The sequence below is a fragment of the Neltuma alba genome, unplaced genomic scaffold (assembly GCF_004799145.2).
Source record: "Neltuma alba isolate B1F8T4 unplaced genomic scaffold, ASM479914v2 tig00010189_pilon, whole genome shotgun sequence".
NCBI classification, from domain to species: Eukaryota; Viridiplantae; Streptophyta; class Magnoliopsida; order Fabales; family Fabaceae; genus Neltuma; species Neltuma alba.
Window position 1 is genome coordinate 761,301 of NW_021635128.1, and position 72,089 is coordinate 833,389.

The window sequence follows — 72,089 nt, forward strand, 5'->3', positions numbered from 1 at the left end:
AGTTCTGAGGAAAAATAAATTTCCTAAAATTAATTTCTAAGCTTTCAAGGCCTAAAAATAATTTTATAAATTAAAATAAATATTTAAATGAATTTTTCATCAATCTCCCCAAATTTATTGGGGCCTCTAACTCATTAAAATAATTATTTTCCTTCATTTCCCCAATAATTTCCCGAAAAACCTCCGTTTACGGAAAATTTCGTAATAATTCATTTTCACCAAAATTCCACCTTTCAGGCTTCAACTAAGTTTTCAAAACCTCTACTCTACACTTTTCCTATTTTTCAGAGATTTTCTGGAATTTTTCTCAAAATTTCCTATTTTGTCATTTCTAGGCCGATAATTACGGAAATGCCAGTCTGGACCTTTTTGAGGTTTCATAGAAAAAATTGTTTCATCTCCTCGTCTAGTTTGTACATGGACCATCATCCCAATTTTTGATTCATTTATTGCCAGATGCAAATTTTTGGGATGTGACAACATGCATGTATGATGAGAAAGACATGAGATCATTGAAGGATCGAGTTGCTAGGCATGAGGAGAGTGAAGTAGCCTCTGTCTCAAATGAACTGGTGGGAGAGGTTAGTGATGTATGTGGTAGGGGTGTTCATCAAACCCGTTAGCCCGGTATGCCCGCCCGAGCCCGCAAGAAAATGGCCCTGCCCAGCCCGGAAAAAAATAGCCCAAAGAAAAATGGGCATTTTTGGGCTGGGCATATTATGGGCAGGGCAGGGCTGCGGGTATGGTATGCTGCCCTGCCCATTTGGCCCTGCCCGTGATATATATATTTATAATTCTTTTTTTTTGCCAAAAATACTTATAATAATATATAATATATAATAATATATATTATTCTTCCCTTTTTTATTTGCCATAAATACATTTAGTGGTATGCGTAATTCTTCCTTCTTAGTATCTTTTTAATTTTTTTTAATTTGGTTTAGTATCTTTTAGTTTGTTTTTATTGTTGGTTGTCTTACAAAGATGCAAAAGCAAGCTCACTTTAGTGTTATATTAAAAGATATATCAATTTAAGACAAAGCAAAATTATTGATTTGTTGAATTTATTGTTTATTCAAGTATTTATTTCTTTATAATTGTTATAAGATACCTTTACTTTAACTAAAAAAATTTTCACCAAGGTATCACTATTTGGGCTTGGAAGCCCGCCCTGCCCAACCCGTTATTGCCCAGCCCGAAAATGGTTAGGGCTTCTATGGGCAGGGCAGGGCAGCGGGCCGCAAAATGCAGCCCGCTCATTTTTCGGGCTGGGCATCGGGCAGGGAGCATGCCCTGCCCAGCCCTGCCCATGAACACCCCTAGTATGTGGTGAGAGAGACAAGGAGATGCTCTTTAGTGAAGACCTAGATGTTCTTGTTTGTGGAGTATGCCCTTATTTTTAAGTCAATGAATGCCCCACCTCAGCAAGTTAACGTGTTTATGTCTTTTTAACCTTTTTGAAGATGGAAGAATCAACGTGACTAAAGGCTGAAATTAGAAGAAGTGCTTAAAAAGGAAAAATAGTGTAAGGACCTAATTCAAAATTCACTATGATTATAAGGCCCTAGGGTTTAATTTTCCCTGTAAAAAATTTAATAAAGAAGTTATAATGTTAAGAATGAACTTGTAAATTAAACTATTCATGATATGGAATTCAAAACTTTAATTAAAGAATTATAATAAGTTAACAGGAGACCATCATTAATATTTTCATTTTGTATATAATCATCACTTATAAGCATACTTTGGTATATAGTAAATAAATATTAAATTGTTTAAAAAATTGAGATATTAAAACCGAACGGTTTGCTCAATAATTAATCAAGAAAAAATTTCAGGAAAATGATAGTTGAATTTTAACAATCAGAATTTTATCTAAATTTCAAAAATTTCAAATCAATCATAATGATTAAATTAAAATTTTAAAATGCTGGTAAATCTACAATGTTACCTTTTTTTTATATAAGCTAGAAATTTTATTTTATTTTCTGATCAAAAATTCAAAATGATTTAATATATTATTGTAAAAGATGTGAATCTAATTAATACTAACAGTATGTTCAGTAATATTCTGTAATGATATGGTTTTAATCTTGGTCTTCTTAATTATCTTCTTACTTGAATAAAAGCTCACTATTCATTACGACGACACTTACCCTATGTTTGGTAAGAGTTTTGTAGAGAAAAGGAGAGGAGGAAAATTTTTAATAAGCTCGATTTAAAAAATTAAAAAAGTAAAGATTATAAAATTTTAATAAAGAGAATATGTAAAATAAAGAGCCCACTTCATGGATTATATTGTTTAAATCAAGCTCATTAAACAATTTCCTTTCCTCCTTTCCCCTCCAATTCCCTCATGCCAAATAGATCCTTAAAAAATTAAATACAATATCGCGTAGCCTAAACAAATTGATATAAACAAAGTTAAATCTAGTTAATTTAATTGGGAAAATTCTAATTAAATCCATTTGAAATAGAAAAATCCTAATTTAAGCCTACATTTTAAACAAATTCTTAATTAGGCCAAGAGGTTTAATTGGAGATTTCTAAATGTTGCTAAAAGACCAAAATGCCCTTCGTAATTAAAAAGCCTAATTTTAGTTTTAATTCTTTTAATTGAATTTAACTAACATGTTTTTTCTTTAAATATTATGATATGAAAATTTGGCCAAAAACATTATCATATATAAAAAAAAGAAAAATCATGATTATGGCCAATAAAAAATAATTGAAAAGTCAAGATAAAAAATGTATAATTTCTAAATATCCATAGAATTACAAAAATATGGGAACCAATAAAAATTTTACGATTTCAAATGTCAAAGATTAACACGATCAAAGATTTTTTTTTGTGTGAGAAAAAATCAAATTAAAGATTCACCAAATTCTTGAATATCTATCGAAATTAATTTTACCATTTCACAAATTACATTGAGACTCATCAATTCATCTTCAATTTTTCAGTCTCTAAGATTTATTCAATATCAAATTTCTATTATATAAAAATAACTAAAAGCCCATAAATTCTAGAGTTGACATAACATTCACAAGTATGAAACACAACTTTGACATAAAATCTAAGAAAGATCACGTCCTCATTGATAAATCTACTAGAATAATTAAAACTAAAATTCGGCTTACACCTACATTCAATTTTTCTTTTTGATTACAAAAAGGCATTTTGGTCTTTTAGCAACATTTGAAAATCCCTAATTAGGCCTAGGAATTTGTTAAAAGTATAAACCTTAATTGGAATTTCATTATTTCAGATGGATTTAATTGGGATTTTCCCAATTTAATTTCCTATCATATCACATCAGATGCTCCCCTCGTTTAATTTGGTCCTTTAATTTAAAAAAAACATATTTTTAGTCATTTAATCCTGAAATCTTTAGTTTTAATGATTTTTTGTAATAATCATGGTTGCATTGAAAATTATAAACTTAGTGATTGAGAAAGTTTTATTAACGTTCAAAATATCAATATCATCATTTTTAATTTGCTAGCAATTTTAAAGTTAAAAGAATAAAAATATACTTTTTTTTAAGTTAAGAAACCAAATTAAAGTTTTATATAAAGTTTTAAAACTAAAATTATACTTTAGCTAAACAGTTAAAAAGAATATGCTATGTTTTTTTCTTTTAAGTATCAGATTCACTAAAGCAATATAGCCTTATTTGAAATCCTATATTATAGACTTCTGATATCAGTGACATTTTTTTAATTAGCTAATATAGAAGAACTTATAAACAACATAATCAAAATAATAGATGACAAGTAAAATAAATACGTAAAATAAAATAAAAAACATATCGTGACAGAACGCTCTTGACCCATATGTCTCATCTCATCTTAAGATAATTTTGTCTCATCCCGTTTTTATCTTGTCTCGAAAATTTTTAGAATGGGAATGAGACGGATAGAACGGAGTTGAACACTCTAAGTAAAAATCTCACGATAACATCAATGTGTGTGTATATAACAATTTAACAACAAATTATTAAATTGTAAAAATTATATACTTGTCATGCAAAATCTGACGACGAAGCATAATGATAATAAACCTAATTTTTTTAATCAAATTCTTACGATACAATTCTAAAAGTGTAAAACTTGGCCCCAAAAAAACCCCAAAATTAAAAAAAAAGGATGGAATTTAAAGATACCTATGTAATTACATTGATGTAAATGTATCTTATTAATTGACTGACTTAATTGCTACTTAACTGATCTGCCACGCCACACATATTCAGCACGGTGTTGTCTGCACCGGAACGACCCTGGATGGTTGGTCGGCGAGCAAGCGCAATACTTCTTGACTGAACTACTCCTCTCATCGGAAGCCTCCCCCGCCGCCACCGGCCTCCGTGATGGCTGCAACACAACCCCTCTTCCATGATCATTATTGCTCGCAAGAAAAGACCCTGGTGGTTGACACATTCTTCTTCGTCTCCTTCAATTAATGGGTATATCTATGGCGCGCTTTCTGGAATAAAAGTCTGAAAAAGAAAGAAGAAAAGAATATGAGATTAATTCTGTAATAATAAGAAGATGATGATGATCAGAATGATGAAGAAGGAGGGAAAACGTAGTGGGGAAGAAAAGAAAAGACTTTTGATGTTTGGAATGAAAACGCTTGCTTAGATGAAGATTCTCCACTTTGTGTATAAGAAAGTCTCTGTGATGAAAAGAAACCAAACAATAAAAATATTCTCTAAATTCTATTCGAGATTTAATTATTTATAGACAATGAAAGTTGTTAAAACGAAATAAATCTATAAATATATGGAAAGAGATTCGCCGGATAAATAATTTATTTGAAATGATTCTCTTATAAGATAAATGTCAATTACTTACTCATAGGATTTTACTTGAAATAATTTTTAAATTTTATTGGCTCACGAAAATATACATTTTATTTAAAGTTAAATTGGTAAAGTTGTCGTATTTATCTTTTTACTTTTTGAATGCCAATAGAAGTTAAACAAAATTTAGAACTATTTGTTTAAACTTTAAAAATTTAAGTAATTTTTAGTGATTAGGATCCTCTTATAATCCTCTTTAAAATTTTACAGTTTTAAATTTATTTATTTATATTTTAATAATGTTATAATAATATTTTATTAGATGTTATGGGTGAAGAATAAAACCTAGAGAGAGGCCGAGAGAGAGATGACTTGAAGGTGTCTGAATCAAGTTTTAGATTGTATGAAATATCATTTTGATGAATATATATGTAGTTAATGAGGGATAATTGGAATCTATCTAAGATTATCTTTTGAATAAATAATTTTAGTTGGATTTAGATTTATCATGTTATTTCCTATTACTAAAGTTTCCTATTTTTATTGTTTACTTTGCTTGAAACTAAAGTTAAGTTTAGATTGGTGGTATCTTTATAAATAGAATTTTGATTGTTATTATCATTATTTTTTTTACCAGTGATTATTATCATTACAAATTTTTGCCTTTTTATGAATTGAATTATATTTTACTAAAAAAAGTTGAATAACATTAGATATTATGAATTATCTAGGGTAAAGATCCACCTAGCATCCTAATATATTTTCAGAGGTACACCCAGCACCTTAAACTATTTAGTGATATAATTTTATCCCTAATATAGTAAAAATGGTGCGATCTGATCCGAAGTTAACTTTTCTTTTAATTCCGTTAGTCCAATTGACACCCGGATTTTTTTTTTTTTTAAATAATGACACCTAAGTCGTTTTCATCTGCTCCACACTCTCCGTCCCCCTCACCAACTAGTATCAGTCCCCCAGTGACCTCCTAATAATTGCCTATCACTCCACAATCCTCTTCTCCATCACCATCACAAACCTCTTTAATCGTCCCATTACATTCCTCAACATTCTCGGCAGCATTAGGGATTCTTGTCCAAGGAAGAAGGCGTTTTCCATCTTCAATCTGCTCGCAGACGCAGAAAGCTGGAAGATTCCGACATCGTAAATGCTCATGTCTCTGCATATTGGTATCTCAGAAAGAATGCCTGGAAGAATTCCACCAGATCTATTCTAGTTAAAACAAATTAATGCATCACTCGAAATACTCTTCCAGCTCTAATCCTTTCAAAAACAGTGCAAAAAGATTTTGAAACACTTCTTGATGCACTGGTGCAGCCATTTTTTCCTAATTTGATGTAATTGACTTGAGTTGCCGAAAACCTGAAGTACAGCACAGACACATATCGATTATGTGCAGAAGTAATTTGAATATCATGTGGCTCCTTTTTTGATTTGGGTCCTTTTTTTTTATGCTATTGAAAATTTGAAACATTCCTCCCATTGGATCTAAACACCCATCTCGATGCAATTGTCCACCTTCATACTTGAGTTCTCCCAGTCGCCGAATTCTCGTCCCGGACAAAACCAAGACCAGAGGTTCTTCAGTCTAATTCATTTGGATGGAAGTTTTCTTTGTTTTTCTTTCTTTTTTGGTTTTTACACCGGTGTCAGTTTACAAATACGTGTCATTAATTAAAAAAAAAAAGCCCAAAAGCTAATTGCATCTAATGGAATTAAAAGAAAAGTTAACTTCAAGTGAAATTGCACCATTTTTATTACATTGAGGGTAAAATTGTACCATTAAATAGTTTAGGGTACTGGCTGTACCTCTAAAAATAAATTATGGTGTTGAGTGCACCTTTACCCAATTATCATGTTTCATTTGGTTTTTAATTTCTTTCCTTCGTCACTCATCTCTCCTTCCTGCATAATTTTTGGGCTGTTTAGAAATTTTCTAGCAAAAACATAACTATTTTGCATTTGGTTACCATCATTAAAAATAGAGTAAAATACATACACCGGGAAGAAAAAACACTCTAACCTCTTTGGTATTTTCTCTTAATTACACGGGACCTTCATTCTATTTTGATTTTTTAAAAATATATATTTAATTCCAAACCATTAATTTTGTTAAGAATATTCTTAAAAAGATTTTTTAATTAAAATTTATAAAAAAATATTTTTACCTACTAATTTATCCTACTAATTATTTAATTTTGATTAAAACCAAGATCCAACCACTATTTAGGTCATGCAAATTAATATTATTATAAATGATAAAATTCAACGCGATATTCTTAGCTTGTAAATATTTTGTGTGCGTGCTCTTATATTTGCAAAATATTAGTTACTAAATGTGTTTACATTTTATTATACAAATATTTATAAATTTTAGATGAGATTTTCACATCTATTGGGTTCGTTATCCTAAATGATATTATGATATTTAAAATTTAATTCATATAAATTAAAGGGAAAACTAATATGACAGTCCTTGTAGTTTTATTGGATTTTGAATCAGGTCCTTGTAATATTTTTTTTTCTTTTTATTTAATCCTTACTATTTACGTAACTATTTTTGTTAGTCCTACCGTTAACATAAGCCGTTAGTTTAAATTAACTGATGTGGCATTATATATTGAGCACGAAAAGGACATCGAAACATCCCCCCTTCTTCTCTCCCAATTGCTTCTGCTCTTTCTTTGGCAAAATACAAGAAAGGACGTTTGGGTCCTCCACCACTCAATGGTCTCCAATCTCTTATTCATCCCTTGAAGTTCTTCGTCCAATGTTTTCTGATCTTCCTTCAACCTTTCTATTTCCATCATCAACACTTCGTCCTCCACACTCTACTCATTCTTCCCCTGAAACAACAGACGAGTATTTACAGAGCCTAAAAATTTGTGGCAATAGTGGGTTAGTGGGGTGCTGACAATGGTAGATCTGACACCTCTTGTAGCAAAAAATTCTAGCCATATCAACTATATGTGAGGAAGAATATGTGCAGTTTATGATTTTCGCCATTCATAGTTTTGGATTTTGCAGATAATGGGAAGTGACAGAGAAGAAGTTTCAAGATGAGAGCAAGTTCATAGTTATGAAAAGATGGACAAGGAAAATTAAGAAGATGACAATGAAATGTTTTAGAGTGGAAGTGAATGAGGAATAATAAGTTGAGCAATTTGTCTTGGAAGAATGTTTTGTTCTCACATAGGAGAGAGTCTTTTATGAAAGCGTTCTTTCTCGTAATTTTGACTAGAAAAAGAGCAGAAGCAACTGGGAGAGAAGAAGTGGTAGAATCACACTGCCTTTTTATGTGCTTAATCCGTTTAAACTAACAGTTTATACTAACAGAAGGACTAACAAAAATAGTTGAGTAAATAATAAAGATTGAATAAAAAGAAAAAAAAAATTACAAGGACTTGATTCAATATCTAATAAAACTAGAAGGACTGTTATATTAGTTTTTTCTAAATTAAATTATATAAACAAATGAATCTGAATTTTTTCATTTCCTTAATGCTCTTTACTATTTTTACCTCATCAGCTCATCTGCTTCTATAATAAATATATAAATATACACATATATGTGTGTGTGGGCGCGCATGTATAAAATATAAGATAGATTCATGGAAATATTTTTGAAAAAAGTGAGCTTTTATAATTCTTAAAGTTTCTTCTCTTAATCCTTAGAATATGCAGAAGTCATAAATATGTAAATAAATAAAATATTTTAATGAGCAAATAAAAATACTAGTTAATAAAAATGAAATAGGGGGATTAAACTCAATAAAATAAAATCTTCCTAAGCTAATTAAAACATTTTAAAAGTCTTGAAAGGCTCTTTTCGGATGTTTATGATGCATCTCAGTTTCACGTCCTAAGCTCTTTTTTTTTTGCCCCGGGGGGATGTCAGTCTGAATCTTATGAACCACAACATACAGTATGTGCATTATATTTGGGGCTTGAATATGTATTAAGCTCTCATATGCCTGTTTAATGTGTTGATATGCTGGTAAAAAAAAAATGTGTTGATATGGACTCTAATTAAATGCATTTTATACATTCTTAAATAAATTTTATTCACTATTAGGCCTTTTAATGCTAAGTCCTAATAATAAAACCTTCCCGTTTTCCAAAACCCATTCTAATTCCCATTCTAGTTTTGGGTTTTAACTTAAAAAAAAAATACTTTTATATAAGTTGAGACAAAACTTCTTACATATTTATTTTGAACACCGTAAGATTACTTCTCGCAAGCTAATCCATGTATCTCTTAATACCGGTTCAACTTCAGTCCACCTTGATTTAACCATAAAAATGATTTTCTAATCCAAATCGAGTTACTAGTCCAGTTGGGTTCTTTAATCGTTGATAAATAGACGTGGTAAATTAATTTCTATAAAAATCAAGCGCTGAAATTAAGCTAACCGTGGGTGTCGGTGTAACAACTCCAAGATCAACACACTAGTCCCACAGCCTCCACCTTAACTAATAACTCGGATCTGCTCCATTTTCCTTTTCTTATAGCATCATTATTCTCTAGTATGTATATGAGCTCTAACATACGAGTCTTTTCGAAATGTAAAAATAAAATAAATTATAGTATTCATGATTTGTAAATAACATGGATTTTTAAGAATTTTATTATATATATTTTGATTGTAACAAAATTTATAATTTAACCGCAAATTGCTAAATCCTTTTTTTTTTTTTTGGTTACACACAAATATCCATTGGCCACTAAATGTGGGTACTTTTCCTAGTGAGAATTTGAACTTTTTTTTTTTTGCTAAAGCATAGGTATCTTCCTATTGAAGGTAATTTTATTTGAGGTACTGTTAGACACTAAATGCGAGCAACTCTTTCAATAAGGATTCGAACGTTGGTTCGTCACGTTGTGAGAGACTAGCCTCTTCCGCTAGATCTAATCTCTATTGGTGAGAATTTGAACATTAGTTCACTGTGTTGTAAGAAACTCATCCCTTCCCAGCTCCCATTGTTCCCAAATGGCCAAATCGTTCTTCTTCTGTAGCCATTGTTGCACTTTGGAAATGAACCTGGCTCACTTCTTCATAAATTTGTAAATGCAAGATAGATATACATACGCACACACATATATTCCAGGTCACTGTTTACGGTCAATTGTATTCAGAATCCTTTCGTTATATTCGGGTTCCTACTGGTCCTTTCAAGCTATCTACTATAACTTTGGCAAGAAAATTTTATCATTACTTAAAGATTTCTAGATTTCTCTGACATGTCTATTGAAGTTGTGTCTTTATCTTTTTTTCCTTAGGTTTTTTAACAATTCTGTTTGCACTTTAACATATTGTACCATGTAAAACCTTTATTTTCTTTATATCATTTTGTCTTATTCTAATAGATATGTTTTCTAGTCTTTAATATAAAAGCTAGCTAGTTTGACATTCAATTTGATCATAAATATAAGACTCCAATCGATTTTGTTTTTCATATTTATCCAACTTTTTAAAGATAATCCTTGTAATAGTTGCACATGTTAAATATTTCATCAAATAATAGTTCTAACTAATACATATGATTAATAGAGATATTGTAGAGAAAACAATACCTATTTATTACAAATAACTAATTTAACTAATTTTTTTAATCTACTCAAATTAGTCAATAAGCTCTTATATTAAGGACCAAAAATATTATATGCATTTCTTCTACTACTTCTAAATTTTCTTCTGTTTTTTTGTTTTTTTTTGCTTTTTGTTATGATTCTTATTAGAGGAGATATGAATGGGACATCATATCTGTGTCATGCGTTAATTAATAGGAGGAATGACAAAGAATTTTTTAAATTGATGACATTTGACAAAATGGTACAACAAAATGTCTTAGTACCACTACAATCTACAGGGGCTTGTTCATGTACGTAATGAATTATAATAAATTACCATGTAATTCATCGGCATCTAATTAATCCTCCACATTAATTCTCACAAATTTTTATGATGGATGCCCTTATTTTCATATTTATTGTTGCTTAACTTAAATCTGATGAATTTATTTGGGGCAAATTATTCATTTAATTCTTTACCATTAACTTAACTATTAACTTAATCACAACTTAATCTCTCAAGTTTTCAACTCAATGTTTTAAGTTTTAGCTATTTAATTTAGGATAAAACTTAGGTTCAGTTAATTAGGTCAAGTTGGTCCAGTTAACCAATTAGTTTTTGCCAGGTGTATTAATTGAACACATCATCATTTAACATCGTTAATGGCTTCTCTCCTTGTATGCCAATGCTGTTCCCTCCGCCCTCCTCCACCTTTCCCCCTCATTTTCATCCCCAAATCCCAATTAATTTCCACTCAATCTCTATACACTCACATATTCAACACAACAAATTCTTACACAACAACCTTATCTAAATTAACATCTTCAACAACAAAGACCATGTCGATGTAGAAGGGACTAATTAATTAATTTATATTTAACACCATAACTCCTTCATTCGGATTGGAAGGGAATATTAGCCAGGACCAGGAGGGGATGAGGCTTCGTCAATCATCATTCATCAGGCCACTTGTCTTCATGCTGACTGTTAGACCCTCTCCCATCGGAGAAGCAAGCATCGAGTTGTAGAATAGATATTGCTTCTACTTCCTATCCAACCCCTCGAAGTCAACTCTAGCGCCATCGAGGCATGCGGTGATGGTGGAGAGCAGCCTAAAGCGCATCAACTCTAGCACCGATCTATGTGCTTTCTTCCTAATTGAAGCCGCTGCTAACGCCACAGCCTTCTAAAAAGGTCAAGGAAATTAAGGCAGGTCAATGGTTCGTTGAGATACAAAACGGCGGTGCATAAACCCTCTTTTCCTGGTTGGCATCTCTCTATCTCTCACTCCGCTTTATGCTATTTCACCGTCCATCCCTCTCTTGGCTAGGTTAGCCATTCGACTTTGGACATTTAGAGATATGAAACAATCGATTGCATTTCCTTAGTCTAAGGTCGACTTCAAGGCCATTTCACCACCTTCCCGCATGATCGGTCGATCCTCATTGACGGGGTTAATAGGTGTTAAATAATGATGTGTCCAATTAATATACGTGGCAGAAGCTAATTGGTTAACTGGACCAACTTGACTTAATTAACTAGACTTGAGTTTTGTCCTTTAATTTATTAGTCTCTACCCTTTCAAAAAATTATTCCTCTGGTTTTATTTATAAGTCACTTCCAACAATTTTTACACAGATCAATAAGAACTTTGGACTTCATTAATTCTGATTTAAAATTTCACAACTTTTTAACTTTATCCTTATTTAATATATATTATATCCTATTAGAACAAAGTTAACATAATATTAAATAAGGATAAAATTATATATTCATATGAATATTTTTTCTTTTTGTCTTATAAATAAGATCAGAAGAGTATTAGTTATCCATTGAACTGTAACCAAGCTATAGTCATAAAATATGCTCCCTCCTGCTACTTTAATAAAAAAATTAAATTACAAAGTAAATATTATATTAAGGACAAATGTTGTATAAGGTTCTAACATACTGAATGACAAAAATTTGATCAAGTATGAAGGCTTAAATTGTAACCGAATTGGATTACAATCATATCGACAACTGCTTAGCTTGTTTTTTTTTTTTTTTTTTCTTGTTATGTTAGTTTTTCAAGTAGTCTTTGTTGTTAGCTTGTTCTATTCTCTTGTTTTTGTTGTGTTGAGCCTGCCTTCTCCTTTCGTTCATTTGAACTGTGCTCAAATTTGCCGAATGTGATTGGCTGACATTTTTATGTAATTTTTTAATTTAGTGTGCACTAAACTATTGACTTTCTCATTTATTTTTATCCACGTGGGAAACATCATTATGGATAAGATAATATTTCTGTTATGAAAGTGATTATTGACTATAAGTTTAGTTACACAAAGACGAGATTATGTAAAGTATAATAATCACACAAGGACGGACGTGATTATGCTTCTCTCTCTTTATTCAAATCACAACATTATCTGATAAATACAATATTATATAACTTACTAGATCACTACCACAAGACAACTCTTATATTACAGTAAAAACTTAAAATATCCATGCACACCACAAACTTCATTTTATTAAAAGGCATACTATAATTTCTTTAAAAAAAAAAAAAAAAAAAAAGAAAGACTATCACTCCAGATACACTGTAACTTGAAGCAGAGTCTGCACTCCATCTCCTTCATGTTGCAGATCGCCGCCGGTCACCGGAAATGTCTTCACGATGGCATACCCTTTAGCATTCAGATACTTCCCTGTCCCTCCCATCACCGCCAGATGCGATTCGGACACCTGAGTTCTGTGAACTCCGAAAAAACTTATGCCATCGCCATAGCCATTCTCTTCAAACATGGCCGTGAAAGCCAGCACTTGACTTGTGCCATCCACAGCACTTGCGATATAAAAGCCTTGTGCTTTACCCACCATGCCGGAACCCAACTCGTGGCCTTCTGTTAACTCATCGTCAAACACAGTCATTGTCCCAAACATCAGTTTCTGAAGCGTCATTCCGGCGGGGATGTTATTCACATTTGTCACCGGAAAACCAGCTCCGCCGTTGTTATTGTTGTTGACGAAAAAGTTGCGGTTGTTAGTGTTGACTACGTTCCCTGTGTTGCCACTTAGGCCGGTGAGGAAGGGGAGGTTGTTGTTATTGAGGAAGCCGGCGTTCTGGTTGTTCTGTGGGAGGCCGCCGTCGAGAGGAATGTTTGCTCCGTTGGGCTTGGCGAAGGCAACTTGTGCGTTCAAAGCTGGGTTCGTCACAACTCCGGTCACCGCTCGAGCCGTCGGGTTCGTGCCGCCGACGATGTCATGCATGAAGAAAGATAGCGGGTGATGGATGTCACCGTCTGAAACAGCAGCAACAGGCTCCTCAGGCGGAGCCGCCGCCGTCACCGGGGAGTCAGGAATTTCTTCCTCAGGTGCTAAGGCTGGGGTTTCTACCTCGACAAGTGTTCGAGAAAATGCCAGAGGGATAACAAGAGATATAAAGAGCAGAAAGACGACTATGCTCTTGAGGGGAATAAATGCAAGGCGTTCCATGACTAATTGACTTTGAATATTTAGCATGTAATGCATGAGATCATGAGTGTGTGTGTGTGTAGAGAGAGAGAGTTGTATATATAGAGAGAGAGAGTTGTGGATTCAAGGGACTACTACGAGGAAAATGGAGCTGGTATTGTAATTTTTTAATCTAATTACTTAAGGTTCTTGTTGCATTAGTTGAGCTTAACCATCTTCTTGAATCAACAAAAGTAAGTAGAGGAATATGATGTAATTGCAAACTTGTTTTTGCCAAAATATATAAATCTATGTGCATGATCTCATGCTTCACTTAGTATTAAAATCCAATTTCACCGCTTGATCATCAGACTAGTTGAATTGATGATCTAATCCTCTTACAGTTTGATAAAAGTTTTGGATGAGTCAATCATGTTAAATTATGAACATTATACATATACTCCTCCGATCCTTAATATAAGACCTATTTAACTAATTTGATTAGATTAAGAAAGTTAGGTAAGTTAGTTAATTATAAGAAACATGACATATTTTTCTTAAAATACCATAATCATCTTCTTTAATATCCTCTCTCCCCTTCTACTTGATTATGGTTGATGAAGTATTCATGAGGGTAATTTAGAAAAAATTAATAAGTATGAGAATTAGGTCTTATATTTAGAATCAAAATCTACTCAACACTTAGGTCCTATATTAAGGACCAGAAGAGTGTATATATATACATGCACTCCTCAAGTACTAAATGTAGGACCCATGTTATAGTGTACATATACTGGAGCAGTATACATATTTTCTTTTTTAGCTTAAAATAATATCATTTTAAATTGAAGAATGAAAAAATAGCAATAAGTCATATTTGTGTGTTTTAATAAGTTTGTTTTCGACCGCTATATAGGGTTTATACATAAAAATTTCATTTACTTATGACTTAATTTTTATTTAAGTGGTAATATTTTTTAGGATTATATAAGAATATTTTGATTATTTTAATTAAAATATATTATTTTAATTATAATTAAATTTACTGTAATAAACTACTGCCTTTGTTTCAATGATTTATTTGCTAGAAAGTATAATGACTTTCTCTTAATGTATTAGATAGGGTATGATAACTCTTACATTCTATGAAACATGAGAAGGATCATTTCCTCAAGATATGAAAAGCCACTTGCTTTAGAAATCACAGTGTCAAATATGAAAAATAATTTCAGTCTTTTTAGTTTCCGATTAATTTCCTTTCTTCATAAAAGATATTTTCAAAAACAAGTTTGCAATATGAAAAACATTTCTCACATGTGTTCATAATTTTGGTCACAACTTTATAAATATAAAAAAAAAATTTGAATGGGTTTTATTTCATTAGAAATTAAACTAGATTTAAATAGCATTTCAATGATAGGTCATTTGCCTACTCTAGATTTAGATTAATAAAGTTATATCTGATGAATAAGTAAAACGGCAAGCAAATGGAATTTGAACTTGATACAAGATATTTGAATTTTCTTGCATCAAATTTGAATATACTGAAGCAAATTTAAATTTTTTAGTATCAAATTTGAATTTGTTTATTTTCTTATCACAGATTAAAGCTTAACTATGAGTTTATTAATGTAAATTTGAAATTTGTATCAATAAATTCACATTTATGCACGATGCATTCCAATTTTCACAAAAAAAAAAAATTGAATTTTATCACATTTTACTACTCAGACAAGTTTATTGAGCTTGCTTTTATATATAACAAGTTTATTGAGTCTATTTTTATATATAACAACTTTGGCTTCAAAAGTATTTACATATAAGCCATAATCGCTAGGCAAGTTCTACTTGTGTTGATTTGTTTCTAGGTACATGTTCGCCTGTTGCATAACGCTTTTCCTCCTCGCCCATTGGAAGATTCTTTTATGGTTTTTAATTAAAGAAATATTTTGTTTATCTATTGAGAATAATGGGTCCATCTTTACAGTATAAATTTTTTTTTTTGCTTTTAATTAATGAAACATTTTGTGTAGGAAAATGAGTCAGTCCATACTTGGTGGATTGGACCCAAACCCATTTGTATTGGGACTTTGATGCAAATAAATAGGAAATTTGGGTCTTAATTGGTGAATTTCACCATTTTATATAAATTGCAAAAAAATTAAAAATAAAAAGGAGGGACGGTTTTCTCTTAACCGTGAGGATGCAATTTTACTTTCAAAACAAATTGAAGTTAATAAAACAGCTGAGTGCATCATTTTTGTATGAGTGTGTTTTGGTTTCCTCCCTCTTGTTTTGACTTCTCTCCCTTTCACAAAAGAGTGCACTTGCTGTGTAACACTGATCCGAGTTCACTACCGTAACCGGATCCTCGCGTGGCTATCTGAAAGTGTGGAACACTTCAGGTATGCTTGAAAATCATCATTGGTATCAGAGCATTATCTGTGGCCTATGTTTTTCTGTTGCTCTATTTGTGTATGTAGCCTGCGTTTTATTTTTCTTACTGCTCCAGTACACATTCAGCTATGAGATTTGCTTCACAATATTATGCAAATCCTTCATTTTACTTTTAGTATAATAGTTTTTGTGTCTTATATTCGTGATTAGATATACTGGGTTGATTCTCTGCCTCTATCAAAATCGTTTCACACATTCATCGTTTTGGGCTGTTGGTTTTTCATTTTTGGATTTGCTTAAAATCAATTTTTTAGGCTTCAAAACCTATCCCATTGTGTAGAGGATGACAAAAACAAAGAAAACGATATAAAATGAGCGAAAAACGAACATTAGACGGCTAAGATACAGAGGAGAGAATTTTTTGGGTTTGATAGGTCTATCAGACCCGACCTATCGCTCTAACCGGGTTGGGTTGATCCGGCTGGAGGTTGAAGATGGTGGACAGTGATCAAAACGGTGTCGTTTTGATCGCTGCAAAAAAAAAGTTTTTATTTAGAAAAAAGAGGGTCAAGTGAACCGGTTGGGCCAAAGCTGGACCGAGCCCAACCAGTCATTGGTCCAACTCATATATATATTTTTAAAAAATTCTGTTTTAAAAAAAAAGGTAATGAGAAGGGGATAGATTTGGCTGGGCCAGAATCTGGTCTGAGCCCAGGAGAACAAAAAAAATCGGTCTATCCTTTAAAAAAAAAAAGGAAGAGGCAGAACTGCCATGTGGCGCGTTCAGCCACGTGGCATGCCCCCTCGACATGTGAACTGCCATGTGTCGCCGTCAGCGGGCTGTACGGCGGTGCATGGATTTCACATGCCGACCGCGCGAGTAGGACTTAAAATTTTTTATTTTCACAAAATTTATTCTCCTAGGGGCGCATGTAGGTGTGTGGGACCTCCGTTTGAGGTGCGATTTGTCTCTAAAAATCCCTAAAATCAAGATCTTCATTTTGATATATAATTTGCTAATTTTTGAGACAATTAAGGATATGTTTGTGAGTATTTTCAATGCGTTTTTTGGTATTTTCATGCGGAAAAAAATTCCAGAATATTCAAAATAATTTATATTATTTTGTTTTATGTGAAAATGAAGCAAGAGGCTTCTGGTAGCACTGAAAATATCAAACATGGTTTACTGGAATACTCATGCATGGATGATGGAGTTCCATAATATGAGCCTGAGGATGAGGATCCTGAGGAGGACCCTGAGAGGTTCCTCAAGAAGACCCGAAGGATTTAATGGACTATGGACCTGAGTTGTAAACTTTATTCCCCATTGAACCCCTCCGTGCCGAACCTCACTTGGTCTTTAATGATTCACTTGGTCTTCCCGATCAAACTGAAGTTAAGGAAGGAGAAGAGGTGAATCAACCCTGTACCCTTGTTTTAGGTATGAGTATAGCTGAAAGAGATGTGGCCAAACTGACAAACATAAAAGCTATCAATGGCATCCTCGCCAGTTACGTCCAATACATGACTGATGAGAAGAATACCGAATTCTACCTTAAAGTCATAATGGAATACTTAAGAGCAATAAGGTTAGAGGGGGACCTAGAGGAAAACCCATAAGGAAGTTTTACTGGATTTGGGCTATAGATTTAGTATCCTCCTTTATGACCAAAATGTGCAAACTTAGGAAACTAAGGAAAGCAATGTTTGATTACCTTTATGTTCATATCAAATGATGTAATATTTGCATTCACTTTATTAATGTTTGTTATATTAAGCTTTTGGTTTCATGCATTGTAAACAGACTAAATATGTTACTTCATTTAATGAAATTACTTAAATTATTGTTATATGATTATTTGTGAATAATGTTTGTATGCTTTTTATAAATGGGAGCTTTTAGAAGATGAGGCTTCTAAGAGTCATAGAGGTATTTATATAAAATTCTTGATAGAGCATAATGATTATTGCTTGTATCTGTGTAATGGGAGATACAAACGTATGCTCTTACTCATGGATCTTGCAGTGTTATTATTTTCTGATAAAAAAACAATATAAGTACATGACATTGTATACTTCGCTATGCTATATAACTGAGATGTTCTATGGTACGCCTCTCTTTTAGAGAGAATATAGAATAATATGGGATAAATTTGTCACAGAACTGAAAATGGCAACCAAGAACATAATTGCTAAACTTAATAAAGGGGAAAAGTTTAACGGGGATAATTGGGACATATGGCACCAAAAGGTCTAATACATCTTGGAGGAATAAAATGCTGTTGAACCTTTAACCACTGCAATGGTCGAACCTGAAGCTGGAAATACAGCCCAAGATAGGAGAAACCAAGAGGCTTACCAAGTTTTCAAGAAGAAAAATAGCATAGTAAGAATCACGCTTCTGAGTGCAATGGCTGATGACATAATATGCGAATTTGAGAGGCACAAAACTGCACAAGCTATGTGGATAGCATTGAAGGACAAGTTTAGTAGTACTTCTACTACTAAACTTAGGAGGTTAATGATTAAGTTCGATACCTACAAACTTAAGCCGAACAATCCTATAAAGCGACATCTGAGAGAGATGGCCAACATGATCAGGGAACTAAAGGAAGCTGGACATGTTTTGTCTGATGAGCAGCAAGTACAGGTTGTTATCAGATTGCTCCCTGCTAGTTGGGAGCATATGAAGGTTAATCTGATCCATAATGAAAATATCATTACTTTCAACGATGTAGCTAAGCACTTGGAGCTAGAAGATGAACACTTAGAGGCTTATAAGACCTCTGGCTAAGCTTATTACACTGAGGACGCTGGCACTTCACAATCAAGGCTCGATTCCAAGAAGGGTAAGAAGTTCCAAAAGAAAGGGAAGAAGGATGGTTCTCAATCCAAAAAAGGAAAGAAGCAATTCAAGAAGAAGGAAAAGAAACATGGGAAGAAGAAGCTAGACTTGAAGAAGGTCAAATGCTTCGTTTGCTAGAGAATGGGTCATTTCACATATGACTGTTCAAAACAGGCTGAGAGCGAAAAGGTATTAGTGGATTATGTGAATTCACATTTTTCATAGATTTTTAGTACTGTTTTTCTAATAGAACCTATTTCTTCTTCTTGGATTATAGACTTAGGCTCCACAAACCACATAACTAGAGATTGAGGATCCTTTATCGAGTACTGTCAGTTGCCGTATCAAAGCAAGTGGTTTTACATTGGGAACAATGCGAGGATCGAGGTTAAAGGTTTGGGCACCTGTAAATTTACTTTGCATGGTAGGAAGGCTTTGATACTCCATAATGTACTTTACGCTCCCGACATCCGACAGAGCTTGGTTTTTGTCTTATGCCTTTTAGAGTTTGGGTTTAATGTAAACTTTCATGGTAAAGTTGCAGACATTTTAAGCAACTCAGTCCTTTATGGTTCAGCTTTCTTGTTTAAAAAGTTTTTGTTTTGGATATTGTTGGTGATTTTAATAGTAATAAATACTTTGCTATTTCTTCGAGTAATATTGACATAAACACATGGCATGCTAGACTAGGACAGATTAATCAAAATAGAATGATTAAATTAGTCAAAGAAGGGTTGTTAGGTGCCATTCTGAATATGAAAATGTCACTATGTGAGAATTGTCTAGCTGGTAAGGCAACAAGAAAGCCTTTCGGTAAGGGAACAAGAGTTGAAAATTGATTGCAATTAATTCATTCCGACATATGCGGTCCAATGAGTGTGAGGGCGAGACACGGAGCTTGGTATTTTATTACCTTCATTGATGATTTTTCACAATACGGTCATGTCTATTTGATCTCGCATAAGTCTGAAGCTTTTAAGTGCTTTAGACGATACATAAACGATAGAGAATCAAATAGATAATAAAATTAAAGCATTACGCACTGATTGAGGTCATGAATATTTATCTGAACAATTCAAACAGCTCTGTGAAGAGAAAGGGACAATTAGACAACTAACTATCCCTGGCACTTCACAACAAAAAGGTGTTGCCGAAAGAAGAAACAGAACTCTTCTGGACATGGTTAAGTCTATGATGGTTCAAGCAATCCTTCCAATCAGTCGCTTCCACACCCTACGAGTTATAGACAAAACTCAAACCAGATTTGAGCATCCTAAGATCCTGGGGGTCAGCGGCGTATATCCATGACGGTTCCCATAAATATGAGAAATTGGGTCCTAGAGGAAAGAAATGTATCTTTATAAGATACTCTGAACAATCAAAGGGATATGTTTTCATAGGTGAAAATGAAGATAGAATGGTGACTGAAATAGAATCAAGAGATGCAACATTCATTGAGACTGAATTTCCTAATAGAGGAGATGTTGACCGCACTGTTTCTCTTTATAAGACACAGGAACAAGACAGTGTAGAACAGATTGACAAACCAGAATCGTCTAGGTGTGTCAATCTGAGTGGGAGCCAAGAAAGGTCAACACTGAGACTTGAACAAAGAAAGAACGATAAGCAAATAGCTCCCGTCAGAAAGAGTAACAGGGAAAGTGTTCTCAAAAGATGCTTTCAAATTGAAGGTGAATCTTTCTTAGTTACTCCAGGAGGGGATGATGAGCCTCGTTCTGTATGAGAAGCCTTGTCAAATCCTACCAAGGAGGAATGGATGAAAGCGATGGAAGAAGAAATAGACTCAATGAAAAAGAACAAAGTTTGGATATTAGTTGATCTTCCAAAAGGGCGTAAAGCCATTGAGAACAAGTAGGTTCTCCAGATTAAAAGAAAAGTGGATGGATCAATTGACAAATATAAAGCTTGATTAGTGGCAAAGGGATACACACAACAGGAAGGCATAGATTATGAAGATATGTTCTCACTTGTTGTGCGTTTCAACTCTATTAGATTTATTCTAGCAATAGTAAATAGTTTAGACCTGGAATTACATCAGATGGATGTAAAATCCGCATTCCTGAATGGTGATCTGGATGAAGAAATCTATATGAAACAACCATTAGGTTTCATTAAAAAAAAGGAAAGGAGAACAAAGTTTGTAAACTTAAAAAGTCCATTTATGGATTGAAACAATCATCTAGACAGTGGTATTTGAGATTTCACAAAGCAATAACCTCATATGACTTTCAGATGATAGAGGAAGACCACTGCGTCTACATTAAGCAGTTTGATGGTAATTTTGTTATATTATCCTTATTTGTAGATGATATACTATTGGCCGGAAATAGTCTAGATTCGGTGATCACTATTAAAGAATGGCTTTCATCGAGTTTTAAGATGAAAAATATGGGCGAAGCAAAGTATATACTTGGAGTTAAGACCCAAAAAAATCGTTCAAAATGAATCCTCTCTCTTTCACAAGAGAATTACATCAACAAGATTCTTGAGTGATTTAACATGAAAGACTAAAATCCCATGAGTACCCCAGTTGCTAATGGAGTGGCCTTGAGTCCTGACATGTGTCACAAAACTGAGTCTGACAAAAAGAAGATGGAAAGAGTTCTATATGCTAGTGTTGTTGGCAGTTTGATATACACAATGATGTATACAAGACCAAACATTTGTTATACAGTGGGACTGGTAAGCAGATTCCAATCTAACCCTGATAAAAAGCATTGGAAAGAGTGAAGAGGATCTTGAGATACTTAAAGGGCACTTCCAATTATGTACCATGCTACAAAGCAGGTGATCTTTGCCTTGTTAGGTACTCCGATGCTGATGTAAGCGGAGATGAAGAAGAACAAAGGTCAACTTTATGTTATATCTTCTTGCTCAATAATGGCACCATATATTGGAGTAGCAAGAAGCAAACGTGCATTGCTTTACATTCAATGGAAGTTGAGTTTGTGGCATGCACAGCAGCAGTGCAAGAGGCTTTATGTTTGAAAAGATTTATAGAACACCTTGGATTTGGAAACAAGAATACCAATCCAGTGATACTATACTGTGACAATACTGCAGCCATAGCCTATACTAAAGATCCTAAGTATCACAGCAAAACCAAGCACATTAACATCAAGTATAATTTTGTTAGAGATTATATAGCATAAAAGATTGTTACTGTACAATACCTTTCAACCAAATGTATGGTAGCAGATCCTCTGACAAAGGCAATAGGAGAATTTTTTTTTTAAAGAACATGTTCAAGCCTTTGGCATGCGTAAAGTGTGATATGTAAACCTCATTAATGAAATTATATTTTTCCAATCACTTTATGTGTCTGTCTGAAAGTATACAATGTCTAGTATGTCATACAAGTTAAAAAGGTTGGCTCTCTCACACGAGCAATACATTTCAACTAGGTGGAGTGAGCAAAGATGAGACATTTGTGTTCACCAGTAAAACAGCAAAGAATGCTGATATGGTAGGAAAGAAACACAAACTTTATGTCACCTTGACTAAAGTGTAGCAAGTCAAGATGAGATCCACATAGATAATGTTGGATCGAAGTTTGGAATCCCACTTCCATAATACCTGTAGCTAGATAACAAACTCTTCAATGTCGACGTCGTAGATATGAGCAGAGTTGAAGAATTTGGGTTTAGATACTAAGTGTGCCTGGACTTAAGTTTGTACGATGTTAATGAGAAGTCCAAAACGACATATGCTCTTATAGTGAAAGAGTAACACCGTAGCATGTGTTTCATACCATATATGCTAGGAGAACCGCAAAAGGGAAGCAAGTGAAAGATCCCTGCTTCATTGTTGTGTGAGTCCCAGGGAGGAATTATCCTCCCGTTGGTGTCCTTTGACTTTGACAATATTACGAAGATATGTTTTAGTGACTGCTACTTTGGCATGTGTCCTATGGTCATGATAGATGCGATCTAAGGTATTATACTAGGAAAGCGACTGATTCATATCATAGTGATATTTGGGTGAAAGGAAGATTGACTGTGATATATACACCTATGCTAGTGTCTGTGACATATCCCTCATGACATTTCGTTGTCGTAAGTGTGGACACTAGATATACGAGAAAGGTAATCTGACTCTAGAGGGATTAGATTTACCATGAAAAAGTGCATATAGGTAAATCTAGGACATCTGTGGCATAATATTAAAATTCAAGCTACACGTGGTGATCCTATAAAAGTCTATGACTTGTGCTGATCCTATAAAAGGATTTCTAGTACAAGGACTCAAGTGAAGACGTCATGCCCACGCGGTCATGACGTCTTCAGTGGAGATGAAGAGACTAGACCCATGACATCCAATCCACCAAGTGTGAGTGTGAGATGTAGGAAAATGGGACAATCCACCCTTGGTGGATTGGATCTAAGCCCATTTGTATTGGGACTTTGATGCAAATAAATAGGAAATTTGGGTCTTAAGTGGTGAATGCGCCATTTTATATAAATTGCAAAAAAATATATATATAAAAAGAAAGGACGGTTATCTCTTAACCATAAGGAGGCAGTTTTACTTTCAAAACAAATTGAAGTTAATAAAATGGCCGAGTGCATCATTTTTGTATGGGTGTGTTTTGGTCTCCTCCTCCTGTTCTGACTAGGGCTGTATATGGGCAGGGCTGGGCAGGGCGAGACCCTTGCCCGATGCCCAGCTCGAAGAATGAATGAGCTGGAAAATACAGCCCGTTGCCCAGCCCTACCTATAAAAAGCCCTATTAAGTTTGGGCTGGGCAGGGCGGGCTTTCATGCCTAACAAGTTAATATACAACATTAATTAGCTAATTATTTATGTCCCTTTAAATAATCTAATGTAATTTTATATTAAAATAGCAACTTGGCCTTAATTTTGTTATTAATAATTAATATACTATGAAACTACTTTTTGTAGTAGCTAGGAGGAGTGGACTATGACCAAAAAAAATATTGTTTGTATATTTTATTAAACTTAATTGTTTTTCTAGTTTCTAACTCTTAAAATCATTCAAAAATAAATAAGTATAATGAATACTGAATATTGATGCAACAATATGTTTGATTCAGGAAATAAATATGAGGCAAATAAAATATATGTAAATAAAATTATATATATTATTGCGGGCAGGGCTGAATGGGCAGGGCAACATACCGTGCCCGATGCCCAGCCCTGCCCAACAATTTGCCTAACTCGAACATGCCCAATAGTTCTTTTGGGCCATTTTTTTTAGGGCAGGCTGGGCATTTTTTTGCAGGCTTGGGCAGGCATTGCGGGCAACTGGGCTTCATGAACACCCCTAGTTCTGACTTCTCTCCCTTCCACAAAAGAGTGCACTTGCTGTGTAATACTATCCGAGTTCGCTGTCGTAACTAGACCCCCGCGTGGCTATCTGAAGGTGTGGAACACTCCAGGTATGCTCGAAAATCATCATTTTGTTTGTCGAGAAGAAGGATAAGAGGTGATGGACATCAAGATGAAGTAGGAAAAGGAGATGGAAAGAAAAAAAAAATGAAGAGAGAGGAAGAAGCAGTATGAGAAGGAGAAGAAGGAGAGCAATGACGTATGTTTTGAAAGGCAAACTTGTTTTTCATATTTGCCTACCACTGGAAAATGGGCTCTCAAAAAAGGTAGGAACCGATTTTCTTTGATGTAGATGAAAATTGTCGCCCCCAGAAAATCTGTTATTAGAAAATTGTCCAATCAAACATATTGAGCCTATGAAAAATCTTGATTTTCCTTTTTGTGAGTCAGATTTTCAGCACACCAAACAACTCTATTTTCCTCTTGTTTTTTATATTTGTTGTCCAAAACAAATAAGCAATTGATTTTATAAAACGTCTATTTTTCCTATATAAAAACTTTTCCATCTTCTCAAAACATGAATTTAAATTCTTTACTACGAGTACAATTTTTTTCCCTCACTAGTGGGGATTTCTATCCTTATTCCTTAACTAGGCTTAAAGACGATATAGATGTAGTTTAAAGACGATATAGATTTAAAAGTTGGAAAGACTGAAGTCAAAAAGTTATTCTTTGCAAAGGATTATGAATTTTTGAAATTACTCTAAAAAATTAAGGTCCTTTTCTTTAAAAAAAGAATTTTTAATAATTAAAGTATCCTTACTTTCATTATTAAATTGGAAGAATGAGCATTTAGTATTTTGTAATATTTTTTCCAAGTAAGTCCAATATCCTAAAATATTTCATAATGCATCCAATATCTTTAAATATTATTTTCAAGTACATTTAATACTCTAAAATATTTTTTAACACAATTTTATGCTTAGTAATTTAAGATGCTAAATGCATTGAAAAAAAAATAGTTTAAGGTGTTGAATCCACCATGTGCAAAATATAATTTATGGCGTTGGACACAATTAAAAAAAAGTTCCTTAAAATACTGAACATACCATAAAATATTCAAAAATATCAGATATACTTAGAAAAATACTTCAAACTAAACCCTACTAAATTTGTAATATTTTGAGTGGTAAATTCTTATATTGAGACATCTACAGTATATACAAAATAAGCTTTAAGTATGGGGTGTGAACAGAAAATTGGTCAAAAGATTTATTCTCCTTGTTTGTTTTTCATTAAAAGACAATTTTATTCAAAGACAAGATTAAAAAAATTACATCCTAGAAAGGCCGGCCCATCACAGTGGGCATATTTGAGATCAGCCCAGAAACCCATGGAAAGAGGTCGGCCCAACAGAAAAATATAACAAACAAAATCTGGAAAAACAATGGAACAAGCCCAATACAAGATGCAACGATAAAAACCAGTTAAAACAAAAAGCCGGTGCGGACCATGCAGCGACAATTCCAGCAAGCTCGACCATGGAACCAGGCGGCACAAAGGCGAGAAATTGACATATTCCTCGCTCAAATGGACCAGCCGGAAACAACTTCTCGAATGAAGCTTCCTAGCGAGTAAGACATAGCAAAAGAAATGCTTCTGGTTAAGTACTCTTTGTGAAGAACACTACTAAGTGGGAATTCTTGTATTTCTGCTGCCCGTTAGTCATCACCCAATAGATAGAAACCGTATTAAATGAAGATACTCATATACATATTAGATATAAAACCTTTATAATAGTGTATTGTGGTGTAAATTACACTACAAAAATAGTCTTATATTTAGGATGAGAGGAGTATATTGATAAAGGATAATTTCATTAGTAACTAAGTTAAAATATATATATAAAAAAGACTTCAACAGCTAAAGTCAGGAAAATAGGCTAAGCTCGTCGGGTTAGCCCATTTAGGTCCAAAAATTGTGAAGGTCAGGCTTTGAAATTTTTCTCTTCAAATAGAAAACGGGTTTGAAAGGGCTGGCTCTGTAAGGCCCCGTTATATTTTTTTATTTTTTAAAATTTTTTGTAGAATTATCATATTATTAATTTTTTTACATTGTTAATGATATTTCAAATATTTAATTATTATTATCATTTTAAAATTAAATTTCACATAATGGTTTAATTTATTTGGTTTTAGACAATTATTTATCTGATTAAATTTTAAAAAATAGGTTAATTTGGATTTTAATAATGATTTGATTTATATTATATATATTGATATTTTAAAACTCTATATATTTGATAAGAGAGTATTTTTAAACTTATATAACTTGTGATGTGATTGTATATTTTAAATTAGAAATTTACGAGTTTCAATAATAATGCTTCTCAAACCAAAATAAAATAATAGTTAGACTGTGAAATTTAAAAGTGAAATTCCTATAAAAATGATATTTTTGCTATGAAAAAAGAGCACTTAATTATAGTGATGATAAAATTTTCAAAAATTAATGATAATGTTTCCCCATTACACATTTGTACTATTGATGAAATTTTTGGATGCTATTATTTTGTTGATAAATGTTTTAGATGTTCTTAGGTGTTGATAGATATTTAGATATCATAATATTTTGTATTTGTAACTTAATTTTATTTATAGTTATATCTTTTATTAATTATTTTATTGGTTTGTTTTTATTTTTTGATAAAAAATATGAGAAATATAAAAATAATATTTTTCTTTAAACTAGTTAAAAGCTCGTGGGTCGGCCCAAGCCTGTTAGATTAAGAGACGGGCTTAGCAAATTAGGATATTTTTAAAATTTCAACCATATAGGGATGACCTTTTTAAACCCGTCAGCCCTGTAGGACTGATCCTGTAGGACCAGGTCGGCCTGAATTCCCAGCTCTATATAAGATATTAGGAAAGGCAACTATGAAGCTCAGTAGTCGGTGGAAACAAAAACAAAGGCAATGAGAAACAAAAAGAGTTCGGATGCTACTATAGGTGTACACTTTAACCAGCCGCTAGAGAATAGCCCAAGGCGAGTCTCTCGTATTGCACCAAATAATCCAACGCCAAGCATCATCATATTGAAGGCTTTAACATTCTTGGGAAGAGTCTCGACAAACACGCCCGACATCTACACCATTTGAGGTCTTGAAAAGGAGGTTGGTGCTGATGCCATATCCTCACAATAGCAAAATAGAGCCAAGTTGACGATGGTCATGAAGCGGCAATAGTATTGAACAAAAATAAAAATAGAGCCAAGTTAACATATTAGGGAAGGCAAGACACTCGTATACATGTGCGTATATATATTAAAATAAAAATACACATATAATTTGAGACATTTAATAATTTTTTTCAGTCAAAAGACATTTAATAATGAAAAGATCCTAATTAAATTCAATTAAAATGCTTAAATCTAAATTGAGGCCTCTACCTTTAACAAATTTTTAATTAGGATATGAGACTTAATTAGAAATTTATGATATTAAATGAATTGAATGCCTCGCTTTAATCAAGAACGAAAATCGATTATTTTATCCTTCCTAAGTGATTAAAAAACATATAAATAATTTTTCGAGGTTTAAAATTTTTTTATCTGGAAACGGTGTAGTTTTGAGGGCAGAGGAGGCTGCGACTGTAGGAGACAACCTGTGTCTCCTTCCCCTGAACGCTGCCTTGTCCCTCAGTTCTCACGTAGCTTGTGGCGTCTCAGTGTGTGCTTAGGGGAACTCGCCTTGCTTGCAGCTGTTTCGCGGTGAGCTTCCATCACTTCATCTAAAACTGTGGCTGCACCCACATCAGCAGTGGGTTGTCGCTTAACTGGTTTCGCTGAGATAGTAAGGAGGTAGCGAACACAACTGAGGTTTCTGGCCTCGTTCAATTTTGGAGACTTCTCTTCAACCACCATATGCAAGCAAAACCCACAAGAGGTTTCTCTACGCGGTTTCAAGCTCTTCGACATTGGCTGCATAGCATAGGAATACCTTGAATCTTTATCATTTTCTTTCCCATAAGTCTGACGCTCTTTTGCCTCTTAGAGCTATCGTATATTGTTTGCCCAAAGCCCTATTAAAACCCCATTTCTGCTTTTGTTTCTTAGTAATTGACCCAAAAGGGGGTCCATTTTACAGTCATGGAGGAAGAGCGAGGAGTTTTGAACTTCCCGGTAAAAGTTTCTCATGAAGCTATACTGAAAGAATTGTTGCATAGAATCACTTCGATTGAGATTAAATTGTGCTCAGATGCTACAAAAGAATTTGTCAAGATATTAAAAGGTGATGATGGTGGGGAACTGCTTCGTCTGTATATTCGGGCTTCTCCCAAGTGCTCTGAACTTTTGGATGCTTGGAAGCTTAGGCAAGGGAGAGAGGGAATGTCATACATTTTTGAATTAATTGCCAATTTATTGAGTCATTATGAGGGGAAATATAAATCAAATGATCCGGAGCTAATAGCTATCAGTAGGGATCTTGATAAGTTTGCCCGATCCCTTGTTGCAGAATATCTAGGTGATGTTTACAAGGAACTGAATAGTAAAGAAGCTAAGCGCCAAAAGGCTGCTCTATTGCTGATGGCTTCAATTGTTCGCCGAGGCTCAAGTTTGGCTTCTGAGGTCTCAAAATGTTTTGACTTCAAACTTGCCGGGTTTAGCAAGCTTGCAGGGCAAAAATGGAAACAAAATGAGAAACTGATTAAGAATTCACTCAGGAAATCGTATGTTGGATTTGCAATGTCATTTTTAGAGGTTGGAAAGCCTGGATTGTTGAGGTGGGTTCTACAGCAAAAGGAAATGTATTCTGGAGTTCTTCGTGGGCTAGGAAATGATGATGATGAGACTGTCATTTATGTATTGTCGACATTAAAAGATAGAGTTCTTGTTGAAGAGTCATTGGTACCACCAGCTCTTCGGAGTGTTCTATTTGGAAATGTGACATTGGAGCAATTAATTAATATATCTGGAAGGGAAGGTGGTGGACCTACTTCAGAGCTAGCATATAATCTTCTAGTTCTGGTTTGTACTGATCCATGTAATGGTTTAATGCCAGACTTGACAAAACGTCCAACTCCATTGAGAGGTAATACTAAGAGAATCATGGGGCTTATGAAAAAACTACATGCTACTGAAATTCAATATCACAGAGATTTGCTGTTGGCTATTGTCAATGGCCAACATTCTTTTGGTTTGTCATATTTGGAAGAGTTTCCTTACAACCTTGAAGATTATATGTCACCTTCATGGTTAGAATTTATTTATATGGATTTTTATTGGTTTGATCTTCATCAGATATGTATGTTTTCTCATTCTTCTATTTATAAATTGTGCCTGACTTGTTTGCAGGTTTGCTGCAGTGTCTTTAGCAGCTAGCTTGGTTTCCATGATTGGCAATGGCCTTTCTAGGGAATTCCTTAATTCTCAGTCAAATGATCTACACATATTTGGCAACATGGATGTGCAAAGTGTTATGAAATGCATGTTTCCTCGTCCATTCAGCCGGTCAATGATTAATAAGGGATTACTTCACACTGATTTTCTGGTGAAACATGGAACACTGAGACTTCTTTTGGAGTTACTGAAGTTTTTGGACTCTCTTATTAGTGCATTGAACTTTAGGTCTTCTTCCTACAATCAATCAATGCAGCATATAATGCCTATCAAGCAAGAAATGCAGAACGATATTCAAGCATGGCTTCCTGATCCACAAGTTCTATTAACTTTACTTTCGTCTTTAGATAGCTTATCCAAAACAAATGATTCATGCTTGAAAAGAACTGGAAGCCATCTTAGACATAGAAGGAGCAAACTTTTAAAAACAGACACTGCTGAGAGGGACACAGATATAGTTGTGGGAGGGATAAGTTCTGTGTGTGATGTCCCTTTGTCTAAGAACGAGGTAAATGTCTCTGATGCAACAAGAGAAGGTGTATTAGATGATGAAGAGGATCCTGTCAGCATAGTGAGGCAAATCTGGGGGATGGAAATCTGCTCCATGATGATCACCACACCACAAGAAGCAGAGAATTACTTGCAATCTAAACTGTTCGATGCTCTCAAATACTTTCATGTATGTATAGTTTTCTGGAATTTTGTTTTGTTATACTTTGGGAGGTCAAATATTGTCGTGTATACCTTGTAGATATTATACTACTTTTGGTTCTAAATATAAATTTATTTTGTTGTGCAATTTGCTCCGCAAAATGGATCTTATATTTAGGATTGGAGGTAGTATAAGGAGAAACTTTTGGTTTTAAATTTAGGTACAGATTAGGTATTTTCTGTTTTATTTTGCCGGTACAAACATAATAAGCAGATGCCTTTTACGGCTCAACATCATAGCACTCAATCTTTCAAAAATTGTTTCCTCTGCATGTCATGTTTATGCAGATTTTCCTAGCAAAAACCTACCAAACTTTTATGCAAGTCTCGTTCTTCATCTAATGTAGCTTAGGCGTTTTGGATGATTGCTCTGATTTTTGAGGATTGTGGTTGGTGTCTAGAACATCAGATTGCTGGATCTTTCAATGACAAAAGGTTATGGTGCTAAATAATCTAACACTCAAAAGACTTAAGATGTGTTTTCGAATATTGCCTTATGCTCCATAATAGAGTTATTTCCTTTTTGTTGTAAACTTAAAATTAACATTTTCTTGCAAAGATTGCTTTGTTCATCCTCTTTTCCCTTTTCAGTCAGTTGCGTTGAATTAATGCTTTCTTTTGTTTTTACTTTAATCTGAAAATCTGCTAAACGTAACTGGTATCTGCAGCTATTCCAATGTACTAGAGCATTGATGTTTTCTCCTATGATGGTTTTGTTTTTTTTTAAATGGCATTCATATTCAGGTGTGTTGTATCGTATTTTTTGTTTCATTTTTTTGCATTACATCATTTGTTGCTTGGTTTCTCTATATAGTCTAATTATTGAGGGTATAGGGATGCATCTTATGCATTTTTGCGGTGTTTGAAAAATCTACAAATTGACTCAAAGACATTAGCATAAATTTGCTGCTTACAATTAGCAGTAAAATTGTACAAACTTGTATTCTTCCCTATTTATGCCATAGGGTGTCAACTAAGTGATTAGGTCTTTGGAATTTTAAGGCTAGCAACTTTAGCTTGTCAGTCTCATTTTAGGAATGGGCTCCTTTTCTTGATAGAATGGTGGTCACCGTCTTGTTGTGCCATCTGATATAAAACAAATTTTGCTGGAATGCTTGGTTTTCTTGATTATCAAATTTATTGAAATACATTTTTCTGAATTGTATGGTTAATGTGCATATGATGATGATCTCATGGTTTTTCATTGGCCTCATGCAGCGCATTGTGCCTTATGCATTGGGTGGATCATTTGAATTTTTTATTGGTCTTCTCAACAACCCATTGGAGTTAACAGTTGATCTACAGGCCTCACTATTGTCTTTGCTTATGGAATATGTTGAATGGCACCCAAATAGTGAAATTCCCTTGAGAACTCCACCGAATCTGTACAAATATCTGCAGTCCTTCATCAAACTATTAATATTCTCAACAGTTGATGATGTTAGGCATCAGGCTTATAGATTGGCAAAGGCTGCTATGTTCAGTACTGGTGCTTTTGACAGGAAGCTTCATGAAATAGAGGCATGGCTTTTGTTTTTGCCAGGTCATCAAAGAAATAAATCCTCTGTCAATAGCTTGGAGGTGGAAGTGTTACATAGTTTGTGTCCAATTGTCATATCATTCTTGTGCGATGCTGTTTCTACAGTTGGGAATAATTTAGTCAAATATTGGGATCTCCTCAAGAGTTATGTTCACAGTTTGGAAGCTGTTAGAGGTAATTAGTTATGTAAATTCATTATATTTGCATTGTTTACTGTTAATTCTGCCATATGATTTTTCTTTTCCTCTCTCTCGCTCAGCATCCAAGTATTAACTATTGATTATTAATGTGGCATGATAAATTTCAAATGACCAGTCTCTTTGAAGAACCCCTTGGCATTGATCTATGGTAAAATTTTGTAAAAGCTTATCATGGTGATGATACTTTGTGTTCTCTAAATTCATTATATTTTCCTTTTGCAAAAGTCACTTCTTTCATATGTACCAAAAAAGAAAAATCACTTTTTTCACTGATCCAAAAAAAAAAAAATGTTAATTACGATTCTTTACATATTGATATTATTTTAACTTTACCCTTTATTTCATTATTTAGTATTATTTTTAGTAATACTATATGATATTATATTTATATTTTTGAATATCAACTAATGGTTATTGTATTCAGTGTCCTTATTTTTATTAAGAAATATATTGGGATACTTTATTTTGGTGTTTATTGTCTCTATAATTAGGGCATATGTTTTATTATTCATTACTGGAGATGACTGATTTTATTATTTACTTTAATTTATGTATTTTATTTATTTCTATTGATTAATCTTGTGGTTTCTATTTGGTCAAGAGTAAGGGGGTGTTTAGTATCAAGTAAAAGTACCCAAAACAAGTGCTTTCACACAAGCTGAGAGAAAACTCCTCTCACATACTTTCTTCCTGTACTGTAAAATCATTTTAAAACTATGTTTTGGTTTCTGCCCAAACATCCATTAAAAGCTTCCTTCTCTTTGACCAAAAATAAAACAGCTCCCTGCTCGTAAAACTTAGGTAAATGTGGTTAAAAAGGAAATAATAAACGATTAAGGTATATTATGAGGACGGATAATTGTGGGTATGGATTTCTGGCCTGTTGTGATGTGTTTTTGTGCAAATAAATTTTGTATGTGCAAATAAAGGTTGGATTAAGCTCTTCCCAGAAATGATTTTTCTTTTTTTTTCCCCCTTGATGAAAGGTACAGGTTTGAATAAATTTTGGTGCAACATTGTTGGACAGGACAAATTTAAGCTCTTTACGTGCTGATCTAGTTGTTTATTTTGCAGATCTATCTCTTGATTTCAGTCCTCTTATAATATGTGTGCTGGAGAAATGTCTCAGATTGATCCGCTCTAAATCTGGAACCTACTCATTGCCTGAAAAATCAATGGTGTTATTATACATGTGCACTACAGTGAAGTTTCTCCTGCAGACACAGGCATGTGACTAGCTGGTGATTACTGTTTATCTCTTTTTGTTGTTTGTGCAATTCTAATGTTTGAATTGCTTTTATGATAGGTTGATGCAGAGTTCCTTTCTGGTGTACTTAATAAACAGTTGACCGAGAGACTTGGTGGCTGTGATGAAAATGAGGCAGTCTTGTGTGAGTGGAAGTCATTGAAGAATTTTTGGCTCTTTGTGCGGAGCATATCACAGCAACATGGTGGTTTTCAATTTTCATGTAATGAAAGATCTGTCAGTTCAAATAGTTCTTTTACGAGTACACTTGGTGAAGTAGAAAGATTATTAAGTAACAGAGGTGTTGGTGAAATGCCAGGCATCGCTATCGCTTTTATATCCTCTATTTTGTGTGTGGAAGTTGATGAAATATTGATGACGATGCCAAAGCTTGTGATTATTTCCCACAATCTGCAAAAGGTTCCTCTGTTATTCTTGTCTTCAGTGTTTTTTTTGGATCACAGTGCTCTTTTTCATGCTTTTGAGTTGTGGCCCCAAATGTTCTATGCTGGCCTGGACATGGCTGTCTCAGATCCTGGGGGTGATGGCAATAATGCTGCTCCTGATGGGTTAAGTTGTAACCAACTTTTTGATACAACCGCTGCTGATGCTGCAGCATTTAGCCTCTTCCTGAAACAGGTTCCTTTCCATCTGCTATTTCCCGCAATGATGTGTATGAATGGCTCTTGCTCATCAGAGCTATCTAAGATGCGGGAGCTGCTGTTGGATAAATTATCTGAGTGCACTAGCGATTGTTATCTCCTTTATCTGCGTCTTGTTCTCCATTGGACTCATCGAATTCAGTCATATCATAACTTGCACCCATCAGTTGAAATAGAACAACTTTCCAATATATGTGTTGTTCTTGTAAGGAAGTTATTATCACAGTTATTGGTTTCAGAATGCAGTCATGACTGTACTACAAATTCTGACTCTTGTTCATTAACTCACAAGATGCATGAAGTTGCTAAAATCATTTTTGCTCATCCTTCTGTTTTGATGTCATTGTCCTTTCCTTTGGGAAGTGTTCAGAACTTTGGAAGCAACACTGAGAACAGCTTTGATGGGCTAAATATATTATCCAGAGAGGAAGTTCACAGTTGTTGTAGTCCAATTATAAATATCTTGACAATAACTTTAGACTATGTGTGGTCCATCTCCAGTACTCACATTAGTGCATCAGAGGCCGGAGGTGTTACTTACAGAGAACTTGTTAAGTTGTTCAAGTCACTACAACATAGGTTGTTTCTGGAGGTCAAGGACAGATTTGATCAGTCTCTTTGTACGAAAAATACGACACATCTCCTGCAAACATTTTATACTTTACATGCCTTAGTTCGGTTTCTATCTCCTTTTCTGCTACTTGAATTGGTAGATTGGATGTTTAGTAGAGTTGAGTTAGATGACTTTACAGTTAAGAATTCTGCTTTATCTGTTGGGTGCTCCTTGGCTGCCGCTGCTTTCAGCACTTTGTCCTATTATCTCCAGCAGCAAGTTAGAGATATGATGCCATATGATTTATTTTGGGAGATCAGTGAAAAGAATATCAAGGCTCATATGTTTGAGAAGATCTACAGTCAAGTAGTTAATTTTGCCATGAGCTTTGAGATAGATTATGCAGATAAATGCTTGCTGGAAGCTGTCAGTGCTTTGTACAGGCATAGACACATTCAACAACAAAATTTTCATCCTCTGTTATTGGCTATGTGTAGGATCATAATGATTACTCCTGTGGAAATAATTTCTTGCTGCATTTACAAGACAGATATAAAGAAGGCAAAATTCTTATTTTTTCTCACTGAAATGAGTTCTCTGCATTCATCAATCTTTGGGCAATTATTTATGAAGCTACTGAGCAGAATTTTAGATCATGATATTGATCTAACAGGAAGATCCTTTGACCTTACTCCTTCAGAAGATCACTTTTTGCTGCTTCTTCCAGCCTCTTTGTCATACTTGAATTCAATTTCTCTGAGACTCGGGGAGCAGAGTCACAAAGATTTTAAACATTTACCGTACTTTTATTCAAGAATTCTCTTAAAAGGTTTCAGTCAGTGGAAGAGCTTTGTGTCTAAAGACATATTTGAGGAAGATTATGGAGAATTCATGCCATTATCTGTCAAGCAACTTCTTTGTCTTGTTGATCGTAGTCTTCTTGGAAAATCTCTTAAGATGTTGCAGTTTCACTTTGATCTTAATGTGGAATCAATGACACTGAACAAGCGATTCAAGCTATTTAAGCAAATTTATTCAAATTCTGCTTCACATGATGAGCTGCTTGACTGTAATTGCCAAGTAATTGGTTGTTATTCGCTGCACCAGTCTTTGAATATCATAAATCGAATAATTGCAAAGATATCACTTGGGAAAATATTATTATTTCATGAGAAAGTAGATATGGATCTTAAAGCTGTTTCTTCTGGCATGGGAAGCAAAATAGAAGCATCCAGGATTCGATTCATCAACATTTTAGTGGATGTTTGGCATTTTATTGTTATGAAATTTTCTTTAGCTTCTGATCAATATGTAACAAGAGAGAGCAGAAACATATCATCACTATATAATTACTTGGAAGTCTTTGTCTTGAGAAATATTCTTGAATTGATTGTGGAGATGCGTGATGATCTTATCCATCTGGAATCCATTCCTTTCCTCGAGCAATTATTCAGATCTGCACTTATGTATAGGTTTCATGATCCAAGTACGCTGAAAATTCTCCGAGTCCTGTTAACTCAGCTCTATAAGGGGAAGCTATCATATGGTTTATATCTTCAATTATTACTTGGTCACTCAGAGTTTTCCTCAACCATCCATTCAACAGGCAAGTTGTCCCATTCTTCTCCATCAGATTACTGTTTGAAGAGTGTATCTAGCATTTTGAAGTGTCTAGTCTTCCCTTCTACTGCTCACTGCGATTCTGATGAACCACATGATGAGAAAACAGCTGAACTCTCTAGCGGACGATTAGAAATTATCAAGTTACTTCGGATACTTTTATTGAAGAATGCTCATCAATCTGAATCAGGTCTTGGAAATGATAATGCCATAAATTATAAAGAATTGCATTCACTGCTATGTGATTCTTATGGCACAACACTTTCCCAGATTGACTTGGAGTTATGGAAGCTTATTCAGGAAATTGAGTATATCAGTAAATCAGTCTCTGATAGTATTGTTAATGCAGAGTGTCTGTGGGGAACTGCAGTGTTGAAAGTTAAAATAGGTCATCCTTTGGAGAAACAAACATCAAATATCAAGGTTGATTCGCAAGAAACCACAGAATGGTCCGCAAGCCAACTTAGAGAAAATATTCTGGTTGACCCTGACATATGCACATCAACAGTTCTCTTCTTTCCCTATGACAGAAGCACTAATGATGACCTACTGTCTGTGACAAATATTGAACCAGATAGTGTTAGGGAAAGGATTGAGGTATGTGTTCAAGTCATCTGTATCAATGTTCTATTTGAATAGTATGTCTTCCTGTGTTGCTGCCTCTACTTAACAAACTAATTCAAATCTTATGCAGATATATTCTTCTAATGCGCAAGTTAGAAAACAATATGATCCTTCATTCATATTGCATTTCTCAATTCATATATTGTCAAAAGGCCTTGTTGAACCTGTGGATTTTGCTACGTTAAGGTTGCTTGCAATTGCATTTGTTAGCATGTCTTCACCTTATCTCGGGATAAGAAAATTGGCTTATGAGACTCTGGGCATATTCAAGAATGCTTTGGAGGTTGGTAACAGGCTTGTATTTATTATTTCACCATCATATCATAGTTCTGTTTGCTTTTTTTAATCATCTCTTAATAGCTGTTGATATATTAAGATTAATATGTCCATGATATTGGTTGTTTGAGAGAAATTTAGTGGCCTTCATTAGTTACTCCCTCCGTGCCTTATTATAAGCAACATAAAAAGTTAGTTAAAGACAATAAATAGGTAAAAATTAGAAGTTCTTTCTCCAAAATACCCTCATTTATGGGGGAGAGAGTATAAGAAAGAGAATAAAAAAATTATTAGAACAAAGAGAATTATGAAAGAGAGAGAATGTGTGATGGAGAGAGATGATGGTTTAGGAAATGAGACAACAAATATATTGAATATTAAAATAAATAACTAATAGGAAAAATAGGAAATTTGATACAAAATTTAAGACAGCTTGCAAATGTTGCTTATATTTAGGGATAAACGAGGGATGGTAGTTGTTGCTTATAAAAAGGGACAGAGGGATTATTGTTTATACAATTGAGCTACAATTTGTGGGGATGAGCTTTTGCATGGCCCTATGGGTCTGGGGAAATACAAAATTTTCTTATAAAAAAGGATAAATGGATTGTAGTATGGAGCAGCTAACTGATGTTATATTAAATTGGTTGATGTTTGAATTTTGGTCCTTATTTTCTTTTCTTTTCTTTTTTTTGTTTTTAAACTGTTCTGAGCACGGTACCCATGCTTGATGTGGGATAACTATTCAGTTAGATTGAATTAGACATAAGTGTTGAGTGAAAATATTATGCAAGAATTGGGTTGCAGTTTTGAATCATGTCAAAATTGTGATTCTAATTTTTGATATGACTTATGTAAGCTCATGTGGGTGTCAATATGTGTTTAGAAGCAATAATTCTAAAATTGGCCTCTTCCTCTTAATGCTTACTCTGATGCCTTACACTTGATTGGCATCTCTATGCATAGGTCTAGAACTAAATAGTATTTACAATAGTGTCCTTAAAGCTTAGGATAATGTACGATAGTATCTTTGTGAGCTAACTTATGCCCAATAAACTCAAAAAAGAAGAAATAAAATACAACTTGGTAATTGTACACTACTCAATTATAGAGATAGTAAGACCCGAAGAAGTTTGTGAAGGCATCTTCTATTAATACTATATTATTGTTTTTTTTTTGTGTATTTTGTTTTGGGATTAAAGGAATAAAGGAGAACATAGGAATCCTTTGAAAGCAGTGGAAAAGGGTATTGAAGAAATACAACAAAAAGAAACCTTATCTCATTAGGTGGGGTCATTTGTATGAATTGCATGATGACGCTGTGCTCTATCAATAATGAAATCCTTAGGCAGGTTGTTGATCAAAAGGTCCCGTTCAATGATTCTCTTTGGTCTTCATTTGCTTCTTCTTAGAGGATTTCATATTGATACATGGGAATTAGGGGTAAAAAAGGTAGCTTGGATAATTTGGCATCATAATAGGTTTATAAATAGGGGGATTGTGGTTGTATTGTGTGCCTAGTGAATATACAAAATTTTATCGTTCTGATTCTCTCTGCATTTTACCTATGGTAGCCAGCCTGCCAATACTACCGGTAGCTGGAAAGTCAATCTTCATGGCTATTATGGAGTTGGGAAAACTAAAGCATGTTTCAACCGTGAAGGATTAGCAAAGCAATTTGTAGACCTTTTGCAAATCTGTTTGAGACCAATACCATCAAGCTGTTCATCTACAGCCTTCAACTGGGCATTCAGCATGTGGTTCAATGCGTTGGTCTCAACACTTGTTCCTCTGCCATTTGCCTCGCTGACATTTGCGAACAATATGGGCAGAACCCCCAAGATTTGGAGGAGAATGATGAAGATGGAGTTAAGAAAGATATGCAAGTACAAGAAACTAATTCTTGCATAAATAGAACAATTGAAGATGAACATGGATGAATCGAGCAAATGGAGATTCTAAGTAATGTAGGACTTGAAAGAATCAAGGAGGAATCTGGTGAGATTTTGCGGCTCACCCTTTTTGTTTTCACAGAGACGAAGGATGAACTTTTAGAAATAGGTAATGTTGATCCCCTGAAAGTGAATGATGTAATTGTAGACATTAAGATGACCTGAAGAAGCTAGATTGAAGAGATGGAGAATGATGGAGTAGCCAAGACATTGCATGATTCCTTGAAATCTTTTTTGTTTTCATATCATTACGCTATGATTGACATTAAGACTAAGGGAATGCGAGAGCACATTATTACCACGCCCAACTTCGCTTTTGAGTTGGCAACACAAGGTCATGCTATGTTACTTGGGTGGCTGCCAATCCACTCACTCTAGATGTTCTTACCATTTGCTAGACAATGGAGTTTTGACAATATCATCAAAGGAGGATTTATTGAGAGCGATAGAGGAGCATGGTCGCCCGTGAGTTTGTGGTTTTGTTGCTACATCTCTTTGCAAGGATGCTCATCAATGTCCACTTTGCACTCAATGAGCCGTCTAAAACATTCAATTGTGGGGCAAGACAGAATTCAGTCATCATACAAATATTGACCATTATTAGAGTAAATCAAAATCAAATTCAAGAAATGGGAAAGACTTAAAGAACAATGAGTGCAATAAATTGAAAAACAATGAGTGCAATGAATTGATGGTGAAGTCATCAAGCAACACAATGATATGGTGATCTAAGGTCCTATCGACAAAGAGTTGTAGAGAAGTGGTAGGAGCCAAATGAGGATGTGGAAGTTGACCAGCTTTACCATTGTGAGCAATCTTGGGATTTCATTGTGTTCACCACAGCTGCTTCTATTGTTCAAGAATTTGACCACGGTGCTGGAAAAAGAGTCACAATCAATGATTGCAAAGGTTGACCCACAAACAAATAAGCTTGGGGAAAACTCTATTTTTGGGTTCAGTAGGAATGCTGATGAAGATAGATCGGGCAAAGCTATTGAAGAGGCAATGCGTTTTTGGTCTTTGGGCATGCTTTTGGAATCTTCTTTGGCCACATATATGGAGTGGTCACACTGTTCAATAATGCTTCCAATGTGCATTGCGATTGTCTCGTGGCAGTAAACAAAACCCCCCTAGAATTAGGCTTGGCATAAGTGCATCTTCGCCATTTTATCTGAATAAAAATTTGGCTGTTCAAATACATATGGGTCCAACAATTTTTGAATGGATGTGGGTCGTACGTTGCTTGAAGTTTCAGCATTGGGCATCACTTAGGTTTACATGGAGTGTTACAATGGGCTTTTGGATTGAAGAAATATTGCAGCAAGCTAGGCATTGGGTGTCCATTAATTTTGTTTTCAAATGGTTTCTCTTTTTCAAGTCCTAGCAACTTATGTTCTGAAAAAAAGTCTCATCCTAAATATATGTTTCCATTTCAGCTTTTGTATTGATCTTTGAGGGCAAGAATCTTTGCTGGGGAGAGTATATTGATACATGGAAATTAGGGGTAAAAGGGGTAGTTTGGGTAATTTGGGTCATAATAGGTTTATAACTAGGGGGATTATGGCTGTATCGTGTGTCTAGTATATACAATATACATATTTTACTGTTTCAATTCTGTCCATTTTACCTCTAACACATGCTGTCTAATCTACCCTTCTTACTAGTGCCTCCAATGGCCTTCTCTATGCACACTTATACTCTCCAAACAATTTTCAACCATTGTCTCTTCAATGATGCCATGTCCCTTCTTTGGATATGATCATTTCAAATCTTATCCTTTTTTATATGACCAGACATCCATCTCAATATTCTCCTTCCCGCTACTCAACTTGGTGCTCTTGTTGTCCTTTTAGAGCTCAACATTCACTACTATATCCATATAGCATCGCCGGCCTTATAGCAGTTGATAAAATTTTCCGTCAAGCTTATTAGGTGACTTCTTATCACTGATAACTCCAGTAGCATTTCACCACTTGAACCACCTAGCTTGTATTACTAAAGAAATAAAGTAAAAGAAAAATGATGTTCACCCACAAAACAGTCTTATCCCCTTCTAAATCCACTGGAGTTAACCCCTGAAAAATGATCTAGGAAGAAGCCAAAAGTCTATTGTATCCCGGAAAATGTTCAATGGAAATGTCTTCTATTAGTTTATATAAAAACTGCAACCCTGAATAAAAAGCACACTGTGAATGGATCTTACAATTCTTTCTTGAACTTAGGTTATTACATATTATTTTGTTAATCGAGCATCTCCATGGCTTTTAAATTTTCCGTAATTTTTATTTTTATGAGCTAGTTGTTGATCAGTAACAATATGCTGTACAGAAGTGCCCAAAGAGGAAGGATGTGGTGGGACTTCGCCTTCTATTGACTACTGTGCAAAACAGTATAGAAGAGCCATGGCAACGAATCCCTTCAGTTATTGCTGTTTTTGTTGCTGAGGCATCTTGTATTTTGTTAGATTCTTCACATGATCATTTTGCGGTTATAAGTACATTGTTGATACACTCTTCTAAGTTGAATTTACAGGTATGTATTCAATGGCTTGACAATTTTCATAATCTTAGATTTAATTTTGTTTCGACTGACTGGTCTGAAATTTTCTGCTTTATATAGAAGAATAATCTGTTCTATGTTTCATCTGCTTTTAATGTCTAGGTTATACCTCTGTTCGATGATTTTTTGTGGAGTACTTCTGTTAATTTTAAAGCAGAAAGGTTATGGATACTTCGGCTAGTATACGCAGGGCTTAACTCTGATGATGATGCCGTGCTGTATATCAGGAACTCTATCCTTGAGAGTCTGCTGAGTTTTTATATGTCTCCGCTTTCAGATTTTGAATCAAAGGAGCTGGTTATCGAGGTGAATGATTTACTTGTTTGATAAAAAATTCCGTGGTAATTTCTATAATACTTTCGCTTGTAGAAGCAAAGCAACTTTTTTGTCTTAGAAAGTATTTTCTATTTACGGTAAGTTTTTCTCTTTACAGTAAGAGCTTCAGTTCCTTGTTCTAGTCTGTGAAGATTTTCATTTCACCAGGTTTACAAAATTGTTTGTTGGATCTGGAAAGTTGAAGACTTTTCTACGTAATGGTTAAAGATTGATTGGAGGCATGTTGCCTCTCTAATTCTATGAATATACATATTTTAATGTATTTGCTTTTCTGTTGAGCTTGCTTCATAATTTTGTTTCCATAATGGTTTTATATGTAGCTTAGGAGGTGAAGAGCATTGCTTCTTCATCTTTTGTTTGTATACTCGTTCTTTGCCCTTTTTTGTTGCTTGCCTGTGCGCTCTATGCGCATTGTTTATTCATGTTCAGTCAACACCCAAAAAAAAAAAAAAAGGGGGGGGGGGAGAAGAGGTGCAGATTGCTTCTATATGCGCATTTTCTTCAGAGCTAGTGTTGTTAAATTTTGTTGCTTAGGTTTTATCAATGTGTTTGATTGGTTGCTTCAAATTTGTTTTTCAACAGGGCAATGTCTATTTCCCTGAAAAATTTTCCTACTGGCAGATTGCACAAATGTAGTTGAATAGAACTCTAGGGTTTTCTCATATTAGAAGTGATTGCATACAAAAACTTCATGCATCTTGATATTGCTGTTGTAGGAAAGTTTGATAATCTATGAATCGCTAGATTTTGATTACTATAATATTTTTATTTACAGCTAGTCTTCTGTATTAGAAAACAAATCTGTCCCTACTTTGACAGCTATTCACAAAAATGTTGCGATTTAAGTTAATCCCAAATTTTCAGCACTTCCCAAGCTAGCTGGCTTATGATGTGAACTTGTCACTCCTTTATTTATAGGTGACTAAAACTGGATATGATTCTGGGAATAAAATCAATACATAAAAGGAAAAATAGAGTAAGACTAGATCAGCTTATGTGAAAGCCCGTAAGGTAGCAGCGAGGCCACTACCAACAAGAAGATTCAAATCTCTGTGCATATCTGTTATGGGTACTCCTTTTAAGGATCCATGTGCAGAATACCAGAGACTTGAGACCATAAAAGGACTCGTAATCTCTTCAGGGATAATTTTCTCCATATCCCATTATGTTATACTTATAGGTTAATGTTATCTTATTTTCTCTGCAGGTTATACAAAAGTCTGTCAAATTGCGTAAGATTGCTTGCCATCTAGTGAAACATTGTTCTCTTTTTTCATGGTTTTCATCTCTCATCTCAGTTACTGGAGAGAGGTTTAATGGTGGTAATGAAAGATTATTCTTGAAGCAAGTGTTGGCAATATTGAAGGTAAGTAATTGAACTCTCTTTCATTGCAGGATTTATTTCCAGTGTCTCTGATTTTAGTATTTTCTTTCGTTTTCCCTTTTGTGCAATTACCCATCATTTGACCTGTAAATGTTCTTCTTTCCTGGGCAAAATAATGCAGCGAACAAGAGATAGACAAGCCCATTATAATTTTGTCTTTTTTGAGAATCCTTGTTTTCCAACAATTCTGTAACAAAAGTAGTTTAGCATATGGTTGAATGAGCAACAAGAACTTCTAGCATTATTATTGATGAGATTATATTTTGTTATGCTTTATTTGATTTTACTAACTTGTCTAAAACATACCTGTGAGAATGCCAGCCTGCATAGGTTGCATCAACTGAATGAGTTTTGGTACATTATGTAGGGAAAAACTAGGTTTAAAGATACGATATCTTCCTATCTAAGTGAAATTCTCAAGAATCAGGAAAATAATAATTGAAACTGTATACAATTAAATAACAATATAGAAAGCAGAAGACTATTGCTGCATAGTGTACAGCTTCAACAATAACGCATTAAAAATCCGTTTGATTTTGCCTATCATAGAAATACATAATTACTGAGTATTCTCCAATGAAATAACAAAATTGAAAATCTCACATAAGGAGGAAGGCCATAATTTTTCTTTGTATGAGTTAACAAAGTGAGGAATGCTTAACACTCAAATGTTGTAAGTTTATAGCTCTATACTGCCTCTAAACCCGTGGGAAAGTATAGGAAAGCTCTGAGACTAAGTTTTCTCTGTTTCAACATGTTATTCATAGTGCAGAGAGTTATCGGACATAAGGGGATATTGACTACAGCCTTTAGACAATTAAATCTAAAGTAATTCTTATATCTGAAAGCTGTATCAGTAGAAATAGAGCTGAACAAATAAATAACATGAGTTGCTAGAAGTATGCAATATGATATGTTGGTTGCATGATAAGCCCATCAACAACTTACAAAAGTACGCTTCCTGGAAAGAGAGGACTGAATGAGTCAAATGAGTCTGAGGTTTTAATTTTCAACAGGAAACATCTTCTTTCAAGGTTTTGAAGGTGGCATAGAAAAGGGTTTCATGCATTTGTGTTGTAATGAAACGATGCTTTTGTAACTTCTTGGGCCCAAATGATGTTTTGGCATTTAAGAAGGAAAATAAGAGATTTTATTTGTTAGTTACAATAGATATTTTATTCTTACAGATAATTTGTTTGTCCTATAATTTTAAGAATATTCAGTTCTCCTCTTTACTTTTCTAATAAGTCGATTTATCGATGATCATATATAGTTATATGTATTTATATTCTTGCATCCTAAAATTTTAAAAATTGTATTTTACATATAATATCGTGTTGTATATGATACACACACCAATTTTGGTGCTACATAGGATCTAGTACAAAGCTTGGTATAACTTTTATACCTCACAAAGGTCTTAGATGAATCTTTCCTTGTATTTTACTTCTTTGACCTGAGATTTATCCGAAATGTAGAATTTAGATAGTATGATATGATTAGTTCTTGAAGCATCCTGTGCTTATTCAATTTCGTGGCACAAGTCTGTACTACAAAACATTAGGTGTTAATTTTTGTCTGCTTTTCTTTGTCAATTTTTTCTTATTTTTCTCCGTTTTCCTCTCAATTTTAATGATTTAGGTTGTCAACAATGTCATTTCTTGTGGAAGCATCTGGAAATGGTTGCAAAATTTTGCTCTTGAGCAGCTGGCAGAGCTTTCTTCTAATATATTTAATTACATATTCCATGATGCAACATTGATGAATGAAGCTGCTGCATTACTTAATCCTTTGCTACAAATGATAGTGTCGTTGTTGAAAATATCCCAAAAAAGGAAAATATGTCAACCACATTTTACCCTATCAATGGAGGGCTTATTTAAGATATACCAAGTTGTTCATCAGTTTGATCATGCACATGTCAATCCAGAGTTGGCACTTGAGGCTATACTTATGAATGCACCTCCTGTCTCCACTTTCCTGATGGTATTTATCTCTCCCTCTTGCTCGCTCTGTCTGCGCACCCTATTCTGTCTTATCATTTAAGGCATATATTTCTGTTTGCGTCTGATAGCAGAGATTATATTTAATTTCTCAGATGTTAACCATAATTTAACTGTGCATAATATGTAATCAATTTTAAACCAAAGTATCTGTGATTTATTGTTACTATGATAAAGTGGATGAAATCATATGTAACTTTACTGTTCATATTTATAGTAAATAAAAATATGGTTAGTTTCGATGATCTTCTTTTCTTTATTTATTAATTATTTTCCTTGAGCATGGGCTTTGGAAAATATTATTAGAATTTTGATTTATTTTCTACTCTAGGGTTGGCTTGTCATCTATTTCTATCTTTAGATCATGAAATTTTAGTGAGAAATGAGTCTATCATGCTGTAGACCAACGCCATGATGGAAGAATGGATCTTATGCTGATCAAGCCAAAGCTTAATATATGCCCATAATCATTAACCATAGGTTATAACTTCTCCTGATAATTATAGGCTCCTAATGAGCCGAGAACATGATTGATTGGTTTACCTTCTGCTTTGGCTTATATGTTAAATATTTTCTAAATTTTGTAACTTTATTTATTAATGTACCAGCTTCATGTTAGCATTCTGATGCATATGGAAGCGTTTCTTGATTTGCTTTCTTTCTCATTCAATTTGTGTTGACTGATTTGATTTTCGTGCTTTCTCTTCATTGGATGGGTATTTGCCCTATGTTTATGCAGAGTGAAGAAAGGCTTGAAAGCTTTCTTATGTGGGCAATTTCGAATGCTTTGCAATCAGAGTCTTCTCAAAAGCTAATATATAAGTCTCGAGCATATTCGATGGAGTCTGGTGAAGCGCCACATAAAAATCCGTTGATGTCAAGATTACTCCGTTGGTTAGCAGCATGGGTGATTACTGGGAAACTCTATCAGAGATCTGATTATATGGATGCCAAGGTTGAATCACAAACCTTTAATTCCCTCTACTCTCTACTGCGGCACATTGAAAAAATTTCTGGACAAAGAAATGAAATGACAATTGCTGGTGAGGGGTTATTAGCTTCTACAATTTTCTATCTCCAGCTGCTCCTTGGTGTCAATTATGAAGTGCTACCCTCAGTTGTGTCTGCTCTCTCTCTCCTACTTTTCAATGCCTCTGGTTCTGCAGGTATTCTATTTTATATATTCTAATGGTTTGTTGAGTGAACTAATGTTGCAATTTTTCTCAAACTAATCTGAGAAGTTCAAATTTTATATTCTGCTACCAACTTGGGCATTTAAGCTGGCAATTTTGTCCCCGCCCCCCCAAAAAAAAAACCCCAAAAACGGTTAGCATGTATTGCCGGACCCTGTGACTTTGGGAACAATTATTTGGGATATTTTCTTTTAATGGACTGAACTGAAGTCAAATTCCTTTGTTTCCTCATTTGATTTCTGTTTTGTGAGCCTTAACTTTTCATTCACCTGGCATGTCTGTTTGTTTATTTGGAAGAGGAGCCATTATTCCTTTTAAGGTTGATTGGCCGAAATTCTGTAGCCATTGTTTCTTCCTTCCAATAACGATTGAGCAAGAGTGACTTTTGTGGCATATGTTAGTAGAGCCTTTGAGACCATCATTTTATTCTATTGATGCTATCACTTGTATTTTCTGATGCAAGCTACTAGGATTTTTATGATGTTTGTTTAAGATTATTGTAGTTGCATGTTTGCTTTGGGATTTATGCATCTGGACACATACTAATGCCTTCTTTGTTTCTGTAGCGGGGAAAGCTGAGTTATTGCAAGACTATGATCCTCTGATATCATCGCTCTGTTCAAGGATACAATGTCCTCCGGAAGCTAATCCCGCTTGGAGATGGTAAATCTTCTTATTTATGCATCTGGACACATAATAATGCCTTTGATTTGTTCTGATATTACGTAGTAGTAGTAGGGCGCTGTATAATCAATAAGACGGTCAGTTTCTTAGCCACACCTGATGCCAAACAAGCTGAAAAATACCAATATCCAATTTGGAGTTTTTTTTATTGATGTCAAGGCATATTTGGCTTATTGATGATACAGGTCATTTTACCAGCCACGGAAGGATCCTTCGCTGGAGCAAACTGATGTGCAGATGATGGAGCAGCATCATGCTTGCCAAATTTTATTATTGATCATATCAAATGTTCTAGGCAGAAGGAAGTTAGAATCAGCTAATCTGTCACTCATAGATATAGAGAGGTCTGATGTATTTAAATGGGAAAGAAGTTTGCTTGAAACTGATTCTTCAAGTTAACGTGGTTGATAAATACTTTGTTGTACATTAATTTTGTATTTCTAGTGTATATAAATTCGTATATTTGAATGAATAGATGGAACACTATTTGATCTCTGTTCTTGCTATCTCCTTTCTCTCGTTTGTGCTTTTTGTTAGCTTTTTTCCCCCCTTTCTAAACTCTTATCCACTCGAACAATATAAGATTTGAAGAAGAAAATCACGGAGAGTTTTAAATAATTTCATAAATGTGAACCTGCAAGTACATTTAATCAATATTTTAGTGAGATAAGAACTTTTAGCAAAGGAAAAAAATGACAAAAAGAAATTGAAAATTGCAATATTTCAATTTAGGCACCTAACTAAAATCTCAAAAGAAGTGGTGTTTGATTTGGTATTTTACAAATATAACTAAACGACGAAAATGTCTTTGTATAAGATTTTCTAAAAAACAGATATTAAACTTGTCATTTTTTGTCATTGTTTGTTTAACACTTGTCATTACCAGTACATTTCTTATCATTTGCTATTTAACACTGGTTATTTTCAGTTTACAACTTATTAGTACAAAAACAGTTTTGTCATTTAACTATATTTGTAAAATATTAAATTAGGTATCACTTCCTCCTTTGTGATTTTGATATTTTAGGTGCCTGAATTAGAATATTGTAATTTTCAAATTCTTTTTATCTCATTTTCCCTTTAACAAATGGTTGTACTAATATTATGCTTGATTAGACTTTGCAAAAACTAATCATCGGATTGCTAGAAAAGATTCACAGAATTGACTTTGTAATTATTATTACTATTATCGAAAGGGATACATAACTTTTTTGGAGAAAATGACAGCAAAATATCATGTGAATTTCAAAAAGACAAATAAAGCACATAAATAAGTAAAATGACAAATAGGGCATTGGGTATCAATTTGGAATTTAGATTTTTGGCCTAATGACAAAATTGCCTTGTCTAAAAGTGAGAGAAAGCAAAGAGGAAGACGCTGATGAAACACGAGAAGAAGGAAAGAAGAATGTTGGAAATGCTATTATCTTACTCCTCCGCATCACTATTTTGTAGACATTGTTGATTTGGTGGGTTTTGGTTGTGGGAAAGAGGATTTGTGGTAAGAGAGGGAGTGAACCTGTAGGATTACGTGAGTGAGTAGAAGTTGATGGCGGGATTTGGATTATTCATTTTTGTGGCTGCTTCATGGTGAAATAGGAACAGGATTATTGCATTTGAGGGTTTATATTCAGTATTCGGTGAATGATGAAGCAGAAATCAGAAAACAGTGGTAAGCAATTACGTAATGTAACTGCTGTCATATGCCTACTGGTTTTTGGTAAATCCCATTACGTGAATGGTAGATTTTATTATACATGTAGTTAATTATGAAAGTTAATATATTGCCCTGTCTGAAAGAACTCATAATCCCTGAGATTGTTGTCGTCAAAGAGGTCGCTGAAGTAACATCAACTGTGATAAACAAGTAGGAAGCTTAAATATTATTCTTCATAGAGCATTTTCGATGGGTTCCCACAGCTTAAAATATTATTGCCTAGCATTCATCTTTTTGGTTCTGTCTCTGTTCTTCGCATAAAACCATTTTCAGAGAATGTGAAGCTGTCTGGTTTTCTATTATTATTAAACCATTTGTCCTGAATTTTACAAAACACATATTGTGATTTACAACTTTCATAGTGAAAGTGACCACTTTGTTAATGGGTTTTGCAACTTGTTTTCAGGAGATAAACAACTTGTTTGTAAAAACTAATAAAATTCCATGCTAAATTTGACAAAACATATAGTGGGATTTACAACTTCCGTAGTGAAAATGACCACTTATTCAATGGATTTTGCAACTTGTTTTCAGCGGATGGGCAACTTGTTTCTAAAAACTAATAAAATTTCACGCTAAATTTGACAAAACACATAGTGAGATTTACAACTTTCGTAGTGAAAATGATCACTTCTTCAATGGGTTTTGCAACATGTTTTCAAGGGATTGACAACTTATTTTTAAAAACCAATAAAATTCCATGCTGAATTTTATAAAACATATAGTGACATTTACAACTTTTGTAGTGAAAATTACCACTTCTTAAATGGGTTTTGCAACCTCTTTTCAAGGAATGAGCAACTTGTTTCTAAAAATAAATAAAATTTCATTCTGAATTTTACAAAACACAGTGAGATTTACAACTTCTATAGTGAAAATGACTATTTCTTAAATGGTTTTTGCAACCAGTTTTTAGAGGATAGGCAACTTGTTTCTAAAAACCAATAAAATTTCACGTTAAATTTTACAAAACATATATTGGGATTTACAACTTTTGTAGTGAAAGTGACCGCTTTGTTAATAGGTTTTACAACATATTTTTGGGGATGAGTAACTTACTTTTCACCACCAATAAAATTCCACGTTGAATTTTACAAAACACATAATGTGATTTACAACTTTTATAGTGAAAGTGACCACTTCTTCAATGGGTTTTGTAAACATGTTTTCACCGGAAAGGCAACTTGTAAATATAAATAAATCATTCAGTAAACGTGCACTTGAAGTACGTCACAATTAACTACATGTATAATAAAATCTACCATTCATGTAATGGGATTTACCAAAAACCAGCAGGCATATGACAGCAATTACATTACGTAATTGCTTGCTACTGTTTTCTGATTTTTACTGCATCATTCACCGAATACTGAATATAAACCCTCAAATGCAATAATCTTGTTCTTATTTCACCATGAAGTAGCCACAAAAATGAATAATCCAAATCCCGCCATCAACTTCTACTCACTCAGGTAATCCTATAGGTTCACTTCTTCTCTTACTACAAATCCTCTTTCCCACAACCAAAACCCACTAAATCAACAATATCTACAGAATAGTGATGCGGAGGAGTAAGATAATAGCATTTCCAACATTCTTCTTTCCTTCTTCTCGTGTTTCATCAGCGTCTTCCTCTTTCCTTTCTCTCACTTTCAGACAAGGCAATTTGGTCATTAGGCTAAAAATCTAAATTCCAAATTGGTACCCAGTGCTCTATTTGTTATTTTGCTTATTCAAGTGCCTTATTTGTCTTTTTGAGATTCACATGGTATTTTGTTGTCATTTTCCCATTTTTTTGTCTCTTGTCTTGTAATTTTTCTGCAAAAACTAAAATCCTAATATTGTGGAATTAAAAATTTTATTGCTAAAAAATATTGATTTTTTCCTTGAAGATGAATGATGATAATTATTCTGAAAATTTTTTGTTCATGCATGCCTACTATTTTTCATCTGTGTCATTTTTTTGGTGTTGAATACTAAAAAAAATTTGGACCGAACTGGCAAACCAGCCAGTGGTCCAGTTTGTTTAAGTGCTAAATCAGCTATAAATTGAACTGGTATCAAACAGGTCAAATTGAGGTGAACCAGTGATGAACCGGTTTAGATGATTATGTTACTATTGGTTTTATTTTTTCTTATTCAACTCTTAATATCTTGGTCACTATAGATTTGAATAAATTTTAATAATGATTTTAGTATCAATGATTAATCATTTTAGTTATTGAAGAATAGTGAAGATAAAATTCTCAATGTTGTTATATTTTGTTATTAGTTATTATTATTATGTTGTTATATTTTGTTATTTGTAATTAAATGATATTATAAAAAATATTTTATGCATCCATAAAATACTTTAGGATGTCGGGCATATGTGACAAAATACATCAGGGTGCTGGATTTACCTTAATCCTAAGACTAGTCCAATCCCAAGTTGATCTCAGTCTAACCTATTAATCTTTGAACCACCACCTCAACTGGATTAGGGTTCATTACAGTTTTTTGTTCCTTTGTTTTTGGACATTAAGTCCTAAAATTCATGTTATAGACCAAGAGATTAGCATCATCGTGCAAAGGAAGAGAAAATTGGAATATGATGTGACATCTCAATTTTTCGTCTTTATGATTTAAGGAATATTAGGAATGAATCATTTCTTGGTAAATGAAATTTACCACATAATTATTTTAGTAAAGAGAATTTACTTCAAATAGGTTAAATTTAAGAGTATAAATATAATCTCAAGCCACGATGGTAAATGGAGCTAAATAGAAATATATAAATTCATCTTGCATTTAAAAGATTTTAAGGCTACGATGAAAAAACACTTTTTGATGAGAAGTCTTATCCTATATCGTCTTGGAATCTATTAAAAAAATGTGTCAAATTGCAAGGATTACGGTATAATAATGCAACTCAAGGCATGTTCACTTTTAGGAGCTTTTATTGGTGATTTAAAATAGACTAAATACCATGAAACACAATAAAATGAAGTTTTTTGTTTAGAAAATCAAATTAAACTATAATTAAATTAATGTAATGAAATTAAACTTAACATATTAGAAGTAACTTCTAGTTAAAGGGTTGGCATATTACTTAACTTTTACTTAACAATCAAATGGAAACACGTGTATTTTACTGTTTTTTATAATCTTAATTTTCGTTGCAACTGGCTCATTAATTTCTTTCATTTAAGTTGGACTATGTGTATTTTTACAATTTCAACTTCTGAGAAAAAAAATGTATATTACATCTGCTGTAATTTGATTGAAAGAATACACATGCGTATAAAACTTTTGAATCCATTTGTTTTATGATTTGAAAAATACATTCTCCTCAAATAAAATTGAAGAGCAGCAACCTTTTAATAAAGATAAGCTGAAAATAAATATATTGATACAGTAGTTCAGTAATTTACAATATTTTTAACTTATATGAAAAATATTTAAAATTTTTTTTACTCCAAACACAAAAATGATAAAAGTATTAATATGATAGATGCATATGTGGGATTAGCATGACAAATTAAATTGAAGTATTGATTATAAATATCATTATTTATAAAAATTCATCATATTCTTTTAAAATATGATAAGAACTCATTGTATAACATCTGCTGAATCAGTTAAAATAGTAAATGGAACAATTATCAAATTTAAAATTTCAAAAAAGAAATTAGAAAAAATTAAAGAGATTAAAAAGTTATAGAAAAGGAGAATGAACATCCGTCTTATCACCTGGGTTGTGAATTTTTCAACTAAAAATATTTGCTCTAATGAATCTGATAATATCAAGTCAAAATAGGGAAAAATATGATTACCAATGAAAACATCGTGGTGACATATTCTTTGTTCACTGTGTTTAATGTTTGAATAAGTTTTTTGATTAATCTCTCATTTCATATTTGCTTCAATAAACAAAATTAAGTAGGAATGATGCAATTGCAAACCTTTTTGTCAAAATATATAAATATAAATGCACGATCTCCTATTTTCATGATATTAAAACCCAATTTGGTCAGTTGGTCGGGCTGTTAAATTGGTAAGCCAATCCTCTAGTCAGTTCCATCAGGAGTTTTGAATGAGTTGATTATGTTGAATTTTATTTTTTTTTCCCTTTGTTGGGCCCAAAATAACATAATTTCAAGTTAGAAAAAGATATCAATAAGCCATATTTGTATTTTAGTAACTTTGTTTGGTTGGATTATATGCAATTTATATATAAAAGTTTCATTTACTTATGATTTTAAATAATATCTTTAGGGCTATATAAGAATATTTTATATGTTTGAATTAATTCCAATTCAACCACGGTTAAACTGTTCTGGTTCAATGATTTATTTGCTAGATAGTATAGAGACTTTCTCTTCATGTATTTGGTAGGGTATAATAACTCTCCCACAATGTCTAAGATGAAAAATAATTGGGAAAATTTTACTTAACTCCCACTATAGATGTTTAATATCCGAAAACCCTTGAAAGAGTCTGAAATCTGAAATGTCACTGCAGCCTTATAAGGGTAAACTGACATTAATTTTTGAAGGCAAAAAGGCTAAAATGCCCTACAATGAAAAACAATTGGTATTGAAGAAAGGGAGAAGAAGCTGCTGCACTGCAGGGCTATCTCCATTCAGTGAAGGCTCCCTATTACACCACCACAAGTTGACAAGAAATGTAGGGGCGGCCGATGATTATTCCACAGTCGCATCCCTCTGGCATCCTTCCAAGTCACTATTAGAGTTTTTGGTGGAACCATGAAATGCTGTGACTCTTAACATACTGTGTTGCGGCGGCGTCGTCATTGGCGCAATAAGTTGAGATTGTTTGGCGTGAGAGATAAAATCTAAAGTTTCTTTTTACAAATTTTCATGTTCTTCATCTTACTTGTTGAGCCCTTGTGATACGTGATGGACGAATAGTGTATAGAGATTGGTATTTGAATAAATGTGTAGGTAGCTGTAAATGTTTGTTTAGTGAGGAAAAATTTGAACGTGCATTTGAGTTCAGAAATCATCACCCTCTTAATTTCAATTCTTAAACATGGAGTGTTTGTGATTATTGAAAAGTGGATCAAAATGGGTGAAGGTGTTATGCATAGCAGCTTGTAGAGTCAGGAATGAAAGGTGAGTGTAGGTGGTTTACAAGTAAATGTGCAGGTGGAGGTGTTTGAATGGATGATATCAAAGTTAATTATTTAGAGAAATGTTAACTTGATGCTGTGAACATTCGTCTTTATGTTATAAATTAACAAATTTCAGTTGTCAAGAAAAATAGTAATTTTGTCCCGTGAAAACTCATCTTTCTATTATAAATTCGTAAATTCCAGTGGTGAATTTATATTGTAGTTAATTTTTGATAATTGACTAAAATTAATGCATAAATCATAAGATATATGGCTAACATTAGTCAAAAACAATTATTTTGCATCTTTCATATCATGTGAAAGAAAAATATGTGAAGATCCTCATAGGGCATAATGACATATGAGTTCAGAATGTGTATAAAGCATTTTCATTTGGAAGACTATTATTTATTTTGGTGACATGGACAAATTTTGATGCAGGGAATTTGCACATATTTTGTGAGGAAATATGTATTATTCTTGTTTCATGTCAAATAATTCTAATCTCTGTTTTTTTTCCCCAAGCAATCCTCATTTTCTATTATGAGTTTATAACCAAACTGTATAGCTAGATCTGAGAATAGAATTCATTTTTAAAATAAAGATAATTCTTTCAATGTTAGTTTTATGAACAAGTAATTTAAATTTAAAATTAAAAATTAATCTAAACTAGCCAAATTAAATATGAATGTGGAAAATGATAATTTACAAGCACGGGACCAATCATTTACAACTAGAATATGATATGTTTTAACAAGGATATGTAAATTAATAAGATAAGTATGCCTATTTGTAAGTGGAGTAAAAGAATTCACCAGTGAAATATGATAATTTACAAGTCTAGAACCTACCACTCACAACTAGAATATAATAATTTGCAACAAGGATATATATATATATATATATATTGGCAAGAAAAAAATACATCCATTTGCAAGTGGAGTAATGTAATTCACAAATGGAACATGATAATTTAAAAGCGTGAGACCTAAGATGGACAATTAGAATATACCAATTTATAACAATAATACATAGACTAACAAGAGAAATATATTCATTTACAAGTAAACTAATTTAATTCACAAGTAGAATATGATAATTTACAAGTCAGGGACTTATTATTCACAATTAGAATACGATAATTTGCAACTATAATATGTTGATTCACAAGACAAATAGACTTATTTGCAAGCCCAGTAAGCCTATTTATATCAACATAGATGCATAAGGTGTGATACAATTGTTCATACATTTACATAGTTGTTAAGTAATTTCAGTGATATACTTGGGACAGCTTATTACCAAGTGTTGTCATAAAATCTTATATCTATTCATAGTACTATTCAAAATAGATTGCAACCCATCTCAAATAACCGAAATGGGTTCTCATAACTGCTTTTCCAACGATTCAAAAAAAAAAAAAACATATTGGAAGTGTTTTTCCACTTTGAAGAATTTATCACTGTCATGAACATTGAAAACAAAATTTTCATAGCTAGACTTTCCATGTTGGAGGGATTTTTTTTTTTTTTTCACATGTTGAGTAGTTATTGTGGTTGGCATAGGAGTTGTGTTTAGATTGTTTGCGTCCAAATTTCATATATTAGGAGATAATAAACTTCAAAAGAAGATCCTATCAAGTCATCTATCCTACATATATAAGTACGAGTTCAAATATTACAATTCAGTTTATTAACAAAAAAACAAGAAGGCATATTTCTTATTTTAGGCAAAATCTCATTAAAATATTTACCACTAAAATTTGTAAATTTACAACAAAAATATGAGTTTTCACAACATAAAATCACAATTTCTCTTAACAATTGAAATTTGAGAATTTACAACACAAATACAATATTTCGTAGTATCCAATTACCATTTCTTTGGACAACTTACTTTGATATCACTGATTCAATCAGGAAATTTTGGCTCTGCTAAATGATGTGAGTTTGATAAAATTTACATCTTATTTATTCATTTTTCATCTAAAATTATTTTTCAATATTTTTTTTTGTTAATATAGGTATTCTCCTATCAAAGGTAATTTGGTTCCAGGTATTGTCAGGCACTAAATGTGAACATCTCTTCTGGTCGAGATTTGAATTTTGATTCACTAAGTTCTGATTATGAGGAACTAACCATTTACGATAGATCCAAACCTCATTGGTTGCTTTTTCATTAACTATTTAACCAAATTTCAGTTTGTCAAACTAATTTTTTTTAATAAAAATCAATCTAAATATAAATTATATTACATTAATTGATTTTTTTAACTTAAATTTGTAAAAGATAAATGAAATAAAAGCTACTTTTATTATCGCTGATCCAAACATGTCCTTGGTACGTCACTTAACTTTTATATAACAATCAAATCGAAGCAAGTGTGAGTCCAAAAAAAAAAAAAAATCGAAGCAAGTGTATTTTACTATTTTTCTCCCAATTTTTCTTGCAACTAACCTATTAATTTCTTTCATTCAAGGCTTTTTTTTTTTGGCCGAAGACTTTCATTCAAGTTGAAACTTGTATTTTTACAATTTCAACCTCTAAAAAATCATTTATATTACAATTGTTGTAATTTGATTGCAACATATATGTGGATACAAATTTTGAATCCACTTGTTTTAATTTAATTGGAAAAAGACATATGTAAATTTCTCCTCAAATAAAGTTGAAGAGCAACAGTCTTTTAGTAAAGATGAGTTGAAACAAAGTATACTGATGCAATAGTTGGGTCATTTACAATATTTTTAACTTGTGTATAAAATATTAAAAAAAATTACTGCAAAAACAAAAATGATAGAATGGTTAATATGACAGTTGCACACGTGAGATGAGGGTAAGAAATTAAATTGAAACATTAATTATAAATATTATTATTTACATAGATTTATACGATTCCTTTAAAATGTGATAAAAATCATATTATATCAATAACTGTATAAGTCAAAATGATGTCTAGAAAAATTATAAAATTTGAAATTTTGAAGAGGAAGTTCAAAAAATATTAAATAAATTAAAAATTCAATGTAAAAAGAAAAAGAGCATTGGTCTTATGACCCGGGTTATAAATTTTTCATATGAAAATAGTTGATCTAATGAATATCACAAGATGATGAAAATATCACATTTTCTTCTTTGGGTCGGCTTTAATGTTGGAAGAGTTAATTAATCTCCAATGTCATGTTTACTTTTTGATTGAGCATCACAAGGAAGCTGTGAGGAAACATAGGGCAAAATGAAGGACGAGGAGGACGAGTATCATGTTAAGGACTCAGCAAATTGGTGCTGCATAGGCAACAGTTTGAGCAAGGTTCTGGCGCGAGCGATCAGATTTTCAAAGACATTGTTAAAGATGTATGAAGATATAAAACAGAAGAATAAAGCAGCTCAAAATACTTATTAGAGCATTTAATCAATGTTATTGCTGAAAATATATTTGATCCTGTCGTACAAAGTTGCTTCTCTCGGAGCTTTGCTTGAGATTAATACATGTAGACTCTATTTAGAAAAAACAAAAGGGGACAAAAAAAAAAAAAGGACAATCGTGCGAAGATTTTGTACAGGAAAGCAAGAGCTTATGTTCCCTCGAACGGAAGTTTACATTATAATGTGTGATTAGAGAGGCATCTTATTCCTATCCATTTTTGACATATCAATAGGATATTGTTTTCTAGTAAACCCTTATCAAGTACTACTTTCAGTTCTAATTATAAGAGTTAGTTGACTAATTTGAGGAGGTTAAAATAAGAAGTTAAGTTAATTATTTGTAATCATTATATGTTATCTTTCCCAAAATATCTTTGCCAATTAAGTGTATTGACTATAATTACTATTGTTAGGAGGACTATCTTGAAAAAATACAAAAATATAAGAGACAAAGTGGATTGGAATCTTATATTTAAGATCAAAATAAAAGTCAAATAATGTTTTATATTAAGAACCAGAGATAGTATGTTATATTAAATATTTCAAAATTTTTGTGAAATTAGTATAAACGTTAACTACAGGTGGAAATAGGCCAAGTAGCCTGTTAGGAGCCTATGGCCTAGCTTGGCCCTTTTCAAAATAAAAAAAGGCTTAGGCTAATAGGCTAGGTTTAGGCCTTTCGAAAAGCCTGTTAGGCCTGGCCTATTTTTAATCTTATTTTTAATTTTTATTTTATACTTATATCTAGTTTTATTTTAAAATTGAATATATAATTATAACTTGTTTTCAATAATATTAATTTAAAATATTACTCTTGAGTCATGACATTAAAATTCAAATAAAAGATAATAGTAATAAATAATTATTATGCAGTATGTATATTTTACATTTTTTATTAGTTTATGTATTTTTTATTATGCATTTCAAAAATTTTAAGATTACAGGCTTTTTAATAAGCTCAGGCCAGGCCAGACCTTTATACAGACCAGGCTCAAACTGGAAAAAAAGACATATTACAGGCTACAGGTCAGACTCAGGCCAGTGTGTTACTAAACAGGCCTGGCCTATTAAGGACAAAGCCTGGTCAGGCCTGGTCTTTTTTTATCCCTACCGTTAATAATGAAAAGAACAAATTAACTTATAGCTTAAAAAACCATATAATAGAAGATAAATAATAAATAGTCAATAATCATGACAAACGTTTTATTGGAAAAAGGGACATAGAGGTTACTATGATATGGTTTGGGTGGGATATTACTCAAACAGCATCAATTTTGGAGAAATAATCTGAAACCATGGTTTAGGCCAAAATCATGGTTTTGGAGTCCAAAACTATGGTTTGAGAAGAAGTGAATCCATCTTGCTTCTGACTCAAATTGGAGAGTATGATTGTGCCTGTCAAAGTAGATCTCAACAATAATATGACTTTAACATCCATCAATTATTTTTTTATAAACATATTTAATCTTATATCTTATAAATATATATACACATATTAATTAATTATTAATTATATTATCTTATGTATTATTAATTATGTTGGTAAAAAATATATTATTAACAATTTTATTCTTTCAAATTAAAATATATCATAAAATTTATCTTTTATGTAATTATCATATTAACTTATGCTTTTTTTAATAATTTGTATATATAAAAGGTGTTTCTGATAACAACTATCCAAACACTCTCGCTTCTCATAATCACTTTTTCACAAAATTTATTATTCCCAAAATCTATTCTCCAGAAGTTATTTTTCAAATCATGGTTTGGTTTCATCCAAACACCCTCATGGATGATTTACCTCTGAAATACCCATTGAAAAATAAAATGTGTAAAATGAAAAAAGAGAACCATATATAGGACGATAATGTGTAAAATAAAAACTTAATTAGGTGTGTTCTAAATAAATAACTAGAATCTTCTTCCCTGTACGATGCACACACTGATCACGTGGGATGGTACACATTAAAATGGTTGATACTACTGATCAATATTTTATTACATTCTCCCCCTTCTATTGTAGAGAAAATTCATCTTTTGTTATTTATCTTTGAAAATATGATTTCTCTTATATATGAATTGGACAATAAAATATAAGATTTAAGCATCTGATGTTTACAATTTTACTAAATACTGATTTCACATAAAAAATTTCAGTAAAACTACCTATAATGCTATTCTCCCTGATAAAACGTCAATGTTTAGTTCTAAAGAAATGTGAAATGTGCAGCACAATTATTGTGTCATTAAAATAATTAATTCACAAAGGTAGAGAACAAATGGGTTGAATATCAGTTTTAAAATAGGAAAAATCCCAGAAAAAGCCCTTAGAATATACCAAATCCCAGATTGGGTCCTTAAATTTCGGAAATGACAGAATGGGTCATTGACCCAATCTGTCATTTGTGAAATTCAGGTGAATTGACAATTTTGCCCCTAAGCAAAAGTGTAGTTATTCTCTAAACAAATCTAGGTAACGCATACACTGTTCTAGTGATTACAAGATTCGTTGTAGTTAATAATAAGGTACCTGACAATAATAAGATACCTGACTATGAAAAAATGAGTAGTTATTCTCTACACAAATCTAGGTAATGCTTACATTGTTCTAGTGATTACAGAATTAGTTGTAGTTAATAACAAGATACCTGACTATGAAAAAGTGAGTAGTTATTCGCTACACGAATCTAGATAACACCTAAACTTTTATAGTGATTCCTTGAATCATTGTAGTGAATGAATAAATGAGGGCAAAATTGTCAATTCGCCTGAATTTCACAAATGACAGATTGGGTCAATGACCCATTCTGTCATTTTTGAAATTTAAAGACCCAATCTGGTATTTCCCATATTCCAAGGACTTTTTTTGGGATTTTCCCTTCAAAATATCGGATATTACATAAATCAAATGCTAAAAAACTTTGTAAATAATTCGTTTGTGAAACTCCATTTGCGTTTTTTCCTAATAGCATTTATAGTGCTCTTTTACTATCAGTTTCACAGTACTCCCTCCATCTCATATTATAAGATCTACTTAATTGTATTATGTGGCTTAAGAAAACTGTTAAAAGTGATAAATATATTAAAAATGTACTCTCTCTCTTTTTTTAACCCAAATATGCCCTTATTTATAAGTGGCTAGGTGTGAGTGAGAAAAAATGAGAGAGAATATATAAAAAAAGATAATAAGAGAGAATATTAATTAAGGGTAAAATAAGTAAAAATACATTTATTGTTTAGACAAGTCCAAAAAAATTTTTATAAAAAGGGACAGACCAATTAAAAAAATTGGATCTTAACAAGGGATTAAGGGAGTATTAAGTATTAATTGGATAGTCATTTAATTGCCTAACCCAATTCATTTTGACATTATCGGGTATTAAAAGATTTTATCGATAAAGTTAAAGTAGATAGATTACAAAATTTTAATCAAGATACTGAAAACTAGACAAATTATTAAATTGGTCAAGGTAGTGGGTCAAGAATTAGTAGGTCAGACTGGAGTCAACCCAGGGGTCAAACAGGTGAGAAATAAAAAAGTTAAAAAATAATTTAAATTTTTATCATATCATTTAAGGACTAAATATTAATTCATCACTTTGAAATTAGAAACAAAATAATTATATACTTACAATTCATTTGACAAATTGACATCATAGTAGAGTATCATATTTAAAAAAAAAAATCACTATATATTAATTCAATAACCCTAAACTCTAAACCCTAGCAAATTATCAAAATAGATATATGATAGCAAAATATTCCTACTTACAATCTATTAATCACTAAAATAATAATTATCAATAACTTAAGAGAGAAGAAAAAGTTTTTGGCTCAAAATAATTTTGTTTCTTAACCCATCAACCCAGCAGGTTAATCGGATTGATCTTGGGTTGGTTCGGTTTACACCGGGTCACCCTTAGATCAATTTGGTTTCGAGTCACATGGTTAATTGAGCCGGTTTGCTAGTTTCCCAGCTAAATCGATTGGTCCGATCCGGGCTTGCATACCATGGTTTCAATTTCAACTTTCTTCTCAATCTAATTAATGCATAGCTACTTAGTTACTAGTTAGAGGTGATGTAATGATTAAATAAACATTTAATAAAAATAATTATATAAATCTATAATGAATCTAATTATTAACATAATAATATCACAACATATAAAATTTAAAAGCCAAAAATATCAAAATAAAGAAATACTAAAATATGTATAATTTGATAGCTTTTTTTCCCCATTTTGTTGTAATGAATGATAACATGTCGAAGCAACGTAGACCGTTGACTGTATCGGCGATTCACGGCTCATTGCATCAATAAAAGGTTGCTACAGGTTAAACAGTGCCCAACCCCTTGCACATCCTTATATCCACACCAACTTTTGTGCCAAGAGAAAGATTTCACGAAGTGACAACTAATTTGAGTATACGCATTCTTTTCAAAAAAAAAAAAAAAAAAACACATGTCAATATATAGGCACGCATATTTGATCTTTTCAAGTTGTTAGCATGTGGAAAACGAAGGTTTTTAAGCATATTCTATAATTTTTTTTAAAAGAATTAACATGTTTATATATGCTCAATTGTATTTTTTTTTTATAAGAGCCTGATAATTAAATAATGCAATTCAAAAAAATAATTAAAAATAATAAATATGTAAGAAATAAGTTTTTTCCATAACCATTAAATAAGAGAGAGAAAGTATGAAAGAAATGTAGTAAATTTTTAAATTAATGTATATATAAATTAACTTAAAAATGATAAAAATATATAAATGTCCAAATAGTTATAAGTGGAATCTTATAAAAAAAAAAAGACTAAAACAATTCAAATTTTAGATTGTTATAAAAAGTATCAGGGAATATATAACTTCTCGGGGCATGCTTTAAAAATTTTGAAATTAATAAATGTTTACATCATTATTCAAAATTTGGCATGTAATTAATTTTCCTGACTATAAAAATATTCTTAAGAAATTTGATAGCTTTTTTTCCCCCATTTTGTTGAAAAAAAAAAAATGATAGGACTACTAATATGATAGTTAGATAAATGAGATTAGGATAAGAAATTAAATTGAAACATTGATTATAAATATCATTATTTATAAAAATTTATAAGATTTTTTTAAAATGTGGTAAAGAAAAGTTATAACAACAAATGTGTAATAGAAGATTTATAAAATTTGAAACCTAAAAAAATTAAAAAAATTATTGTACACAGAGAAAGAGCATTGATCTTATGATTCCGATTCTAAAAATACTTGATCATGGATATGATAAGGGAGAGGTGATGAAAATACCACATTTTCTTATTTTAAATTTTTTAATTAATCTCCAATTGAGTAATCGTTAGTCACATTAAGAGAGAATAGTTATACTCCACTCTTGTAAAAGTGGGGTTAACTCGCTGATTAAAATGACAACAGGTTTTTTTTGTTTTGGGGGGGGGGGGGGGGAACAAGTGGGCCAACCCGCGACAAGTGCAAATTGGATTGTTGAAAACCCGCCTCCATATGAGCTGACATTTTATTTTGCTTCCAGTTTATTCAAAAAGCGCTAAAAAAAAAGATTAACCGAAACCGCTCCTTTTTAGCAGGTTTGGGCAGTGAGTCAAATTTGTATAACCATCTCTAATCTCTAAACTAAAATAAAAGATGATCGGTTAGCTTCTTTTCATCCACCGTCCCTCCATCATACAGGAACATTGTGACCTAAGTAATCAGCATACAAATTGTAAGATACTGACTTATGTCAGATTCACCATTCTTCAAATTCATGATAAACGATAGACAATAATACTGTGAGATGAAACCATACAAAAAATGAGAACTAAGTTCCAACTTATTGTCTTTCTAAGGTCACGTAAAACTGGTCAGCCACAAAGTCTATAGAGGTCACATAAAACAGAAACCATAAAAAATTAACAATTCTTGTTGAGACCTTTTAACAGTCATCAATAATGAAAACACAATTGTCCTTAGTGGAAGGAGATGAAATAACTTAGAGCCCGTTTGGTATACTGAAAATCTTGCGATGAAATTTTCCGATGAGATAGATTTTCTATTGTTTAAGGGAAGATAGGTTCTCATCAATTTTGGTGGTAAGAGATTTCCCATCACACACGGGGAAATGCCAAAGAGTAGATTAGCCTTTGAAATTTGAATAAAAGTCTGGGGGCTTCATCTGTGACCCTTGTGAAAAGCGTTAAAACTGGTTATGTCTCTTTTGAACTCCTCTCTCTTATGAATCTTACATTCCCATGGTTCCACTTCCCTGTACCTCACTTAATTATTTTACAGTATTACTTTTTGTGTGCATATCCATATCAACATTACTGGGTTTCCTTATGTATTCATAAATCAAATTTTGCAGCCAAATACACGTAAAACGAAAATTACATCTGTATTTGGTATTTAATTTGTCTCCACCATATTTGTCTTTAAATAATTTGGCAACTCAAATTAATGCAAATTAGCCTCCAATAATAAAAACCTCAATCATTCGTAGGAGTTTTATATCTGTACTTTCAACACAAAAATCTCTAGATGCCTAATTTATCCTGTTTTTTGATCACATGTTGTGCAACCAACTATCAGTCTTCGATTAAGAAAAATAGAAGTAAATAGGAAACGTTAAACAAGAATTTGGTAAAACAAAATTGTTGCATAAAATTCGAATATGATCATGTGATGATTAAATTCTTCATTGCATAAAATGCACATTTATTTGAGTAAATTCAAACGTTATATAATCAAATTCAAATTTCCTTAAGCAAATTCTAATTTTATAAAAGAAAATCAGAATTTGCTTACTTCTTTTATTGTCATGTTAAATCTTATATTTCACTTAGCATAGCTTTAAGAAGATTTTTTGAATGGGTCTCATTGCATTAAAAATTAGGCTCACTGAGCTTTACAATGATATATTATTTGCCTAATTTGCATTTAAATTAAGAAAGATATGTCTATTAAAAATTGATTATTAAATTTATTTTGTTTATATGAGCTTGTTTATGCTCTATTCAACACGTGAAAAATAAGGGCAAGTAAGATGATGCCACAATGTTATTACTTAGGGACTGGCAGGTTGCCCATTATTCCTCTTGACATGGCAGCCACGGCATCAGTCAGGTTATACTGCCTTCATATCGTGGAATATATCGCTGTATTGCCAAGGTCAGAACATTTAGATACAAAATCATCCGAATTACTCCTGTTCTACTATCTTGGAATCTGAAAAAGTAAGATAAATAACAGTCAACAAAAGTCATGTAGTTGGACGTAAGTCTCATATCTACAACAGCCAGTAACCCTCTTAGATCCACTTCTTCCTTTTTTACTGGAAAAAGAAAGAAAGCATATCGTTATTCTTTCATTATATAGATATTTAACATTTAATACATAATTGAGTAAATACTTAATCATAAAGAGACTAAAAGGGTGGTGAGAGGAAGAAAAAAAGTAGCATCTTCATGTGCTTCACAACTTCCATAGATACAGTACATACCAATTCAAATACACTAACATAAATTTATCAGTTAACTAAAGACAGAGCAGAAGAATCACAATCACAGACAACCAGATCTTTTATGACTTGAATTTTGCAAGAAAGAAGTTAAATGTTAACGGGAGATTTTTTAGGTTAGGTATTAGCAGTTGTTACCTGTGACAGGAGCCTTGCTTTGCTTGGCTTTTCGCAGCAGATCTCAAGCAGAGAAAGGGGAAGAAAAATGGAATCTGAACCTAAGAGAAGAAGCATGAACAAGGCTGCAAACCAAAAAAAATTACATATAGAAGTTTGCAACAACCACAACAGAAGCATAGGAAAAATTAGCATGCATGTAATAGGGGGAAAAAAACTTTTTTTTTTTTTTGGGGGGGGGGGGGGTAATTAAAATCTCAAATGAAGGGATAGACAGACTGCCCAAATAACTGACTTAACAACCAGAGAAAACATTGTGAAAATCATTGGTAGTCAAAGGGTTTAGAAAAAATTGGAGGTCAGCAAGAGCCAACTAGGCCAATAAAATGATTTAGTTGGACGATTGAAAAGAAAGGTAAAGGAGTTAACATGGCAGTTATAGATATGATATAATGTTCAAAATTCATTATTATAAATAATTATTTATAAAAAAAAAAGATATAGAGAAAAAGGCGGAGAATTTAAATTTAAGAGAAAACGAGACAATTAAAATAATAGATAATAGGGTTATAAAATTTGATATTAAAAAACAGAGATTTAAAGTAATAAAATCTATCAAGGGGGGGGGGGAAAAAAAACAGAGAACACTGTACCTACCAATAGTAACTTCTGCCCCCAAAAATATCGATATGGGATTTGGCCAACATCAAAGAGTCAGAGAACACATCGAGGCTATTGAAATTTCAGGTTGCAATTATGCTTGACTTATCAACTTTCAGGTAAGCATTCTAAAAGCAAGCCAGTTGGCGGGAATTAGATTCAGATTTTTAGATAATTGCATCATTATAAATAGACTCCCAAGATTCTGTATTAAACTTTGGCCAGCAAAATATGGCCACTGTCTAATGCACTCTCGTCCAACTTGTTCCTACCAAATAACCGAAGTTAAAATTTTAATTCCCATCCAGGAGCTCCTGTGCCAGAATAATCCACCATTTTAATGCAATAAGGATGTTCAAGCCACAGCAAAAGAGTTGCCACAAAATTTAATCCGCCACTAATACCTTGCCTAATGCAGATGATAATGAGCTGTAAGGTCATCTATAAGCTCACTAGCATTTTTGTCTTCAGCAAAAGCAAATTTCACAAGAGTTTCCCAACTCTTTAGAGCAAGCTGCAGCTTTCTCTTCTCCATCTCTTTCAAGACAAAGCAACCATCATCAATCTTCCCGCAGATTAACAGGCCCACAACTAAACAATTAAATGTTTCAGAACGGGGATAATGTTTGCTTGCTAGCATTACATTTAAAACATTCAGACCTCCCTCAAAATCTCCAGTCTTGCAGAAACCATCAACCATCATCCGGTAGCTAGCGGCATTGGGCTCACAACCCTTAATCTGCATCTCAATTAAAACTTTATAAGCTTCTGTTGTCTTCCCTTCCTTGCAGAGATAATTTATCAAAACATTGTAGATTACAACATCTGCCTTCAACCTCCTCTTTCTCATCTCGTGAAGTAATGATTTTGCCTCCTCAATCTTCCCTCTCTTACCCAAATCATTCATCAAAACAGAAAAATTGATCGGCTGAGGTCTGCACCCTCGATATGCCATCAGCTTCTTCAGGAAGTTTGGCTTTGTTGTAATGCTGAAATAGAGCAACAAAAATGGTTTCTTTGCAGTGTATGCCTCTGTCTTGAATATAAGCAAGAACAGCTTCAACAGCTTCAAAGCTTCTTGATCGAGCCAGTTTGTAGAGTAATGCAGCATAGGAGGGGTAGTCATGCTTGACTCCTTGTTTCTTGTATTCATGAAAAAGCAATAGGGCTTCTTCTGGGTCATGCAATTGTTTGACTTGGGTGATGAAAGGCATGCGCTTGCGACTCTGTGAGTTTGCAATCCGTGATCGTTCATGCTGAGGCTTGGCTCGCAAATTTTTTGTATGAAGAGTGCAAAATAGCTGAGAAAGGGTTTGGTTAGAGTAACAGATCAAATTAATAGCTTTTGCTCTTGAAAAGATCATCCTATTGAAAGTGACAAGAACATTGATAGCCTGCATAGTCAATACATAGAATTAATAGAGATGAAAATTTGATGCTAATACTGCTACTCCTAACAACAACGACAACGACGACGATAACGACGATGACAACAACAACTAGGTGGGCCCCTTGCAACTGTTCAGAGTTAGGATGAGTTGCTGATAGATCCCCGATCGGCTACTGTGAGCAAGCGAGTGAGATACTTACTTGTGAGGTCCAGTAGAGAGTTTATCTTAGCTTATTATCTTCTGTTCACCTCGGCTCTTACTATTTGCCCTATTCAAAACTTGTGAACTGTCGATTAATTTGGATAGGTAAATATACCAACCTCAAGCGCTATATTTGCACTATGTGGTTGAACTGTCGATTAAACATAAACAAGTAGTGCCTGTATAAACTAAATTAAAAATCCATTTTGTACTTGTCTCTTCAAACCATGCCTCCCAAAACCAATTCCAACCAAAACAAGTGTAAAGCTTATCAAGCTCGGTCATGAAGGTGGAATTGACTCCATGGTTCAAACCATAGGCGAACCTATATTACTCTCAGTGGGGGCATGTGTCCTCACTGAAATCTTGGAAAAATGCATAGTCGATATAATAGCCTTCTAATTTTTGTTCCAGATACTGACACAGCTCCAGCCAAGTCATGTACAAGATTACACATCACAGATACTATAGAATTTTCTAAATAATGAAAAGATTAATAAACAGAAAACAAATCCAACATTGCAAAAAAACAACACAATCCAAAGCATACAAGTCGCTGGTAATCAAAACGAAGAGGGCAGAGGTATAATAGCCAATTACACAACATTCAAGGAAAAACTAGCAAAAGATATTAAACTCAATCTGTAAATATACCCAAATTCGAAAGCGTCAATACCCAAACGATAACGAAGCCAGATTTAGAGCCAAATCAAAATGAAAATTTTAAAACAAAGCAAGAACAACCATGCAGGGAAGACGCGGGGAAGAAATTTGAATCTAGATTCAAAGCTCGATTGAACAAATCAGTCTCACCAGATTCTGGGAGTAGATAGAGTCCTAGGGTTCGAACCTTCTTCACTACTTGACCGAAAACAGCCACGCACGGCTGACGACGGCGGACGGCGTCCGACGGAGCGCGGAATGCTTTTTGGTCGACAAAGAAAAACGCATCCGCTCCGGCTGCGCCCGAGACTGGGTTTTGTTAACGCGACGCACCAAGAACCCGGGGGGGGGGGGGGACCGGACTAGGAATTAAATCGGTTGAGGCAGGTTAAGGGTCAGTGATTAGACATAGCTCAAATCAGAATCAAATTAGTCATATTAAAATAATATAATTTAATTTTAAAAAAAATTCATAAACAATATCTCTTTGAAAAATAAAAGAAGCTACAAAATTTCACTGGACTTCCATTTTATTTTATTAATGATATAATTATATAATACTCTTCCGGTTCTTATTATAAGACTCAATTTGACTTTTTATTTGATCCTAATTATAAGACCCAATCCATTTTCTCTTTTATATTTATGAATTTTTTTTCAAGATAATCCTTTTAATAATGATAGTTTTAGCTAATATACTTAATTAGCAAGGATATTTTAGGAATAACAACACTTATTTATTATAAATAACCAACTTAACTTACTTCCTTAATCTCCTCAAATAAGTCAATTGGGTCTTATAATTAGGACCGGAGGAGTATGTATTTATATATGATATTAGATAAAAAAAAATATATACGAGTATTTGAAAAACAAAAAAAAAGAGAAATACTAACAGTTCTGCTAAGTTTTCCCATCCTTTTAATTTTTGGTACTTTCAACACTTATGCACACAACCAATTATTTTAAACCCGAACCGGATCGGACGGTCATCGACCGGAGTTTTGAACGGCTCGTTTTTTTAGTTAAAAACCATTTGAGAGGTTGGGTCGTTTTAAGTTAGCAAGAACCGACTTTTGAGACAGAAATCGTGATCAAACCAGAAACTGGCCTCGATTTTGAAAAGTCGGACAGGCTATAAGATGAGATTTCAATTACATGAAACTAAAAGTGAAGGAGAAGAAGGAAAAAGAAAGGAGGGGAGAAGGAAGAACAAGTGGAAACGAAACGGCTCGTTTTTTTAGTTAAAAACATTGAGAGGTTGGGTCGTTTAAGTTAGCAAGAACCGACTTTTGAGACAGAAATCGTGATCAAACCAGAAACTGGCCTCGATTTGAAAAGTCGGACAGGCTATAAGATGAGATTTCAATTACATGAAACTAAAAGTGAAGAGAAGAGAAAGAAGGAAAAGAAAGGAGGAGAAGGAAGAACAAGTGGAAACGAAAATCTAATGCATACTTTATAATATTTCCCCACAAAAATAATGAAAAAATGTCAATCAATCTAAAACGAAACTTGAAACCCGAACCAATTGCTTCCATGACCCTTGAATATGTTGGGGCTTGCACAACAAAGGAAGAAGACGAAGAAATAAAAGAACGCAGAGCTCGGAAGAAAATGAAACGGATAGTTTGAAAAAAAGTAACCACTCTCTTTCTTCTCATCCTGCCACTATGACACATTTACTACTTTCAATGTAAATAATAAATTTATCACCAGTCTCCATAGCCACACGCATTTACCAAAATGTTTATTTATGTTTTTATCTAATTTTTTTTGTTTATTTTAGTTATTCTTATTCTTCCTATATCTAGTTTTATATGTTTACGCATTATATTTTATTTTTATTCATCTAAAATAATTTATATAAAATTAAACATGCATTTTTAGACATATAAATTTGTTGATTTATTATGAAATTGGACTATTTAACTTTATTTTTAAATTAGATAACATATCATTTTGATTTCATACATATCATATTATATAAGTATATATTCAGGCCAAAAATCTCATACAAGTATATAATATGATTTTTTATTTTAATTATATGTCACCGGTCAGACCGTCGGTCCGACCGATCCGATCGAACGAACCATGACCTGTTAACTTTTCCGGTTTGATGTCCGGTTTGGCTTTTAAAACATTGCATACAACACCTTTCAATTTTTTTCTCTTTCTTTTCTTTTTCAAATTCATTTGTCTCTTGTCCTTCTACGATTCTCCCTCCCTCCCTCCATCTCTTTCTTCTCTGTTTTCTTTTTTCAATTCGTCTCTTCTTCGGCCACACTCTCTCTCTCTTTGAAGAGTTCTTCCATTGTTCATATGTAGTAATTTTTTTCCTACAATAGTAGGCTCTACTCTTTAACTCTAAAAAATGATTGCAAGCTCCCCTCCTCCCTGTGATCTCCCTTTCGGACACTATCCTTCTTTCCCCTTCTCACCTTCATTCCTTCTTCCTTCAGATCTAATAGGTATTCTGCTCTCCTCCTTTTAGCCCTCTTCTTCCTCCTCTTTTGTCTTTCTTTTTCCATTAACTGTTTAATTTTTTAACAGGCTTTTATGTTTTTTTCTTAAGTGATTTTCTTGTAGTAATCCAAGCAACCCAACCAACCCAACCCAACCAGCAATTTTCCAGTTTGATGCCTGTTTACACCAGTTTATTTCGGGTCATTTCGATTTGATCCCCCACTGATTTTATTGACGAACCAGACCGGACCACTAGTCAATTTACAGATTTCTGATCTGAACTGGCTGGTCTAGTCCCTTTTTTTTTTAATTGACTAAAACCCATACCAATGAACGAAACAGTTAAGAGTCAAGGGTCACCAATAAGTCAAATCCAGTAATACTTAAATAATTTAATTTAAAACCTTTTCTCTCTTCTTTTTAGACTCAACAATCAATTTGATTGATAAGATTAGCAAATTTTTTATCTATCTCCTCTATTAGTACCCTTTCTCTTTCTCATATAATAAAAGTAATAATAAATTATTAATAATCGCTTTCTTTGGCCATTTCCTCAAAACTCATTCTTAGTTCCAAACTTGTGCCTTCAGATTTCTTCAAACAAGATAGGAGCACCCTGCTAGTAAGTCTCAACTCACCCACAGGCTCAAATGAGTGCACCTTAAGGCTTGGACTTTCAATAGCCTCCATGACTTTTCCTTGGTCACATCTGATCGATACTTCTTCTTTGAACTTAGCATCATTTGCATCTACAATGATCCAAGAGGGAGACCTCACTACTAGAATGAAAGAGGGATGATTGCATTTAGGAATGAGGACAAGGAAAGATTGATTCGGCTCTCTGAAGAAATAACTAAGACTAGGCAAACCATAAAAATAATATTTGCTCTCAAAATGGACCAAAAATGCTGAAAAAATATCTAGCATGAAACCCATTAGGTCTAGGTGCATACCCACCTTCATCTAAAAAAAGCATATTCAATCTCCTCAACATGAATAGGCTTGTTTAAATGCAAGAGGTATTTTGAGTTAGACAAGGTAGGTTAATATTATCTAATCTAGTCCACACAAGATAAGTTAAAAAATCGTACAACAAAATAGATATCCATAAAATAAGGTATAGCTTCATATTGAATATCATCAGGACGTTCTAGCCCAAATGCCCCCTGAATTTTGAATTCACAAAACTTGGTTCTTTAACCTTTTGTGGGAGGCAAAGGCATGAAAATACTTGGTGTTTTAGTGACCTTGCAAGGTCTAATTATGGTTAGCTTTCTATGACCACATCATCTCCTCATAATCATATCAAAACTGCAATTGACTTTGTAAATCTTTTGCTAAATGCAACTCAAAAGGAGAAAACTGTTTGTTGATGACATACCTGAAGTTTATTTTCTAACTCATTAATATGGTAAGCAGTGCTACCCACCGGTAGCTTGTTCCAACGAGAAAAAATTGTTGCTGTAAGCCCAAAAACCAT

General features: G+C 33.1%; 3 protein-coding genes across 4 annotated transcripts; 1 reads left to right on the forward strand and 2 right to left on the reverse strand.

The window, feature by feature from the left end:
• Positions 1-12,964: 12,964 nt before the first annotated feature.
• On the reverse strand, positions 12,965-13,663 carry LOC114754784 (dirigent protein 10-like). The gene has a single exon (XM_028943612.1). It carries the CDS (start codon positions 13,646-13,648, stop codon positions 12,965-12,967), a length of 684 nt encoding a protein of 227 aa, XP_028799445.1. The 5' UTR covers positions 13,649-13,663.
• A 14,431-nt stretch (positions 13,664-28,094) lies between these two features.
• Positions 28,095-47,829, forward strand: LOC114754765 (uncharacterized). Of its 2 annotated transcripts, XM_028943588.1 has the most exons (13): positions 28,095-29,635; positions 29,736-30,459; positions 31,710-32,205; positions 33,306-33,457; positions 33,538-36,909; positions 37,007-37,219; positions 41,493-41,696; positions 41,826-42,029; positions 43,267-43,425; positions 45,085-45,429; positions 46,186-46,612; positions 47,206-47,302; positions 47,509-47,829. In XM_028943588.1, the coding sequence occupies exons 1-13, from the start codon at positions 28,530-28,532 to the stop codon at positions 47,720-47,722; spliced, it is 7,713 nt and encodes a 2,570-aa protein (XP_028799421.1). In that variant the 5' UTR covers positions 28,095-28,529; the 3' UTR covers positions 47,723-47,829. The 2 variants fall into 2 exon arrangements, with proteins under 2 accessions (XP_028799421.1, XP_028799422.1); XM_028943589.1 differs by lacking the exons at positions 43,267-43,425; positions 45,085-45,429; positions 46,186-46,612; positions 47,206-47,302; positions 47,509-47,829 and adding an exon at positions 42,207-43,205.
• A 16,720-nt stretch (positions 47,830-64,549) lies between these two features.
• LOC114754791 (pentatricopeptide repeat-containing protein At1g07740, mitochondrial-like) lies at positions 64,550-67,557 on the reverse strand. Its single transcript, XM_028943621.1, is given in 4 exon segments — positions 64,550-64,922; positions 65,247-65,350; positions 65,883-66,844; positions 66,846-67,557. Coding segments are annotated over 2 exon segments (990 nt in total). The 5' UTR covers positions 67,286-67,557; the 3' UTR covers positions 64,550-64,922; positions 65,247-65,350; positions 65,883-66,294.
• Between the last annotated feature and the right edge of the window lie 4,532 nt (positions 67,558-72,089).

Excerpts from the sequence above, each read along its gene's own strand:
- LOC114754765 (XM_028943588.1), top strand. The coding sequence starts at position 28,530 with ATGGAGGAAGAGCGAGGAGTTTTGAACTTCCCGGTAAAAGTTTCTCAT. Across the intron at positions 30,460-31,709 it reads ATGCTCTCAAATACTTTCAT|CGCATTGTGCCTTATGCATT; the intron begins GTATGTATAGTT and ends GGCCTCATGCAG. Across the intron at positions 37,220-41,492 it reads TATTCAAGAATGCTTTGGAG|AAGTGCCCAAAGAGGAAGGA; the intron begins GTTGGTAACAGG and ends TATGCTGTACAG.
- LOC114754784 (XM_028943612.1), bottom strand. The coding sequence starts at position 13,648 with ATGCATGACATCGTCGGCGGCACGAACCCGACGGCTCGAGCGGTGACC.